The sequence below is a fragment of the Chenopodium album genome, chromosome 5 (assembly GCF_948465745.1).
Source record: "Chenopodium album chromosome 5, dcCheAlbu1.1, whole genome shotgun sequence".
Classification (NCBI taxonomy): domain Eukaryota; kingdom Viridiplantae; phylum Streptophyta; class Magnoliopsida; order Caryophyllales; family Amaranthaceae; genus Chenopodium; species Chenopodium album.
In genome coordinates, this window is record NC_137838.1 from 55010221 (window position 1) to 55082309 (window position 72089).

Consider the following 72089-nt stretch of genomic DNA (forward strand, 5'->3'; position numbering starts at 1 on the left):
GGACCCTTTACTTTGAAATTAATGCATGTTTAGTTTACCATTGATATGCTACTTTGTTATTGTATGGTCAAGCGTCAACTTCACCTACCCATTTCCCTTGGTGCCTTAATGTTTTATTTCTTGTTTTAGCATCTTTAGACTTTAGTTTATTTATCTCCTATTCCGGACTAGCTTAATTGTCGATAACATTTGGTGGTGTTTACCGTTCTCTGTGGTTCGACCCCTATGCTTTCCTTATACTCGTATTAGGTTTGTTTAGGTTGTATAAATTGTATTTGATCTAGGGATAGACAATTGACGACGCGTTTATTCCCTTGTCAAATTGGCGCCGTTGCCGGGGAACGGCTTCCATTACCGTTATGTTATCTTTTTTAGACTAGTCCATTGTATATATTTTCTTTTGATTTGTTTTTGTTCTCTTTGTTTTGTTTGAGAAAAAATGGCTTATATTTCTATTCCTCAATTTGATAATGAACCGTTTTGGGTGTATTTCAATAAACTTGAGGATTTCCTAGATGGTGTTAAAGGTTTAACCAAGGGTGATTATTGTGAAATCATCAATTTGGGATTAAATGAGAATTTTAGAGGAGTAGTTGATAATATGTTAAATGATAAATTTCAAGACATGTCTACGGATGAAGCTTGGGATTTCTATTCATGGTTAGCTAGGGATAATTATGATTGGGAGAGGGCCAATCATGAGACTTATGTTCGGGATTCTCATGCTTTTAATTTTGATGCTAATTGTCATGATTTGTCTAATATGAATTCCCATGATGTGCTTGATGCTCCCCATAGTGACCATGTAATGCATGATTTCAACTCCCCTCCCTCTATAGCTCAATGTAATGAGGTACATTCTAATGATGATGAAGTGCATGCTCTTTCTCATATTGCATCCGATTTTTGCATGAATTCTAAAGGTGTGCCCCATAGTCCCCTAGATGATTCCAATGAGCAAGCTTTTGACTCGTCTATCCATGATGATTTGGACTCATTTGAGATTATGGCCCAAATATTTCTTGAGTTCAAACGGTAGCCCATAACCTTATGAGTGAGTTCATTAATAAGGCTTCATTAGAAAGAGATGAGTTTGAAAGAAATATGCCCCCATTCACTCTTGATTTTGAGATAGTAGAAGGAAAGGTTGTTTAATGTGGTGAAAAGGAGGATAAGGTTGATTACCTTGGAGTTTTTGAGCTTGAGGGAGATGTAGAACATGAGGGTTCTTCATTTGAGGATTCCATGATTGATTTTCATTCCCTCATTAGTGATGTGAGATCTTGTGATGAGGGATTAGCTACCCCTTTTTCCCTTTCTCATACACCTTTTTCCCAAAGGTTTAACCATATCTCCTACTATCCTATGTTCCTCCCTTCTTTTCTCAAAGAACCTCTTAGGGATCCTCTTCCTTTTCATGCTTCCGAAGCCCCAAACTCTTTCATTGTTGATGAGGAAAAGAGTTATAATGCCAACCAAAAAGATTTTTGTGAGGATTTTTCTTTTTCTTCTTATTTTCTTGATTTTTCTTTTGATTCTTTTACTTTTTCTTTTCTCCCTTCTCTCAAGCATAAAGTCTCCTTGTACTTTATGTTTGCTTGTCATATGAGCATCGCGTATGCTCTATTTCTTGATATGTTTGCCGGTGCATATGACAAGCTATTGCGTTCTTTGTCGGGTTATTTACTAGATTGGTCATGCTTGGACGTTAAGCAAGCCTTTGCGGGAAGTAACCCGTGTTTTATTGCTTTATTTTTCTTTCTTTTGTGTTTCTCATTTTTGTTTACTCTCTTGTCTATGTGTATAGGTACTCGATGCATATAATCATGTGCAAGGATTTTGGATTGAGCTCCTTGAGAAGAAGCACACCAATGATTGCTTGCATTTGGAAAAGCAACAAAGACGAGGAATTAGATGAAATTGTGGACAATGTGCTCAATTGCGGGTTTCAACACCCACCTCACATTTGGTTTACTCTTTCCTTCTTCCCTCATCTTGGATTTGCTTTCTTAATTGCATTTGGATCGAATGAATATGATTTGTTGTGTGAATGTGTTTTCTTTCTTCCCCTCCCACCCGCCCTTTGTGCCTTTATTTTGAGCATTGAGGACAATGCTCCATTCTAGCTTGGGGGAGTAGCTATTCGCTAGCTTGGGGGGGTTATCTATATCTCTTGGTGGTTTCTTAATCCATAGTCTCATGATTGCTTGATTTATTTCTCTCATACTTGCCAAAGTCTATTATTGAGATTGGTTTTCTATGTTTGGATGGCCATGAGCGCCTTATTGAGTTGACTTTTGGTATTTGTAGCTTTGATTGATCATGCTTTCATCTTGCACAATTGTATATGCATTCTTGAGTATTGTTGGTTTTGTGAATATTTGTGTGTATAGTGTCTTTCCATGGCATTCAAGGCAAGTTTCAAAATGTTTTGTTTTAAACTTGGACATAATTGGGCTTTAGCACCTAGAATACCCTCTTTGCTAGTTGTTAGAGGTTTTCGTGCACTCGAATGTCGAAGTTGGTTCACACATATAACATTGCCAAGGTAGTAGAACTTAAGGGCTATGAGACCTTAGCTCACTTGGTTTGTGGTAAGATGGTTGTCGCTCTCTAGCTAGTTGAAGCTTTAAAGGTGATTTTTGCTACTCCACTACCGTCATTTTTGTGAGGATGTGTCTATTTTGTTCTACCCTTCTACATTTCTTGCATGTGTGGCGTTTGGATCCTTGGCATTGCTAGCTTATATCGAGAATTTGGCTTAATCTACCCAAGATCGAGACCGAACCAACCTAGGGGAAGACGAAGGCAATTAGGATTTTTGTTTTGTTTTATTATTTTCTATTCTTTTATTTTTCTTTTGCATTTGCTCATTTAGTAACCCAATTTGAGCCATTTTCCCTTCTTTGGCATAACCACATTACCTGATTGCCTTTCTGGGTTCAAACATGATGTAGAAACCTCTCAGCCCTAAGGCCCATTTAAGCATGTGGCCGCTGGCTTCCAAAGTTGCAAACGACTTCTTAAGTTACTAGTTCGTATAAACCACAAATGAATGCGCCAGAAAATACGGCTGTAGATTCTTTGACGCCACATACAATGCAAGGCCAAATTTTTCAATAGGGGGAAACTTAAGCTCGGCATTATGCAAAACATGGCTGATGAAATATACTAAAATTTGATGGTCGTCCCTTTCAAAAAGCAAGACGACACTTAAAGAGTGTTTGGAAATGGCAAGGTACGTACATGTATAACTTCTTATTCTTGATTGGACTGACGAGCCGAGGCAATGTATGAAAATGGATTTTCAGCTGAACGAAGGCTTCCTCGGTTTTTTTGGTCCACTCAAACATTTCTTTCTTCTTGCTAGTCTGAAAAAATTATCGACACTTACCCCTGATCTTGACAAGAATCGACCAAGGGCGGCTAAATAACCCATCAAAATTTGCACTTCCTTGATTGTCCTCGGTGACTTCATGTCCAAGACAGCTTGAATTTTCTCAGGGTCGGCCTCAATTCCTCATTGATCGATCAGAAATCCGAGAAATTTGCCGGAATCAACACCAAAGACACACTTCTTTGGGTTCAAAATCATCTTATGCCGCCTGAGTTCGGTAAACATTTCTCAAAGATCTTTTAGATGCTCGGCTGGCTCCTTCAACTTGACGATCATGTCGCGAATTTATGCTTCCATATTCCGGCTGATCTGGTCTCTAAAAATTGTATTCACAGGTTTTTTAAAGGTAGCAGGGTCATTCTTAAGGCCGAATGACATAACTTTATAACATTACATCTTTGTTGATTGGAGAGCACTACATCTTGATGATCGCCGGCCAGCTGGGGTCTCAAGTCTTCTGGTCGACCGACGGTCATTAATTGCTATGCCTGGTCGACCATGGCCATCTTGCGCTTTTAGCCTACCTGGTATGCTTGGAGTGAGGATTCTTCCGCTTTTAGCTCGGACGATTTTCCCTGTCCGTGAGTTATTGGCTTTACCGCCAGATTATTACACTCTTTTTCCATTTTTTGACTTCCTAAAATCGGACCAATCTTCCCGTCCGACCTCTTAAACTTTAATAACATCAAATGGGGGACGATCACATCTTTTGCAGCATTCAGGGTAGGGCGACCAAGTATGGCATTGTAACCAGTTAGCTCTTTTACCACTAAGAAACGGATGACCATGTCCTTTCCTTCCCCTTTTTGCCCAAATTGGACGGGAAAATCTATCTGTCCGACTGGGTGAATGATGTTTCCCCCAAACCCCACCAAGGGGTGAGTAATGTCTTTGAGAGCGTCTTCTGGGAACTTCAAATTCTTCAGTGCAGCCAAGCTGATAATATCGGATGAGTTGCTCGTATCTATTAGAATCCAACCGATTTTATATTGGTTATCTTCATGATGAACAACATGGGATCGTTATGCAAGACCTTGACCTCCCCTCAGTCGGTCTAACTGACCGTCACCTCTAGGAAGGGTTTAACTTTGATCCCCTCGGCATGCATTACTTTGCCGAACTTCCAAGCATCCTGTTTGATGCCCTTCATGGTAAGGCTGCCCGCAGCAAAGCTGGATGATATCACGGCGACCAAACCAGAATCTGTATTGTTTCCATCATCTTCTTTTTCAGTTTTCTTTTGTTTATTCTTCTCGGATTTGTTGTATGTCCGAGTGTAAGTAAACTTCGACTTTAAAACATACGAGTTCAGCATGCCCTTCTCGGCCAGCTTATCCAACAATCGCCTCATATTAATGCAGTCGTTCGTGTCATGTCCCACGCCCATGTGGTAATGACAATATTTGTTCTTGTTGTGATACTGGGCCGAGTCTCTCATTGGCTAGGGCTTCTCAAACTCAAACTTATCCTTAATCTCCATCAAAATTGAGTAACAGTCTTTGGTGAACTCATATTGCGGCTTCTACGTCTTAACCTTATTTGACTTTGGTTGCTGATCATCCGCCACCCAAACCTCTTTTGCTTGCTTCCTTCCTTATTCTTTTCGGTCAAGTCTTGTTGAGAAGATTGCTTCTTCTCAGCTCCCTTGGCTGGCTGCTTTGCTTTGGTAAGCGAACATAAATCAACTGCTTTAATATAGGCCTCGGCTTCCCGCAAAACTCCTGCGTATGTCCGGACCTTCTTTCTGATCAAATCGAACTTGAAACCATTATGCCTTAATCCCCGGAGAATCCCTAAGTAAGCCATATCACCCAAAAGATTTTGAATCTGGGCTTTTTCTTGGTTAAATCTCTAGACGTACGAACGCAATCCTTTATTTTTCCCTTGGACAATTGTAGCCAAATTAAGACTGGTCTTCCTTGGGGGTATGTTGTAAGAAAAGTTTCCAACAAACAACATACTTAGATTAGTAAAACAGTTGATGCACCTGGCCGATAGGCTGTTAAACCAGTCCTGCGCCACGCCCTTGAGGGTGGCCGAGAAGCACCTGCACCAAGTGGCGTTATCAACACATTGCAAGTACATCAGGTTTCTGTACGAGGTGACGTGCTCCTCTAGGTTACCCGTACCATCATAGGCACCCACGAGTACACTCTTCACCTTTGTCGGTTGAGGAGAGTTAAGGATCTCTTGAGAGAACGGAGGTGGCTTGTCTCCAAGATTCAGCAAGTGCATTTGCCAATAAATGGGCTGTGGTTGGTCGGCCGGTCCGCCTAGGTATGGCACCTGGTTGAACGGCTGAGCAAATTGCCCATACTGTCCGAGAACATGGGGGGTTATGCGGCAGAAAAGCATTAAAATTTTGGAGAATCTGATATTGGGTTGGCTATTGAATTGGTTAAACTGGAATAGGAGTTAGAGTACAAGCAGCTTGGCTCCCGCTGGTCTTGGCCGAGCTGGTATGTTGGGAAAGACAATGATTAGAGAGTTCATCTAGCATTGTGGGACTAGAGGTTGTGTCTGAATGGACTGTCGGTTCCCACTACTTGTGCCGGATGTACTCCCTTACGTCCCTCCAGCGTCGAGACGACTTAGGATCCTCCCTTTAAGGATGTTTGGTCTACCCCCTAGTCGATTGTATTCTCTCAAGGAGCCTGCACAGATTCGTCCGTGGCACCCTAGGGGACCTTGTAACACCCCCAAAATTTGAAATCTTTTTATAATAACTAAAATCACATTCTTATTGAAAATCGTCATTCAAACTCTGGAAGTGTTACTAAAAGGCATAGGATAGTTCGATAAAAACAAACATTAAACTATTATACCATAGCTAGGTGGTCTAAAACAAGTATAACTTATTACAACCCAAACTTAACATAACTTAAACCAAAAGTATATTAAATGAAGACAAGGTCAAATAATCTTATTCTATGATACGTCCTCACTCGAACCAACCCGTCTTACCAATATGCAAAAGTAAATAGGAAACACAAGGAGAAACTCCAAAATTAAATAAATTGAGTAATCACGACTCCATCCCGTAAAATAATAATTTTGTTTTGAAAACATTTTTTTTTACGTGAAACAATAAAATAAGTTAATATAATCAAGTTAACCACTCGCACAGGTAACAAATGACATAACCACACAAGTTTACTTACAACATATATTTAAGAAAGGGAAAGAGAACACTAGTAGGCCGGGACTAATCCCAAGTAACCACCTACTTACAAGGGTTGCGCATCACACTGTATTGGCCAAGTATATGTCAACAAAATGTCCCTAGTGTGCACACCCCTCACTAATCTAATGGGTAACCGCAATTTACCGCGCACCAAAAGTATTAGGAGGTAGACTCATGAAAGATAATAGATAGAAAAATGTAGTACCAAACCTACTAGAAGCCTATTGGGTATCCACATATGTGCACCAATAGAACAACATCTATTAGGGCAACCTATTCTTCACCCTTTTGGGGGTTTCATTTCCCTTCTTAAAATTATTATAATTTTTAAATTCTTTGCAATTAAACACTTAGTCATAAAATTCACATATAATCTAAGATTATACTTATAAAAATGATAGTACCTGTAGACACCCATTTGTGTCTCCCCAAAACCAAACCTAGTGATGAGTACCTTTCACGTCGAATCATAATCGAATGAAGTGAAAGTGTGGAAAGTTTAGTGTTGCGGATAGTTTTAATTTCTTTTCTATTCTCTCTGTTTTTTAAAACTTATTTTAAGAAAATAGCCAATCCAGTTTGGTTGGTCCATGATATGGGTCCAATAGTAGTGTAGTTGGATAGGGCTTGAAAAGATTTTTCCAACGATATATTATAAGCCCAATTCCGATGAATATTGAGGAAGTTATGACCAAATTATTGAACTGGGCCCGATTTGAGCCTTATATGCGGCCCAATGATTTAGGGGAGGGCCTAATATGGATTTATCATTCCTAATGAAATTAGGAATGGTTCTAGTCTTCTAGATTCTTCTAGAAGGTTCTTTTCATTCCTAATTCAATTAGCATTGATAAATTGACTTTCGTTGACTTTTTAGAGTTTTAATCAGAATCAAAGAACGTTTTTGAGGAAAAGACGATTTTATCCTCCTGTACGGCAATTTCTATCAGATTTTAAGAAAACGCGTCAATTTCTTAGTTAGCGCCAAACGCCAGCTGTAGCGCCTGACGCTACGCTTGGCGCCTGACGCTAAGGTCAGCGTTTGGCGCTAATCTGGCTTTTTGCGTCAGAACTCTGTTTTCAATTTTTTTATCTTTTTGGCTGATTTTCTCTATAAATAGTCTTCTAAAAACTCCATTTTCTTTCATCAATTCTCATCAATTCTTATTCTTTCTAATTCTTTCTTCTCACCAACTCTCATCAAGAAATTCTTGATTCTTTCTCTCTTTCTAAGCCTGGCTTTTTATAAACACAATTCCTCATACATTAGCACTAGACATACCTAGCATTATTCGAAGTTGCCTTCGCCCTAGACGTGAAAGGTTTAATTTCTGAGGGTTTGGTCCCAAATATCTCTTTCAATTATTTAATTTAATTGTTTATATTATTATTTTCCTTGAAGTTACTAACGCCTGTATTTTGTCATTAGAAAGAGGCACGAGACATCCAAGTAAGTACTTTAATGGTTTAATTGATATTATGATAAGAAATCATGCTTAGATTGTTATTTTGATTCCTAGTATCATGTTAGGATGTTTTCCATAATTTGATGTTTAGGGTGACAACAATAATTCCTAGTATCATGTCTAGGGTAACTTTAATATCAAGTATGATTAAAAGTATGATGCCTTTTATGTTCTTCCTAATATTTATGATCATTAGTATCATGTTAGGGTTAAAGCTTTGATTTTTATTGTTTAGTGACATGCTAGGGTTTGTTATTAATCTTGTTGGTATCATGCCTAGGATCTTGCTATTATTATGCTTTAACGTGATTATTTTAATTATTATTTTGATTATGATTATAATTATTATTATGATGATTATTATGTTGCTTGATATATTATATTTATTTTTATTGCTTGATCATACCTTTTATGCATGTTTAAAGGGAATTGGTACTTGTAATCACGTTTAATAAGATAATTAATAATCTTGTTTAGGGTTAATTTGATTATAATTCAAGTGATCGCCAATAATAGATTTGTTTGTGCATTAATATTCAACCAACATAGATGAACAGGTTTAGGGTTTATCCTATTGCTTGCATGTTAGTCAAAAAGCACACATGAATACGATCAGCATAAAGTAGAGGCCTATTATTAGGGCAGGTTCAATCTCTTTTAGGTTGGATTTGTATCTTCATCCCCGAACCCTATTTGGTTCAAGACCTTATGGAGTTGACGATCTCTTGGATCGTTAAGGGGTGTAACCTTTACCTCGTGAACGCTTTACAAGTTCCTATAAAAACTTGTTGGCAACTCTTTTGCTCTATCTTCTTTCCCTTTAGACGCCACCGTACTTTTATTGTATGATCACAGTGGGTTCAAGCTAGGGGATTAACGCTTGAAATATTCCCTACAGTACCCAAGTCACTTTTTAAAAGAAATCAAGTATCGTAGTACATTGTATAAAATCGTCGTATCAAAACATCATATTCGAAACAACATTTCTAAAGTATCAATACTAAAGATAAATCAATATTATCATATATGTAGATACTAGTAGTAAGAAAATTAATATCATCCATATTCATAATTTCATATAACACGTCTAGCACATAATCGCATCACAACGGTTTCCTAACGGGATTCTATGTTCTTGATGGACATCGAAAATTACCTTGATAGCGCGTAATTTTGTCCTACTAATTTCCTAAGCGATCTCCTATGTAGCCTCCGTCAATAAGTGTATAATTTCAAGAAGAGGGTGGTTCATGAAATATTGGTGGATAGTGAGTTTATATACTTGCAAGGAGGGAGAATGAAAGGTTGGAGATGATAAAAGGACAATTAGACATTAAATTAGGATGAACAACTGAAATATGTATTGAAATTTCATTGATGGGGAAGATGAGGAGTTTTGATTAACCCATGGTATACATGAACTGGTGAACATACCCAGTTTCTCGTCTCCATTATTCTTTTTTTTTAAAAAAAAGATTAATAAAATAATAAAAGATATAATATTAATAAAACCAGTTTAATTAAGATACTAAAATCATTTCATCCTTATCAAAACTGTTTGTCATACTATTAGAAATATTTGCATCGTACCAAAAATTTCTTTTCCAAACTTAAAAATCAAAATAATATTTTAAATCTGAAAATTCCCCCTTTAAGAAAATAATAACTATACATAAATTTTACGGGTATTACAGACCTTCCATGCGGTCAGCGGAAAGGGGTATTCCCAGCATCTTCATCATTAGTTGACTTGCTCTGATTCCTTATCTAAGCACCATACTCCATCCATCTAGACGGCTGTTTGGAGGTAGATGGCCTCTTTTCTTCCAACTACTTTCGAATTTTGTTCAGAGCAGCCTTCAGGGAGGCAGCAGTAACTGGAGGATCCTCGACCTCGTGGAATGAGGCGATCAGAGGATCACTAGAATTGATTGTTGTAGCTATATCCTCTACATGACCGTCCTGACCAGGGCTTGAGTTTTGTAGGAAATTGCACATTTGGAGCGTTTTCTAGGTTTTTCATGAAGCAACTATGAGCATTAGGAGGACACGACCGTATTTGAAGCCCAGGACCGGTTAAAGCCGGTGATTAAGGGCTCGGTATGTGATACCGGGGCATTTGAACCTAGTATTCAAGACCCAAAAAGGAAATTCGGATTGGGCCAAGAATGAAGCCCAATCAAAGTCCAAGCCTCGAGGAAGAGACCGGGCCCGATCGGGCAGGCGCGCATAAGATAGTGCCCACAAGAAGGCGCGCCCGATCAGGTGAACATTAGCTCGATCGGGCGCGGCTGCCTTAGAAGGCTTTGAAGAAACAGGCAGGCCCGATCGGGCGCGTGTTTTTGGAGCCGAGTTTTTAGTTTTCAATTAGGATTTGTTTTAGGGATGTTTAAGTACGATTTTTGTACGTAATTTTGATTACCTTCTCTTTTAGATTTTCTCTCTCTACTTAGAATATTTTCTCTCTCTTAAATTCTCTCAACTTTGTTCTTGATTCCATTCCTTAATCCAGATTTTCTTTTGGTAACAATTTCTTCTCTTTTAATTTCAGTTATTTTCTTTAATTCTTTCATCATCTTCTATTTTATTGTTTTGATTAGTTTAGATTTAATTATGCTTGAGTAGTTTTATTTCTAGGGTTTATGGGGATCTAATAAATAATATGAAGGGGTAATTTGTGATTGTTGATTATTAATGCTTGATTAATTTCCTATTGATTGATTTAATGCTATGCAATTAGGTTTGGCCAAATTTAATTGTATGAGTTTAGCAATATTGATTCGTGATTCGAGAGATGAGAATTGATGTTTAGGCTTAGTTTCAATAGGCGGACTAATTTATAAATGGTTAAGTCGAGATTCAAGAGATGAGATTTAATACCGGTAAATTAACTCTGTGATTGTAATACGTAGCGAAAGCCCTTTATAATCTGATTAATTGATGCATTGATGATTGCCTATTATAATTTACCGTGGAATATTGTTTATTAGTTAACCTATGCCATAGGTTTTCTCTTCATTGATTTATCTCTTATTTTATTCCCTTCCTAATCTTACCTTTTAGTAGTTTAATTCCCTTTTTACAACAATTTGGTTGCTTGATAATTTAGATTGCATTTAATTAATTAGGAATAAATTGACTTGTTACCCTGTGGTTCGACCCTTCTTCCCTATCTACATAGTTAGTGGATTTAGGTTTTATTTTTGATTAAGTGAATACGACTTGAGCCAGTCAAAATTTGGCGCCGTTGCCGGGGAAACGGTTTTATTTTTATTTTCTGATTATTTTTGTAGTCTAGATTATCCCCTTTTGTCTCAGAGAACGTTAGTTGTTTGAGGCAATTATCATATTTGTCTTTTAGTTCCTTGTTTATGCCCAGGTGTTCCAGATCAGGTTACATTCCATTCGATCCTGAGATCGAGCGCTCGTTCCATAGGCAAAGGAATCTTTATAGACAAATCCTGGCGGGTTCTGAGGAAGACAATAATAGAAGAGACCCTCCATGTGATTCTAGTGACGCAGAAATTCCTTCAGATACAGAATTAGAGACGATGGCTCAAAAGAAGCTCAATGACTACTCGCAGCCGAAGCTCACAGATTTCCCGCACCTTACTCCCACTCCGGCTCTAGATGGAGTACAATTTGAAATCAAGCCCCAATTTATCACTATGATAGAGAGGAAGCAATTTAGCGGAGCTAAGGGTGAAGATCCTAATCTTCACATTGCAGATTTCTGCCAATATTGTAACACCATTAGACAAGCCGGGGTCACGCAGGACCAAATCAGGGAGATTCTTTTTCCCTTTTCATTATGTGGCAAAGCTAAATTATGGTTTAATGTTTTGAATAGAACTGCACTTGGTATTACTGACTGGGAAACTCTTGCCTTGAATTTCTATAATAAATATTACCCTGCAGAGAGAACAGCTGTACTAATGAGTGTTATTCAGAACTTCGCTCAAGAGGCCAATGAAACTCTACATGAGGCTTGGGAGAGGTTCAAGGATCTACAGAGAGAATGCCCCCACCACAATCTAGCACAATGGCAATTGATCCAAGCTTTCTACAATGGACTTGGAAATTCATCTAGATCAGTTCTAGATTCTGCAGCTAGTGGGAGATTCATGAATTTAAATGTGGACGATGCCGGACAGGTTATCGAAGATATGGCAATACACAATTCCCTATACGGAAATCCGAGAGGGTTTGCAAATAAAGGAAAACATAATGTCGATTCGGTATCCTTTTTGCAAGCTCAATTAACATCTATTTGTCAAAAAATAGATAATCTTACTGCTACTCCTAACTCTGTAGCTAATGTTTCTGCTGTTGCTAACAATGAAGCTTTTTGTGAAAATTGTGGAATTTTAGGGCGTTGGGAGCAAGATTGTAGGAGTTCCATGGAACAAGTTAATGTCTTCCAAACCTATAGGCAAAATAACCCATATTCCAACTCTTTTAATCCTGGTTACCGGAACCATCCATATCTTTCGTACCGGAGTACCAATGTACAAAACCCTCCACCTCCACAACAACCACAACATCAACCTCCACCACATCAGAAATATTACCATCCAAATTCTGGCCAGAAAAGCCAAGCACAACCCTCATCATCTTCTGACCCTGCTATGACAGATATTAGAGCAATGCTTACTAACATGCAAAATCATATGGAGAGTAGGGATGCGCAAATTGATTCTATTTTAGCTCATAATGAAATGATGGATAATCAAATTGCACAACTTTCATCTACCCTACAAACCCGTCACTAGAGAGCTCTACCATCACAACCAATCCATCCCACAGATCATGCCAATGCAATCACTCTAAGGAGTGGTTCACATTATGATGGACCTCCTATGCCAAAGAAAGATGGACCAGTTCCTAATCCAGATTCCTCTATACTAAATGATAATCCTGCTAACCCTGCAGGGCTACAAACATATACTAACCTTTCTAATGTTTCTTTGAGGGTAAATCTCATGATAAGGGAGGAGATGTGTAGAGCCCAGTTATTAAACTACCGTTCCCTAATAGACAATTAAAGAGTAAGTTTGATAAACAATTCGGTAATTTCTTAAAGGTTGTGAAAAACTTGCTAGGAACAGTTCCTTTCACTGATTTAATCACTCAGGTTCCTGCATATGCTAAATTTATGAAAGACATTCTTACTAGGAAAAGGGCCTTTAATGAGGTAGAAACTGTAGCATTTACAGAGGAATGTAGTGCCTTATTGCAAAATAAATCCCCTCCTAAATTAAAGGATCCTGGTAGTTTTTCTATCCCTTGTCATATAGGGAATGTTTTTATTGATAAAGCTTTGTGTGATTTGGGTGCCAGTGTCAGTGTTATGCCATCATCTGTCTGTGCTAAACTTAATATGGGTGCTTTAAAAGTTACTAATATAACTTTGCAAATGGCAGATCGTTCTATAAAATACCCTCGAGGTATTTTAGAGGATGTCCATGTCAGAGTTGGTAAATTTTTTATCCCCATTGATTTTGTTGTTTTAGACATGGCTGAGGATACACAAATACCCATTATATTAGGTAGGCCTTTCTTCCATACTGCAGGAGCCATTATTGATGTAAAAAATGGTAAACTAACCCTTTCTGTTAGTGATGATAATGTTACTTTTAATTTAGGGAAAGTTTTGAAAGGGCCTATGCTAGAGAAAAATTGTTGTTTTATTGATGTAATTGATATAATGGATGATATTTGTGATGATAGCTTGCCACAGGTTCTTGCAAGGGATCTCCTGGAGGAAATTCTTTATGGGAATTTATCTGCAGATAATGCAAGCGTCTGGGGTAATGAAGTACAGGATATTGAAAGAGCTCTGTCCCTAAAAGAGTTAGACCCCAAAGAGACAATGAAGGTAGTAAATTAAGTTCAGGAATCGAAACCAGCAGAGGTCAAGAAACCTAAACTAAAAACTCTCCCTTCTCACTTAAAATATATTTTTCTAGATGAGCAAGAACTTTACCCCGTGATCATCAGTACTGCACTTAATGACCTACAAACTTCCCAACTTCTAGGGGTTCTTCAAACTTATAAGAAAGCAATTGGGTACAGTATTGATGATCTCAAGGGTATTAGCCCTGATTTTTGTATGCACAGGATACATCTAGAGGATAACTCTAAGCCCTGCATTCAACCCCAGAGAAGATTGAATCCTAACATGCAGGAAGTAGTCAAGAAAGAGTTTATGAAATTACTCGATGCAGGTATTATCTATCCTATTTCTGACTCCGAGTGGGTATGTCCTCTACAGGTAGTGCCTAAACAAGGTGGGATGACTGTGATCACTAATGAGAAAAATGAATTAATCCCCATTAGAAGTGTTACAGGGTGCCGTATGTGTATTGATTATCGTAGACTAAATATCGCCACCAAAAAGGACCACTTCCCCCTTCCCTTTATAGATCAAATGCTTGAGAGGTTAGCTAACCATAAGTTCTTTTGCTATTTGGATGGGTATTCAGGATTTTTCCAAATTTCAATTCACCCTGAAGATCAGGAAAAGACAACCTTTACATGCCCTTATGGTACTTTTGCATATCGTAGGATGCCCTTTGGTTTATGTAATGCCCCCGCTACCTTTCAACGTTGCATGATGAGCATTTTTTCTGATTTCATAGAGTCTATTATGGAAGTCTTTATGGATGACTTTAGCGTGTATGGTTCTTCATTTGATTCATGTCTAATTAACCTCGCTAAACTTTTGAAACGATGTGAAGAATGCAATTTAGTATTAAATTGGGAGAAATGTCACTTTATGGTGACAGAGGGAGTAGTTCTAGGTCACATTGTATCTGACAAGGGCATACAAGTAGATAAAGCTAAGATTTCAGTGATTGAGCACTTACCTCCCCCAGTTAATGTTAAGGGAGTTAGAAGTTTCTTGGGTCATGCGGCGTTTTATCGTCGCTTTATCAAAGACTTCTAACATTGCTAAACCTCTGACTCAAATTTTACTCAAGGATGCCCCTTTTATTTTTACTAACGAGTGTCTTGAGGCTTTTAACAGGATTAAGCAGGCTTTGATATCGGCACCCATCATATGTGCTCCCGATTGGAATTTACCTTTTGAGATTATGCGTGATGCAAGTGACTTTGCACTAGGAGTCGTGCTCGGACAGAGAAAGGACAAAGTTTTGCATGCTATTTATTATGCAAGCAAAACTTTGGATGAAGCCCAAGTCAACTATGCCACTATGGAGAAGGAGTTTCTTGCTGTTATATATGCTTTAGAAAAATTTAGATCATATCTTGTTGGTTCTAAAGTCATTGTTTTTACTGACCATGCAGCTTTAAAGTACTTGATAGCTAAGGCGGAAGCGAAGCCTAGGCTACTCCGTTGGGTTCTTTTGCTCCAAGATTTCAATATCGAGATAAAAGATAAAAAGGGAGCAGAGAACGTAATGGCAGACCACTTGTCACGTATCAGGTATGATGAGGGTAAGGATTCTCTTCCTATAGATGATTCTTTCCCTGATGACAACCTATATGCAGTTGTAGAGCAACACCCATGGTATGTTGACTTTGCTAATTATTTAGTGGGTGGTACTCTACCTCCTGACTTTTCCTACCAAAAAAAAAGAAATTCCTTTCTGATGTTAAACATTATTTTTGGGATGATCTTTTTTTGTTTCGTGAGTGTGCAAATGGATTATTTCGCAGGTGTGTTCCCGAATGGGAAGTTCACGGTGTGCTTACTAGTTTCCACACCTCACCATATGGAGGACATCATGGCCCCACCAAAACGGTGGCCAAGATTAATGAGTCAGGTTTCCATTGGCCTACTATGTTTAAGGATGCTAACATTTTTGTGCAGGCTTGTGACTCTTGCCAGAGGACTGGCAACATCTCATGGCGGCATGAGATGCCTCAAACCGGAATTTTAGAAGTTGAAATCTTTGATGTTTGGGGTGAAGATTACATGGGGTCGTTCCCTTCTTCAAACGGGAACCGCTATATACTTGTCGTCGTCGATTATGTATCCAAGTGGGTTGAGGCCATCACTACTCCTACTAATGATGCCAAGGTGGTCCACAGACTTTTTAAGAAGACCATCTTTCCAAGATTTGGAGTGCCTAGAGCTATAATAAGTAACGGAGGATCTCACTTTCATGAGCGGAAGTTAGACACCCTCCTCAAAAAGTATGGTGTTTACCATAAGACAGGTTTAGCCTACCATCCCCAAACTTGTGGCCAAGTTGAAGTTTCCAACCGTGAGATCAAGGCCATTCTAGAGAAGGTGGTGGCAAAGTCAAGGAAAGATTGGAGCGATAAGTTGGATGACACCCTTTGGGCGTACAGAACTGCGTTTAAGACCCCTATAGGTACTACTCCATATAGACTCGTGTACGGTAAAGCATGTCATCTCCCGGTGGAATTAGAATACAAGGCATATAGGGCTATTAAGGAGCTCAATTTGAATGCCTATTTAGCGGGAGAAAAGAGGTTACTTCAACTTAACCAACTCGATGAGTTTAGGTTGACAGCCTATGATAGTGCTCGTGTCTACAAGGAGAAGATAAAGAGATGGAATGACAAGATGATCCTTCCGAGAGAATTCAAAGAAGGTGATAAAGTGTTGTTGTTCAACTCTAGACTTAAACTTTTCCCAGGAAAGTTGAAGTCAAAGTGGTCGGGTCCTTTTATTGTCAAAAGGGCTAACAAATTTGGTTCTGTAGAGGCATGGTAACGAGTTCAAGGTTAATGGCTAAAGACTCAAGCTATATCATGAAGGGGATACGATTGGTGCAGTTGAACTACTTCACCTAAGTGGTTCCGGTTCATTTTAAGCTTCAATGTGGTAAGAGGGTCGTGCGGGACCTAGATAAACCAGCGCTTTGCGGGAGGCAACCCGTATTTCTTGCTTTCTAGACTAGTTTTTCCTTTATATTATTTTAATTTTTTTTACAAAGGTGAGGAGAATGCAATTTTACCTTTCATAAGTGTTTTTGTACAGGCAATAGATCATAAAGTAAGGGGTTTTCAAGAGAAAAAGTTTGAAGAAATAGAACAATCCGATTTGGGTACGGGCCCGATCGGGCAAGGCTCGCCCGATCGGGCGCGCACCTAGGGGTCAGAAATCGAGAAAAATGTGCCCGATCGGGCAAGGAGTCTCGATCTGGCGCGCAATTTGGATTTTATCGGAGTTTTATTTCGCCCGAACGGGCACGCAAGGAAGGAAAAAAATCAAGGGAAATTTCGCCCGATCGGGCGGATTTTTAGAGAAGTCGAGTGACACAAAAGAAATGTCGGGCGAGCAAAATGGCGATTTTAATGTTCGAGTTCGCGCCCGATCGGGCGGAGGTCGCCTGATCTGGCGCGCACTTCACACTTCAGCAGAACACACTCTCGCCTGATCGGGCGCGCCTATTTTTTTGGCCGGCATTATATTTCTTTCTCCTCCTTTCTTTTCCTTTTCTTTCTTACTTCTTCTTCTTCATTCACACTTTATCTCTCTAAAACCTCCATTTTCAAACCTCCAAACTTAGTTTCCTTTCAAGATCTCCTCAAATTCATTCATCAAAACTCAAAAATTTTCACATATTCTTCATCCTTACACCTTCCTCTACATTCTCCACTAAATTTCTACCACTTTCTCTCAAGATTTCTCAAAACCCTTAGAGAGAGAAAGCTTCAATTCCTAATTTTTTTCCCTTAAAATAGCTTCATAGAGATCTAGAAAACAAAGGGGTGAAGGTTCTAGACAACAACAACCGATGGTCGACCCGGAGCTTCAAATACCGGGATGGGAGGAAGTTGTCGTAACCTCAACCGAACAATGAGCTAGGATGCTCAACCTCATCCAGAGGCAGGTAATCTCTACTCAATTTGTACATCATCCTATGTTGTCTAGGCTGGGAATTGATAAACCGGTAGAGAAATTGTTTAAGGGTGTAGGAATGAGTGGATTTTTCCAAATGCATTATGATACCTTTGATTATTTTACTTTAGAATTTATTTCTAGCTTCAATGTTATTAAAACTAATGCTTTAATCACTCATGTCCAATTTCGATTGCTAAACAATGATGTGCGATTAACTTTAAAAGAATTTGGTAAATTGTTTGAGCTTAAATCGGATAAACCTATTGAACCCTCCCAAGACCACATTGCCGTGGTCTATAAAAGACTCACTGAGGTGGATTTACTTAACCTCCAACATGCCAAAGAGACGTGGATTCAACACCCCTTCCCAAAGTTGTGGCAAAGGTTTGTCGGCCTCACAATCTTTGGGAGGCATGAACCGACAAACGTTAGGAGGGATGAACTTGAAATGTTGGCTTCCTATTTGATCCCTAATGCTGAAAAACTGAACATACCACATAGGGTAGCCCAACATTTTCAAAGGGCGGCCAATGCGGCCGAAGGGGGTAGGTCTAGGGCGCCTATCTACTTTGGGGGGTTGGTGACCCATATTGTAGTGAAACACCTAGGATGGAACCCGACCGAGCATAGGAAAGTGGAGGGTTCGACCCTTATGGACCTAGCATACTTAGGGGGCCTTAAATGGGTGCAACCTATGGGCGGTGAGACATGGTGGATAGTCCACCGGGAATCGGGTAGGAGATACCAAGCTTTTACACTACCCAACCCCGCCTTGACCAAATTTGAGAAGGGGAAGCCTTCCTACACTTTTGAGATAAACGATCAAGGTGAGGTTCAAGAGCCTCACCCTTCACCACAACCCCACCATTCACCCCAGAACCATTCATCCCAATACAAACCACCACCCCAACCCTACACCTATGACATACCCACCTCCTCCGTCGATTATAACATCAACCCACATGCCCCTTATGACTTTTCGGCTTTTAGGAGCCAACTTGACCGTATAGAGAGAGGGCAAGGGAGAGTGGAGGGCATGGTGCAAAACCTAGACTCTAGGTTAGGCACTCTAGATAGGTGGGTAGGCCATGTTGAGAGGAACCTCGGGAGGGGTTTATACCCTATGTATGACGACTATGCACGCCGAGGGGCTATTCCCCCCGAGGCATTAGTCCCCGATTGGTTCCAATACTCCCAAGGAGGGTATTCGACCCCCGGAGCTTTTGGTACTTATGTGGACTACTCTTCAGTCCATGGTTATGCGGGCGATGCTCCTTTTGGGGGAATGGGGGTTATATAGACCCTAACTACTTTGCAGGTGGTTCGGGCTTTGGTGGTGTTGGTACGAGCCAGGGTGGTGCCGGCTCGAGCTATGGAGGAGGCTACTAGAGGATGGACGAGGATGATGACGAAGAGTAGCTTCTCCTAGCTACACTCCTAAGTCAATGAGGGCATTGCTTGATTTGGCTTGGGGGGGGAGTTTCTTGTACATATGGTAACTCTTTCTCTCCTTTCTCTATTTATTTCTTTTCTAGTATAGATTTTATTTCTTTCTAGCATAGTTTTTATTGCTTTCCGTTATGAAAAAGATACAAAAAAATTGAAAAATATAAAAAAAATTCAAAAATACGGTCCAATGAATTGTAAATCATGCTTCCCTGTGTCCCATACTTGGAAAATATTGTTTTGATTCTTGGTATATGATAATGAGCTTTGTGAATTTATTGATCATGATTTGAAGTTTAATTGTTTGGATGTCTATACATGAGTCAATTTTGCCAACTATTTGTGAATATAGTGCTTGACTAGTTGATTCGGTTAGGAATTGTGTGATAGTTCCTGCTATGTCAAGGAATTTGAGTATTGATTTGCAACTATTAGTAATGTTTGTGTGGCTCAATATTATGCACATTGAGGAGGACGAAGGCATTTGTTCTCTTAGGTAGCCTTTAGACAATATTAGATACATTTGTTCCCTTCTTGCTACCTATGTTGTTGCTTGTGCCCTTTTTATTGTTTATTTAGCCACATTACAAGCTTATATGAGTCCCATTGGTTACTAGCCCCAAGCTTGGCTTTGGGGGGCTATTAGTTGGTGAGGTGAGGGAGTTGTGGTGTGCATATTATTTGCACAATGTGGGAATAAAAGAAGAGTGATTGTTCTTTTAATATTATGATTGGAAAATATAATATTGATGTTTTGTGTTTCAAAGTTGAAAATTTCCAATGTGAGATAAGAAGAAAAAAAAGAGCAAAGAAAAAAAAATTGTTTCAAATGTTCAAATGTTCTATTTGAGGGTTGCTCAAGAAAAAAAAATTCAGAAAAAAAAAAAAAAAAAAAAAAAAAAAGTTCAAGTTTGAAAAAGGAAGGAAAAAATAAGTAGTTCAAAGTTTGTTTTAATACACTCTAGTTCCTATTATCATACTTTGTGAGTGAATATGTAAGTGATGGGATTGTTGTTATGTATGGGATTGCTTGGTGAATTTTTGTGGAGTTAAGTTGTGATTGGAGATGTTTTGGTCATTACTTGTTTTTGACCTTGGGTTTTATTAGGATATGGCTCCCTTAAGCATGGTTTTTCTCTCACATTTTCCTAAATTTATCCTACCCTTTACCCTAGCCTTACATTACAAGCTTTAAAGACCTTCCGACCTTTGTGCATAAGATTTGTATGAATGTGAAAGTGTTATTTATCAATGCAAGTTATGATTTGACATATTTCGAGTCGACTAGTAGGTTGAGCGTACATTGTTTTAAACACACGAGAGTGTGAGTTGGGAGGGCATTGTTCATATATAAAGGGGTTGGTTGGAGAGCGATCGAGTACATCTTTTACTCACCACATAAATGAGAGTTGAGTGTGTGAGCACTAGTCTTGAATTCTATATGCTCATGTGGTTTGCTCTTCTTGACAATTGTTGGGGAGGAACAGTGATTAGATGAATGAGATTTATTGACATTGAAGCATGTTCATTAGATTTGCCTTGAATCGTTTGTGCTTGATTTTGTTTACTTGGGATGAAGCATGTTTTATATGTTCATTAATGAGCTCTTTGCTTAGGGACAAGCAAAAGTTTGGCTTGGGGGAGTTTGATGTGTCTAATTTATATAGTGTTTTATCCCCGTCCCTTGGTCATAATTAGTAGTGTTTTTTGCTCTTTAGAGCCACTTTTATTACTAATTGGTGTTTTCTAGTGTCTTTGTGGTTTTGCTTGAGTTTTGTAGGAAACTGCACATTTGGAGCGTTTTCCTGGTTTTTCATGAGGCAACTATGAGCATTAGGAGGAAACGACCGTATTTGAAGCCCAGGACCGGTTAAAGCCGGTGATTAAGGGCTCGGTATGTGATACCGGGGCATTTGAACCGAGTATTCAAGACCTGAAGAGGAAATCCGGATTGGGCCGAAGAATGAAGCCCAATCAAAGTCCAAGCCTCGAGGAAGAGACAGGGCCCGATCGGGCAAACTTGCGCCCGATCGGGCAGGCGCGCATAAGATAGCACCGACAAGAAGGCGCGCCCGATCGGGTAAGCATTAGCTCGATCGGGCGCGGCTGCCTTGGAAGGCTTTGAAGAAAAAGGCGGGCCCGATCGGGGGGCCCTTCGCCCGATCGGGCGAGTGTTTTTGGAGCCGAGTTTTTAGTTTTCAATTAGGATTTGTTTTAGGGATGTTTAAGTACGATTTTTGTACGTAATTTTGATTACCTTCTCTTTTAGATTTTCTCTCTCTACTTAGAATATTTTCTCTCTCTTAAATTCTCTCAACTTTGTTCTTGATTCCATTCCTTAATCCAGATTTTCTTTTGGTAACAATTTCTTCTCTTTTAATTTCAGTTATTTTCTTTAATTCTTTCATCATGTTCTATTTTATTGTTTTTATTAGTTTAGATTTAATTATGCTTGAGTAGTTTTATTTCTAGGGTTTATGGGGATCTAATAAATAATATGAAGGGGTAATTTGTGATTGTTGATTATTAATGCTTGATTATTTTCCTATTGATTGATTTAATGCTATGCAATTAGGTTTGGCCAGATTTAATTGTATGAGTTTAGCAATATTGATTCGAGATTCGAGAGATGAGAATTGATGTTTAGGCTTAGTTTCAATAGGCGGACTAATTTATAAATGGTTAAGTCGAGATTCAAGAGATGAGATTTAATACCGGTAAATTAACTCTGTGATTGTAATACGTAGCGAAAGCCCTTTATAATCTGATTAATTGATGCATTGATGATTGCTTATTATGATTTACCGTGGAATATTGTTTATTAGTGAACCTATGCCCTAGGTTTTCTCTTCATTGATTTATCTCTTATTTTATTCCCTTCCTACTCTTACCTTTTATTAGTTTAATTACCTTTTTACAACAATTTGGTTACTTGATAATTTAGATTGCATTTAATTAATTAGGAATAAATTGACTTGTTTCCCTGTGGTTCGACCCTTCTTCCCTATCTACATAGTTAGTGGATTTAGGTTTTATTTTTGATTAGGTGAATACGACTTGAGCCTGTCAGATAACAACTCCCTTGAAAGAAAGGGAATTCTCTCTCGAGAAAAAGGGCGATCTCTATCGTTCAGATAACGGTTCTACCGGAATCCGGTTGTTCTCCTCATCGGCAATCTCTGACTGATGGCAGAGGACATAGTTAAGATGTATTCCCAACTCCAAATTCATGAGGAGGAGGGAGAAGCTATTGATTTTGGTGCGATTAACCCTAGCGATAATGATAACAATTTGGAATTAATGTTAGTGGGCAAAATTCTAACGGAGAGACCGTACAATGTTGAAGCTTTCAAAAAAAAAACAATCACAAATGTTTGGGCTCCCACTCATGGTTTGGTAATTAGGGTCCTTAGCCCTAATCTTTTCGCTTTCCAATTCTTCCATTACAAGGATTTGGAGAAAGTTTTGAAGGGTCGACCGTGGTGTTTCGATAATATGTTGGTGATTCTCAAGGAAATCGATGGCGATGAGCAGCCTGAGAAGGTTACTCTGACCCATTCTCCATTCTGGGTTTGGATAAAGAATCTCCCTTTTAATTGCAGATCAGACACACACGTTAGAGCAGTAGTGCAAGGGATGGGAGGGATCTTGGAAATTGAAGAGGATGTGCTGGGTATAGGGCGCTATAGGAGGGTCAAACTGATGCTGGATACGACTCGTCCCCTTCGAAGATTTCAGTTGATCAAGGATCGCAAGGGCAGAGAGTTGCGTGTGGATTTCGCCTATGAACGTCTGCCATTCTTTTGCTTTGCTTGCGGGATTATGGGTCACTCAGAAAAAGACTGTCACTTGGTGCATGAAGAAGAGAGACAGTTAAAGCTTGGGTGGAGCACTGCCATCAAAGCGACACCTCGGAAGGGGAGACTCAAAGAAGTCGAAGAAATAGAATCGCTTAAGGCGAAGCAAAAACTCCAATTTGTGACCACGGGTGATGATAAGAGCAATGAGGAGAAGAGCATTGACAGTCCAAAATCATCCTCAAGCGCTCTTCAACAGCAAGCTGCTAATGTGCTGATCGAACCCAAGCAGACAGACGACAACAAAGATTTTGTTCCAATTCCTTCTGAAACTGAATGTGCTTATCAGAGTACATAGCATGATAGTGATAAAAGTTTAGAGCACGTGGAGATAGGGCCTCTAACCATCACTAGTAGTCTTTTCCAGATTGGTGTCTCTTCTGAGAGAACTAAAATTAAAACTGTGAAGCGCAAGACAAAAGTTCCTTCATCCAGCAGGACAATGATCAGTAACTCGAATTCCCTTAAACGTGACTTTGGTGTGGCAGAGATGGAAATTGAGGAGGCTGGTGGTATTAGTAAACGTAGTAGACTGGATGAAGTAAATGTAATGGATGCAAATTTGGCGGCGAGGATTGGGCAATGAGTGTACTGTGTTGGAATTGTCGGAGATTGAGCAACTACCGTGCAGTTCGACAGCTCCGAAAGGGGAGTAATAGACTTGCCCCCGACATGGTTTTTGTGTCGAAAACGATGATCAATAAGTTGGAGGTAGAGGGAATTAAAAATCAGATTGGATTTGTTAATTCTTTTGGTGTAGCTAGTAGAGGAAGGTTGGGTGGTTTGGTTTTGTATTGGAGGGAGGAGGTGGATTTTCAGCTTGTTTCCTATTCTCAAAACCATATATGTGGAGATGTGACTAGTAGGGTAGGGGTTTGGAGGTTTGTGGGTATATATGGGTGGCCTAGAGAAGAGGAGAAATGCAAAACATGGGACCTAATTCGTCAGTTATGTAGTGAGACTTCTCATCCTATTTTGCTAGGGGGGATTTCAATGAGATTATGAGATATGAAGAGAAGGAGGGAGGTGCGGATAGACCAAGGAGGGAGATCATTCCTTTTCGAGAAGTGGCTAATGACTTCCAACTTCGAGACCTTGGATTCGAAGGTAGTTGGTACACGTGGGAGAGGGGTAATTCCGTGGATACTAGGGTCCGGGAACGTCTTGATCGTTTTCTTGCCTCGCACTCATGGACTTCCATGTTCCCGAGGACTAGTGTCGAACACCTCATCAGAGTAAAATCTGATCACACTGCTATTTTCCTTAAGCAACAGTGCAATGCAAAAAAGAAGAAAAAGAAGAAAGTGGGATTTAGATTTGAGACAAGCTGGTTGCTAGATGAGACTTGTGAACAAGCTGTGAAAGCAACGTGGGATGACTCTAGGGGAGGGTCCACTATGGAGAGGATTGCAACAGTTGCTAGGAGCCTAAAACGTGGAGTGGTGATAAATTTAATAAGCTGGAAGTGCAAATTTCTGAGGTAGAGGAGAACCTACGTACTGCTCAAATGCATGATACTTCGGTGGAAAGTGTTTCGGAGTGCGCCAAGTTAGAAAAGAAACTTGAAGAATTGAATGAAAAGTTGGAGGCATATTGGTACATTCGAAGCCGTGTCTTAGAGGTTCGTGATGGAGATAGGAACACGTACTTCCACCACAAAGCATCCCAAAGAAGAAAGAGAAACTCAATTTTGGGAATTTTTTATGAGAATGGTCAATGGCAGGAGGAGGAGGACAAAATTGAAGAGGTTGTTGGCTTGTTGCTAGGCACTTTAAATCTATTTTCACCACCTCTAACCCCACCGAGGCCATGATGGATGATGTTCTCCAAAACTTGGAGCCTTTGATCACCTCAGATATTAATGCTGATCTTATGAAGCCTTTTTCGAAGGAGGAAATTCTTTCAGCTCTAAAATAGATGCATCCTTGCAAAGCTCCCGGTCCTGACGGAATGCATGCTATTTTTTATCAACAATTTTGGCACATTGTTGGCGACGAGGTAACCTCTTTTGTTAGTAACATTTTACATGGTGGCTCTCTTCCCAATCATGTAAATAACACTAATATTGTTTTGATCCCTAAAGTTAAAAATCCAACGTCGACTGTTGAATTTAGGACTATTGCTCTTTGTAATGTTCTTTATAAACTTGTCTCTAAGTGCATTGTTATTAAGCTTAAAAATGTGCTGCGCAACATTGTTACCAAAAACCAAAGTGCTTTTGTTCCGGGACATCTCATTACTGATAATGCCTTGATTGCTCTTGAATTGTTCCACACTATGAAGAAAAGGAGTATAGGGAGAAAAGGCACAATGGCCTTGAAACTTGACATGAGTAAGGCCTGTGATAGGGTGGAATGGGGTTTTTTGCGGAAAATGCTGCTCACTATGGGGTTCGATGGAAGATGGTTCAACCTAGTAATGGATTGTGTTACTTCTGTTTCGTACTCCTTTATTGTTAATGGAGGAGTTGGTGGGTCGGTTACCCCGACTAGGGGGCTCCGGCAGGGGGATCCGCTGTCTCCCTACCTGTTTATTTTGGTTGCTGATGTGTTCTCTAGAATGTTGCAGAATAAAGTGGAACAAAGGATGTTACATGGGACTAAGGCCAACCGCAATGGACCTGCAATATCCCACCTTCTTTTTGCGGATGACAGCTTACTCTTTACCAGAGCTAACCGACAGGAATGCAAAGTTGTAGTTGATATTCTCAACCAGAATGAAAAAGCATCCGGTCAGAAAATTAATTATGAAAAGTCGGAAGTTTCTTTTTGTAAGGGAGTGAGTCTTGAGAAAAGAGAAGGTCTGATGGAAATTTTAGGAATGCGGCAAGTGGGTAAGCATGAAAAGTATCTCGGAATACCTACAATTGTGGAAAGGTAAAAAAAGATTGTGTTTGAAGCACTCCTTGGCCGAATCTGGAAAAAGCTCCAAGGTTGGAAGGAAAAATTACTTTCAAGGGCAGGGAAGGAAATTCTATAGAAATTTGTGATCCAAGATATTCCTACCTACCTTATGGGAGTCTACAAGATTCTGGGGTTAATAATCCAGAAAATTCACGCACCTATGGCCCGCTGTTGGTGGGGTTCGGATGTGACAAAGAAGAAAACTCACTGGAAGAGTTGGGATTCTTTATGCACTCTAAAATGCCTCGGTGGTATGGGGTTTAGGGATTTGGCGGTTTTCAATGATGCCCTTCTCGGGAGGCAAGCTTGGAAGCATCCGAATTCATTACTAGCCCGAGTTTTCAAAGCAAAATACTACCCAAATTCTGATTTTCTTAATGCTCGTTTGGGGCTTGGGGGTAGCTACTCATGGCGTAGTATTTGGTCTTCAGAGGCACTTATCAATGAGGGCATCATTTGGAGAGTTGGTGATGGTACAAGGATTAATATCTGGAACGACCCTTGGGTGGTGGATGAGAATGGGCGTTTTATTATGAGTGAGGCAGTCCCTAATCTGAATGTTGTTGCTGATATTATAGATGGAGGCAATGGGGAGTGGAATCATGAAGTGATCGAAGGAAATTTAAATGAGCGTGATGGGAAGTGCATTCAAGCTATCCCATTGAGTGAAAGTGGGCAGCAAGATGAACTAATATGGGCTTTCTCAAAGAGTGGGGATTACACTGTCAAGTCCTCTTACATGTTAGGGAAGGGATGTGAACTAGATGACTTTCATAGAGCATGGCTTGTGATTTGGAAAGCTGAAGTTTCTCCTAAAGTTCGTCACTTTTTTTGGAAACTTTGCACAGGCACCCTACCTATTCGAACTTTGCTTATGAAGCGTCATACGATTGATTATGCTAACTGCCCTGGTGTCAAGTTGAAGAGGAATCAGTGCAACATGCCTTAGTGGACTGCATTCGTGTGAAAGACCTATGGGAAGATTGTGATTGTGGGATTTTGATGAAGTGGGACGAGCACAACTCTCTGTGTTGCATGGTTGCTCACTGGAATTCACTAGACAGAAGGGTAGTGCAGCGTGGCATGTTTTTAGCTTGGAGCATCTGGAATTAAAGGAACCTAAAGGTCTTTTAAAATAAGTTCACGCCCAATCAGATTATCACTGATAGAGTCTTCAAATATGCTGAGGAGTATGGGAACTACACAGCTCATATTTATAGCTCCAATATCAGCAGAACTCCCCGTAGCCCAAAACGCTGATTTGCTCTCCCTGCTAATATCATTAAACTGAACTCTGACGCTTCTTTATCAGAGGAAGGTTGGGTGGGGTTGGGGGTAGCTGCAAGAGACAAGGATAGGAAGGTTATGTTTGCAACAACGAGAAGATGTAAGGCCTGGTGGCAGCCCGAGATTGCAGAGGCAAAAGCGCTTTTGCTCGCTTTGAAATTGGGAAGACGCTATGGACTGGCAGACATAATTCTGGAATCGGATTGCAAGCTGTTGGTGGATTGTCTGGAGAAAGGGTCGAGATACTCTGATGATGTTGACACAGTGTTAAGTGATATTCTTGCATTGTGTGTCCACTTTAATTCTGTAATTTGGTCTCATGTTAGGAGAGATGGTAATTGCGTGGCTCACGCTTTAGCAAAGTTTATACCCTTTGGTGAGGAACAAGTGTGGGAAAATCATCGTCCTGATGTTGTTGCTCCTTATGTAACGTCGGACGCTTTATCTCTTCATTAATCTAAGATTTGCTTGTTCTAAAAAAAAAAAAATGTATGCATTAAGCTAATTTATTTATGTTAGAGATTAATAATTTGTAGTACATTCAACATTTTTTTTGTTTTTTTTTTTTATAATAAATATATTAAGTTTAATATATGTTGGGTAACCGAGTACCCAACCGGCTCTAGTTCCAAAAAATTAAGAATTGAAATTGGAAGGAACCGGTTGCAACCGATTCCTTAATTTAATACATGGAATTGGAAGCACTAGGTCCAATTTCGACTTCGAATCCGCCGATTCCTAACTGGATTTGGTTCCTATTCTAGATACTTGGATTTTTTTTTTTTTTTTGAAACACAGATACCTGGAATTTGCTCACCCCTATTGTCAACCAATATCGTGTATGACCTGATAAATCCAACATGTTTATGACTCGACTCGATTATGACCTTACTCTTTTGAGCCCACTATTTGATCAACCCAACTTGTTTATGTACATTCGTTCCAACTTGGGCAACCTCTACCTAATTAACCTGAGCAGCCCAACTTGTTTAAATCTTGACTCAATTTTACTCCATCTGTTCCTATCTGCAACCCAATTAACTCAACTTATATTTAGACCCAGCACCAGCATGTTCTTACCAACTAACCTGACTTGTTATATGCCTTTTTATTTGTACAAGTCATATAAAAAAGCAAATAAAAATGCACCCTTATCTATCAAGGACCGCTTACTATTTTGCATTAATGAACCCTATACAGCATCATCAATTTTTCTTTTTTTTTTTTTTTTTTTTTTTTTTGGGCAAAGCTTTACCCATTTGTTAACCATTATCAGAATAGAAGCAATCTTTTTTCTCAAAAAAAAAAAAAAAAAAAATGTAATCCTTATGAGAATTAGAACAGATGGAAAGGTTTTCTGCAATCTTATATACATAATAATACCCCTTTGTTGCACATAATAAGAAACGGAGGTAGTACTAAGGCCAAGAAAAAGGTTTACCAGAATTCTTAGCATTTCATGCAGCAGTTCACAGGGCGCAAAAATATGGCGTACAATGTGGATTTTGGACAAAAGTCATGGAGAACATATTGAACGACGTTCTTAAGAAATTGAAGGATCATCATTATCATTGGACGAGAACACCAGAACAAAACGAGCATTTAATTGGCCTTTCGGCCAAATTTGAACACCCCTACATAGCTTTAGTTAATTCTACCAAGTTAGCTCAATCACACATCCTCGGCCACTTAGCCCCTCACTCCTCAGGTGTCAAATGCAAGCACCTATTATCATCTTTGTACAAGAGTAAAAGGAATAAAAACAACTCAAGACTCAAAAGTTGGGAGCTGTCAGTTAAATCTGTAATTATGAGTTTGTTCAGCCTGAAACTCTTTCAAGAGCCGGAGGGACTGGCGATAAAGATTGAGGTCCATGCCATCAACATTCCTGCCAACTCGTGCCTTCAGTATCGGCTACCAAAAAAAAAAAAAATTGTTACCATGAATATTCCCTTAATCGATCCAAAGATTATCACACAATTTAAGGTTACCTGATTCTCTGATTCAAAGAATAGTTCTCCGATAAACTGGTAGAAGGAACCCACTCGATAATTTATCTTCAAATGCTTTGTGTCAATCTTCAGTGTTGCATTTCCATCAGCAATAACTGCCACAGCAGTCTCCACAGTATAATCCAATAGCCTAACACACAACACCAATCAAAGTTAAAGATCCATGTGGTACTCCCGATAGATTATAAAGAGTTACAATATCCAGTTTACTAGACAACACGATCTGAAACAAGAAAGTACATTCTATCAACTGTAGAATGCACATAAACTTGACTCCAAGACTCTCATCAGATAACATCAAAAGAAGCAGTAATAAGTTGAGATCACAATAAGATAAACAAAATAATAGAATAAAACCTTGTGTCACGTGTAAGAAATAAAGAAAATCATAATGATCATGGAGAAATGGGAGAGACAGTAAGCCAGACCCTGATTGATATTATTCATCAAGGACTGCCTGATTAATTTGATTATCTACTTGCGACTTCAACACATTGTACAACTAAAAGCAGGCTGGAGAAGAGAATAAGATAAGGCAGTGTGCTCTGCATTTCACATAAAATTCTGGTTTTAAATTTTATCATAACTGAGATTATGCTTCCATTTATCTATGCATGAGCTAGCACATAGTGACTCTGGTTAAATTATAGGTGCATGTCCACATTTTTTGTTTGTCTTCGACAATAAACATGATCTTGGCTATAGCTTAATAACCTAAGCATACCAACTCTAACTAATCATACTGCACAGCTAATGGGAGTAGAAAAACTAACTTTCCAGTAATGCGAAGTGATGCCCCATTTTGAAATTGTGGAGAAGACGAATTCAGCTCTTCCAATACGACCAAGGCCCCCGAACTCACCACAGATGATGCCATGCGTAGGATGGTCAAAGTATAATCCCAAAATCTTCAGCAGAATGAAAACTGCAAGACATATACAAGTGATTATTTTCTTAATTGACACAATTTATTTTCATGGTGTAAACCAACTCAAACCATTAAAAATCACAACGTTCACATTAAGGTAAGTATTGCTAAAATTATAATCAAAGCATTTGCACACACATGAGATTTAAGAAGCATCATTGAGCACCACATACATGACATAGACCTGAAAGACGATCATTAACAGTGTGTTCGGATAACATTAGAGGAAGGAAAAGAAGGGGAGGGAGGAGAAGAGGAGGGGAGGGAAAGGGAGGGGAGAGAAGAATGGTGAGTTTTCCTTCCAAATCTCTCCATTGTTGGAGGGATCATTTTCCTATAATTTAATCCCTCCATTTCTCTCCCCTCTAATTCCCTTACTTCCTCATTTGTTATCCAAATGAAATATATCACATCTCTCCATTTCCCTCCCCTTCTTTTCCTTTCATTTCCTTATATCCAAACACACCGTTAGTAATTCAAAAGTTGGTTTCATTCATGATCAATAGAATAGAATTTGAAAAGCAGTCATAGCAGGGCCGTCCCTATAAATGGGTGACAGGGAAGGGAAAAAACTAAACAGGTTCGTAAGGCCTGATATTCAGGCTCGACTAAAGCTCAATAGAATCCTGCAGGATCATCGTGTTTCATGAAGCAAGACGAGTCTCAAAGTCTAATCTTTTCTCTGTCTCCAATCAATCAATCAATCAATCAAAGCCTTAATCCCAAAAGTGGGGTCGGCTAACATGAACCAAATTTGATTATTCCGTGTAGTCATCAACATAAATCTTTCTCCTCCATCCCTTACGATCCAAAACTTCATCCTCACGTAAATCCATGCACTTCATATCCTTCCTCACTCCTTCCAACCAAGTCATCTTTGGTCTCCCTCTTCCTCGTTTAATCCCTCCATGGTCCCACTCTTCCACTCTTCGCACCGGTGCACCCTCGGGTCTCCGTCTTACATGTCCAAACCAACGCAGATGATTTTCCCTTAATTTATCTACAATGCCCGCCACACCTACTTTCTTGCGAATAACCTCATTTCTGATTCTATCTCTTAAAGTGTTTCCACACATCCACCTTAACATGCGCATTTCCGTAACCTCCATCTTTTTAATATGCTCTTTCTTAGAAGCCCAACATTCTGTACCATAGAGCAACACTGGTCTTATGGCAGTCCTGTAGAATTTTCCCTTCAACTTTAAGGGAATGCTGCGGTCGCATAACACTCCCGTGGCCGCTCTCCATTTAAGCCACCCTGACTTAATCCTGTGGGTCACGTCTTGATCAATGTCACCATTCTTCTGGATGATCGACCCTAGGTACTTAAAACATTCACTCATGGTCAAATCCTTTCCATCCAAACTCACCACTTCATTGCTTGTCCCCCTCTGAGTGCCAAAACGACATACCAAATATTCAGTCTTACTCTGACTTAGCTTAAACCCTCTAGATTCCAACCTTTGCCTCCATTGCTCCAACTTGACATTAACCCCATCCTTAGTCTCATCCACCAAAACGATATCATCTGCGAACAACATACACCATGGAACCTCATCTTGAATTGGTCTAGTTACTTCATCTAGAACCGTTGCAAAAAGAAAAGGGCTTAATGCAGACCCTTGATGCAATCCGATTGTAATAGGGAAATCTTTTGTCAACCCTCCGCATGTCCTCACATTTGTTGACACATCCCGATACATATCCTTAACTAGGTCTACATACCTTCGTGGGATACCTTTCTTCAACATTGCCCACCAAAGTATCTCTCTTGGCACCTTGTCATATGCCTTCTCTAAATCAATAAAGACCATATGAAGATCTTTCTTCTTTACCCTATAAAACTCCATCATTTGTCTTATCAAATGGATTGCCTCCATAGTAGATCTCCCAGGCATAAAACCAAATTGGTTATCTGAAATGCTTGTGCATGCCCTCAACCTTTGTTCAATCACCCTTTCCCACAACTTCATAGTATGGCTCATAAGCTTAATTCCTCGATAGTTAGAACAATCTTGAGCGTCTCCTTTGTTTTTATAAACCGGGACCAAGGTGCTCTTCCTCCAATCTTGTGGGATCCTTGTAGCCGTCCATATCTTGTTGAAAAGGTTTGTTAACCAATCAATACCAATCTTACCCAAACACCTCCACACCTCTATCGGTACCCCATCAGGGCCAACCGCCTTCTTAGGTTTCATCTTCCTCAGTGCAATCTCCACCTCTACTCTCCTAATCCTTCGCACATACTCCATGTTGATTTCTTCATCACTCATAGAGGTATCTCCTATCACAACTCCATTACTTCCATTAAATAATTCATCGAAGTACCCCTTCCACCTGTCCTTGATGCCCTCCTCTTGCACTAGGACCATTTGGTTCTTATCTTTGACACACTTCACCATGCCAATATCCTTCCTTGCCTCTTGTCTTCTCTTTGCCATCTTATAAATGATCCTTTCTCCCTCCTTGGAATCAAGCTTTTCATAAACCTCCTGATATGCCTTTTCTTTTGCTTGGCGAACAGCTGCCTTTGCCTTACTCTTAGCCTCCTTATACGCTGCAAAGGTTTCATCACTCCTACATTTTCCTAAGGCTTGATAGCATTCCCTTTTTTGCTTAATTACTGCTTTCACCTCTTCATTCCACCACGAAGTATCTCTCTGTACCGAAGTTCTTCCCCTTACTTCCCCTAAGACCTCTTTGGCCACTCTTAGGAAACAGTTCTTCATTCGTAACCAAGTCATGTCCGGATCCACCTCTCCATCCCAATCCGCTTCTTCAATTACCTTTTCTGTAAAAACCTTAGCTTTTGCATCCCTTAGGGTCCACCATCTTATCCTTGGTTCTTCTTGTCTAACTTTTTTCTTCGCCTTCTCTTTCAGACGAATAGTCATTACCAATAGCCGGTGTTGGGTGACCACACTCTCCCCTGGGATAACCTTACAGTTTATGCAACTTTGTCTATCTATGCTCCTTGTGAGCAGGAAGTCTATTTGAGTTGCATTTGCTCCATTCCGAAAAGTTATCAAGTGTGAATCCCTCTTCTTAAACCAAGTATTAGCCAAAATTAAATCATATGATTGGGCAAAATCCATAATAGCTTCACCACCGGCGTCCCTCTGCCCATACCCAAAGCCTCCATGGACACTCTCATAGCCATCTCGGCTCGCCCCAACGTGCCCATTTAGATCCCCTCCAATATATAACTTCTCTGAGTGGTGGACACCCTGCACCACCTCGTCTAGGTCCTCCCAAAATTGTCGTTTCTCTTCTGCATCTAAACCCACTTGGGGAGCATAAGCACCGATAACATTCACAATCTCCTTGCCACATAGCAACTTCAGCCTTATCAACCTATCGTTCTTCCGATAGACCTCGATCACCTCTTTTGCCAACCTCTCATCGAGAACCACACCAACTCCGTTCCTAGCTCCACCATTCCTTGTTCTGTGGCTCGTTTCTTGCCCAACATACCATACCTTATACCCCAAAACCAAGCCTCGAGCTCCTTCTCCTGTCCATCTTGTCTCTTGGAGGCACATGATGTTCACGCGTCGTCTTTTCATTACTTCTACCAATTCTGCTGATTTTCCCGTAAGAGACCCCACATTCCAAGAACCAATCCGCAAACTAAATTCTTTTCTCCCACGCTCCCTCCTGATCCCAACTCCAAGCCCTTGATTATTTGACACCACAATTGGGCAATATGGCGCGTCGCTTCTGGGCGACGACCTAGCAACCCTTACATACTTATCACTGCACCCGGGTCTGGGAAGTGCAGCGCGTCGCTCAGTAGGGAACGCCCCAATGGCACGCCCTTGCTCATTTGACACCACACTCGGGCAATGTGGCGCGTCGCTTCTGGGCGACGACCTAGCAACCCTTGCATACTTATCACTACACCCGGGTCTAGGAAGTGCAGCGCGTCGCTGAGTAGGGAACGCCCCCACGAAAATATCTGTTTGGCTCATGTCATGGGATGTGACGAAGTTTTATACTGGCTGTCACTGGCCTACCGTAACCCTCCTCCTTTATCCAGGCTTGGGACTGGCAGCGGGAAACCCATTTCTCTGTCTCCAATAACCTCAAAATTTTCAGCCCGGTTCAGCAACAAATTTGACTCAATTATCAATTTAGGCTCAAAAAATGGAACACATTATCAACAAATTTGACTCAATTAACAACTTAGGCTCGAAAAACACAACACATTAGCATCCTAATTTGACTTTATTAGTAATTTAGGCTCGAAAAATGCAACACATTATCAACCAAATTTGACTGAATTATCAACTTAGGGTTGTAATATGCAATACATTAGCAACCAAATTTGAAACACTTAACAGTTTAGGTCCGAAAAATGCAAAACATTGCCAACCAAATTTGACACAATTAATAATCTAGTATCGAAAAATCACACAACATTCTTCTCGCTTAAGAATAACAACGTAAACTGCACATATCAAATAACTCTAGCAAGGAATTCGATAGTTATAAACTTTCATAAATTTCAGTAATTATAACTAATAGTTCAATAATCCACATAAGATGAACCCTAGATTGACTTTACTGACAACTAAATTTAAGATAGTGAATAACTAAACCCTAGATTGTGAAATTGATACGTAGTATTTGATAGAATTAAAATTTACATGGAAAGAATACCTCAGAAGCCGCTACAATGGAGGTGAGAAAGCTCATAAGGTGCTTTAATAGAGAACTTAGACCACGTTTAAAAAACTTTAATAGAGGAGATGATGACAGAGTTGCACTTTGCAAAGTAAGTGAAAGGCTCTTTTTGTCCAAAAAAAAAAAATAAAATAAAAAAAATAAAAAAAAAAAATAGGTGAAAGGCTCTAAGGCAAAAATACAAAGCGAATTGAACCTCAAACATGATCTTATAATCCACATTTATATATACTGGTTTTGTGCCCGTGCGATGTGCGGGTTGTTTATTGATTTTTAAGATTAACTTTTTAGTTGATATATCAAATTTTATAATATATCATTATTGATTCAAAATTAGTTAGGAACTAATGTGTTTTTTTGACGATTTAAAGTATGTAGTAGACATGTAGTGACTAATAATTATGTTAGTGAAAATGTTCAATTAAATACATAAATAATAGCAAAAAAATTGTTCTAAGCACGTTGGGTTTACCTGATCTAAAATGACTCATGATCCGACCCGGTTGACGGGTACAATAATTAAATAATATTAGATTGTGAAGTATATTATTTGAATCGATTAGAATATATCATATAACTAATATATAAAAAAAAAATTAAATGACCATTATTGAGAGTTGTAGACGTAGGGAAAACTAGGTCGTTATTTGATCCTCCTTAGAGCCAAACAAATTTATAATCACCTAACAAACCTAAATACGAGTATAGAGGTAAGTCAAGGGTCGAACTACGAGGAATGAGGGGATGTTTGCTATGGTCTATGTCAAGCTAATTCGAAGGATAAAAGGTGATGTAGGTAATCTAAATTCAACTAATAAATGAGGTAATTCAATATATCAAAACACTAGGGATTAGGATCCACATGTACTCATAATAGACACACACTAATTAGGTTGGAGATTGATTAATTCAAGTATTGCGAGGGAAGATAGACAATGCAATCAAAAGAACTCGACAAGCTATTTCCTAGAGGTCTAGCTAGCGGTCACTACGAAAGACTAACTAGGAACGTCACTAATAAAGCTCAATCGACAATTGCGAACTACAAATCAATGGTTCGTATCAAATTAGACTCACAATACAATCTAGCATGTCAATCAAAGTTAGCTACTCTTTAATTAATCACACACATGAACAAAATCAATCAACCAATTTAATCACAATGATAAATCAATCAAAATCCCCCAATTAGCTATGATCCATCACTCATACATGCTTCACCACATCCCTAGCAAGCAAACTACTCACAATCCATGAAAGAAATCAAGAACAAAACTACACTAATCATCAAATTCATTATCATCATTTCAATAAAACAAATTCAATCAACTAATTAATAAACTTGAACAATTAACAAAACTATTGAAATCAAAAGCTAAAGATTGAATTAAAGTAAAGAGAATTCTTACAAACTTTGATCAAATCAAAGGAAATGTAGCAATCAACAATCATCAACCATCAAGTTTCTCTCTCTAAAATCTAAGAACAAGAGTTTTTCTCTCTAAAATTAATCCCTAATTCTTCTCTAATGATTCTCTAATCAACTTCTTTCTCGAAAAATAGAAGAAAAGTCTATATATAGTAAAACTAACAAAAGAGAAGTTAGTTAAATTGTCCAAAAGAAACCCGTACAGGCGCGGCTTTCTCCTTGAGGGTGCGCGGCCGCGTAGAAGAGGGTACGGAACAGGGTACAGAACAGGCGAGGCCGCGCCAGGGACACGAGCGCCCGCGCCACCAGCCTGCGCGCCCGCGTTTGGGAGCAAGACAACTCTCTTTCCCTTCATCTTGATGCTCCTCGTGCACTCCACTTGATGCACTTGATGAACACAAGAGTTGGCAGATTTTTGAGGCCTCCACGGTGGGTTCAACACCATATTTTGGTGCCCCTACGGCTCGAGTTGTAACACCCTAGAAATTCCTTTCCTTTAAAATACCTATCTTACTCTTTAAAATACGAAATAGGAAAATCTAATATATTATCGCCACCGTGAAAACGGCTAAGGCAACTATCAAAGACACACAACGGAAGATTTAAATTCAGAAACCATTCAAAACAAGTCAACTCAAAAGTCAACCAAATGAAAGTAAAGTTAAAACCAAAGTCAAACGAAGTCAAATAAAATCAACCTACAACTTGGAACCATTATAGGCCCTTATAAAAACCAAATCAAATCTAAAACTTTGAGTTAGTCCACATATAAATAATATCATAAATTATTAAAGCATGAAAACATGTCATAAACTATTGGAAACTAGCATGATTCGCTCTTCACTCATGTCCCGTCATGATTCGCTCTTCGCTCTTCACTCAATACTTGAAAAGCTTATCTCTACTTGTTTCCACTACTCTCCATTAAAAATGGGTCATCATAGGGCCAAGGTAAAGACAAGGCCAATAAACATACAAACACACACAATCAGCAAAGCTGAGTACATAAGCATAATTAACACACTATCATGCTTTCACCTATCAACACACACTTTCCTCAATGCACCTGTTTACAAGCACACAACATACAACAAAATTTCTCAACTAGACCACTAAATAATTTATTTAGCGTTGATTACGCATCGATCGGGTTTCCAACTCTACCTCCCCCAAATAATTGAGGTTACTGACACGGGAGCTAACCGTGCCAGCATCAAAACCACACATAGGTGGCGGAATTCCTGCGCATAATAATAATAAAAGGAATGTACAGCGTCCTGTTCTCCAGTAGAAGTTATTGTTAAATATAAAACCCCATAACTCCCCCCATATGTTCATACTCAAGGTATATACGTTCCAAGAGTTTTGGTGCGTAATCTCTTTCACTTTACGTTATTTACAGATTATTAGACTTGGTGATGACTCACAATCCATAATCATACAATCAACAATAGTTATTCAAACAATCAAACATACCAATTTAATTCTTGAATAATTAGTGACCACATAATATTTAATGTTGAACCCTTTTTAAATCTACCTCAGTGTCGAAGACACCTTAAACGCATAAAGCTAGCGCTACAAATCCTATCACTCGGTGTTAAAAACACCTTAAGTGCACTAAGGCACCAACATACAATTTATTCCTCGTGTACATAGATACTTATATAGCTCATTTTCCATGCTTATAGCATCAATAAAAATTATATGAACTATAACAAAATTCCTTTTTAATATTCCAAACCAAATTAAACACGTAGTTTAATTAAACATGCATTCTAACATGCCATAAATAAAAGTGTAGTCCATATAATCATGCCAAAATATAATTTTCCAATCCATAATTCTTCACAAATAAATCATGCTTCACATTTCAATCACCAACATCAATAATCCACAATTCCAAACATAAATCTTAGCATGATACTACTTTTAATTTAATTAGCCAAGCCTAGCATGCTACTACATCACCCATGAATATGCTAAGTAAGCGAACATACCTTGAATATGATCTTAAAATCGCCACGACTAATAAAAATCGCTCACTTCAAAGTCTCCTACAATTTAAAATCATATAAGAGTATTAAAATCCACACTACACAAATTTTCATAAATATATACTATTATAAAACCCATCATAATTTAATTAAAATAAGTTGAAATTATATTTTAAACATCATACTTTAGTCCCAATTAATGGGTAATTAAAATTTCTTAAAGAAACTTGATTTTAAATGCTCTGCTAAATATTCCAGCACTATATTTTAATTAAAACTTGTTGTAATTAAGCCTAATCAAAGATCTAAACCATTATACATCATAATCCTTCTATAATTTACAAATCAAGAACCTAGGGTTTCAAAAATTGGGGCTTTTTATTTAAAAACATAAATCTGAAAATTAATCTACATACTAAATATAATCAAACATCATAATTTTAATCATAAAACCCATAATTAATTATTATATTCAAGATTAGTTTAGGAATAAAACAAAATTAATTTTTTTTTACTCGGCAAAATTGTGCAGCAGCAGCCACCACGGCATGGTTGGGCTGCTGCCGTACCCTGCCTGTGTCATCGCGGATGCTGGCCGTACGCCGGTGGTCTACGGTGGTGGCCGATGGTGAAGGTGGTGGCTGGCCGTGCCATTAAAGGAAGGGGAAGGGGAAAGAAAGAAAAAGAAAGAAAGAAAAATCAGGAGAGGGAGAGAAATTTACCTTGGGTTTTCTCCACTCTGGGCAAAGTCTAATTTGCCCCAAGTGCTGAATATTTATACCTCTTCTCTAAAAACCCTTTTCCCTAAACATTCCTCTTTTAACTTTCCCAATCCCTTCCCTAATAAAACTTATTAAAATCATACTTTCCTAAAATAAACCCCAACTTTTATAAAATAATAATTAAATAAACTTTTCTTTTTATAAAATACTTCCAAACTAATAATCCCACCTTTGCCTGTTCTGCTCAAAATAATCCCACCTTTTCGAATTCCCAAAATAATCCCACCTTTGACCTCCATGTTCTTGAAACAGGCCTTTTACTGGTTTATGAAATTGGTAACTTATTTTAGAAGGTGACTTACCACGTGTCACCTTCTAATTGGTACAATTTTAATTTTTTCAATTAAAAAAAAACAAAAATAATCTTCCCTCCCCAACTCCCCACCACCGCATCAGACACCACCTCACCACACCTCCCCTTTCCCCACATCCCTTTCCCGGTTTCCCTGCCATTGCAACCTTAATCCCGACCTCCCTACCCACCGCAAATCCGCCACTAACAATTCTCTCCTCACTTTCTCTCTTCAAATCCCCCATGGAAGCTCACACTCAAAGCTCGAGAAAACGAAAGCAACCACCATTATCATTAACAGCAGCAATTTAAAAATCGAATCCATTTTCGATTAAAGATGGGTGAGATCAGGGTTCGTGGGTGAGATCGAGTTTTCGGGTTGAATGGAGATCTTCGGGTTGAATGGAGATCGGGTTTTAGGGCGGTTGAATGGAGATCGGTTTTTCGGGTTGAATGGAGATTGGGTTTTCGGGTTGAATGGAGATCGGGTTTCAGGGAGCGGTATTTTGGGGCGCCTGGGGTGGTTGGTGTTAGGGGGTTTACCGGTAGCGGTATTTCGTTGGTGAGATCGGATTTCAGGGATTTGATAAAGGGGAGATCTAGGCTATCGGCGGCTAGTGGTTAGTGGTGGTCATGGTTCGTGGTGATCGTGGACAGTCGTGGTTAGTGGTAAGTGGTGGTCGTGGTTAGAGTGTTGGGTTGAGGTGGTGAGGTTAGTGGTGCTGGGGTTGAGGGTTGAGGTGGTTAGTGGTGCTGGTGGTTGAGGTTAGGATATAGAAGAAGGTGGTGGGGTTAAAGGGGAGGTGCGTGGTGGCTGGTGCGGTAGTGGTTAAAGGGGAGGTGGTGGCTGGTTTAAGGGGAGATGGTGGCTGGTGCGGTGGTGGCTGGTGAGAGATTGTAAAAAAAAATAATAAAACAATATAAAAAAAATAACCTGTTAAACAAGTTGTAGGTTAAAAGGCTCATTTTGAGCAGATGAGGGTCAAAGGTGGGATTATTCTGGGAATTCGAAAAGGTGGGATTGCTTTGCGCTGAACAGGAAAAGGTGGGATTATTAGTTTCCATTTTTCCAATTTAAAATAAATAATTAAAATGCCATACTTAAAAAATTAAAATTATTTAAATGCTTTTACAAAATACATATTTAAATAAAATACGTATAAAAATACGAGGTATTACACGAGTGCACGGCCTAAGGAAGTTGGAATCTTGCACAACTCTAAACTTGAGCTTCAAAGGGAAGACACAATGCATCCTAAGTGATGTAAATCCCGGGAAGAGATCTTGGGAAACCTTGGACAACGACCTTCTCCTAAAATCAAAATAAAACAAGCAAATAAAAGATAAAAAGGCAAAATAAACCAAGAAATACAAGAAAATGGAAAACCAACTAAGGAAAACGTAAACTAACGAAATAAAGAGAAAAACTAAGGAAAAAGGAATAAAAGAGCTACAAAAGCAATCTAAAATCACACTAAAAGAGAACAAATGAGTGCCAAAAATGATATTCATTAGTTGTAATCTAAATTTTTTTGAATAAAATTAAAATTCAATTTGTACATATGAAATATTGGTATTTTATCAAAAATAAAACTCTAAACTAACAATTTTATGATAAAATTCTATCCAAAATTGATTGAAAAATAGAACTTTAAAGTATCTTTTTTATCCTACAAAATCTATCGAAATCCATCCAAGGTGGCGCGACACTTGGCAAAAAGTTGGAATGCCAAGTGTCGTTGTCTCGTGGACTGGCTAAAAGTTTAGCTTTATATATTAGTATATGATATGATGATATACATATAAGTATTATAATGTAGAATAAACACAAAAAAAATCCAAAATAAGTAATTCTTATCATTATATTCTAATATACCTATAATTAAAAAAAAATTAAAATGTCTTTTAAAGTGTCTAAAATAAAATGAAATTATTCAAAGTGTCACCCGGGCAAAGCCTAGTGTTACACGCTGTAGGCGTCGTTCGAAGTGCGCCTACGTTAAAGCATGTTGTGAATATGCTTGACACTCATAGGAAGTGGGAATTGACATAATACGATTAGGGACAAGGAAAGTAGGGAGCCGCCAACAAGTTTTTAAGGAACTTATAAACCGTTCACGGATCATAAAAAGGCAACCACGAATAAGGGACAACAATAGGCAACAACGATTGACCCGTGAAGGTTACACCCCATTCATAATCCATGAGATTACTAACTCCATATGGTTCGGAACCACGAAAGGAGGATCGGGGATGATGGTACGAAGTGAGTCATGGAGTCACATTCGCCCGTATTGGCCTCTACTCGATTCTTATAGTGAAAAGTGATTCTTGCGATCTCAAAGGCATACAAACAAAATATTCAATTTGCTCCAAACTATTATTAGGCTAAATTGGTTAAATATTAATGCAACACATAATTCTAAAATATTAGTGATCACATTATTAAACAACAAGATTAAAAAGGAACCTAAACCGGTTTTCCAAATTAGCTTATTAGGCGTGATTTTCAATTACATATTCCCTTTAAACATGCAATATAGTGATCATAAAAATAATAGAATAAACATTAATATTGGAAGCAATTCAACAATAATAACGTTAGTCAAATCAAATATAAAATAACCCTAATCATGATACTAGCAATATTAAAATAAAATAAGAGTAATTAAGTGATTAATTACTCACTTTCCGTATTTCCTTGAAATTGCTACATCATGAATAAATTGTTAGTAACTTCAATAAAAATATAAATCAAATGGAAATTAAATTAAAAAGTAGAGTTGATTTGGGTCAAACCCTCAGTCAATTATACCTTTCACGCCTTGGTTTAAGGACAAAACCTCGGGTTTAGTATAGACTCCTTGGAGTGCTTAAGGGAAGTAATAATGTAGTTAGGAATATAGTTTCAAAGCTTAGAATATGGGAGAGAGAGAATATAATGATTTTTTGGTGTAAAAGAGAGAAAAAGAGAAGGATTTGATGATCAAGCTTGTTGATGATTGAAAAAGGGGTGATATGACCTCTATTTATAGGGAAAAAATAGGGTCGAAGAATCAAGAAAAGATCGAGTTTGAATCGGATTAAAACTCTTGCGATAGACAACAGTTTTTGCGGTTTTTATTTTTTTTCATATCTTTTGATCCAGAAATCAGAATAAGATATATTTGGAAAGATATTGAAGTCTACTTTCTAACCCAATTAGAATCAGATTAAAATATTTTGTAGAAAAAAGATATAGCCGAAATAGTGAGACGGTGTCAGTTTTGGATAGAGTTTGACATTTTAGTCATATCTTTTCCGTTATAGCTCGGAATTGATATTATAATATATCATTGGAAATATAATTTCAAGGGCTATCCAACCATATGAAATTTGGATAAAAATATGAGGCACGAAAATAATATCTGTCTATCTTTGAATGTCTTTCAATTCGAATAAAATTAGGACTTTTAAAAAAAAGGAGTTTAATTCAATTTCAAACTCTTTAATCTTATCTTTTCAAAAAGAATAATTAAGATCTTTTAGAAACTTGTAGAAGCTTCTAATTAATTCTAATTGGTTTAGGAATTGGATTAAATCATTTGGACCCTCCACATGATCATTGGGTCGTAGGTAAGGTGGGCTTAGGTTCGGTTTGAGCTCAGTTTAATATTTTGGCCATAACTTATTTGTTATAACTCGGATTTGGGCTTATAATATATCATTGGAAAGCTCTTTTTAAGACCCATCCAACTATTCAATAATTGGACCCAGATTATGGACCAAAATAAACTGGACTAAACGTTTTTATAAAAAGGACACGAAATGAATGGTTTTAAAGGACACGAAATGAATTATTTTGGGTTTAAAGGCACGATAAGAGGAAAATAAGTTATGGTTTGGGGAAATCTGCTAGAAGTTGGGTTGGTATGAAATGGAAATATGGATTTAAGCACTCTAAGATTAAATACTCAACCCGACCAATAATGGCGGTGAAAGGTTGTTCATCATCGGGTTTGGTTTTGGGGAGACATTTTTAGGTGTCTACAGAAGCCCCCACTTTGACTGAGTTCGTAGAAACGCCAGTTTTGAAAACGATAGTCAAAGCAGTCGATAGGGACGGAGAATGATTTAAGACGTTCTGCGATCCTAAATTACTCTGTATACGCCGATACTTGCAGAAAAATGTTAAGTCCACAGATAAAAGAGTAAAAGGATAGAATACGTATCAGGCACCAGTGTATCTGTGACAAATGAGTTTGGCAGCTTCCTATGCTTGAAGGAATCCACCGGATGACGTTTGTTGAAATGCTTTCCATGCCTGAGGAAAGCCGACTAATGAATTTGGTAACTTTCTAAGCCTGAAGAAATCTACCAGATGATACTTTCCATGCTTGAGGAAAGCCGACATATGAATTTGGCGATTTTCTATGCTTGAAGAAATCCACCGGATAATACTTTCCATGCTTGAGGAAAGGCGACAGATGATGAGATTGCAAGTCTCTATGTATCGAGAACCTTGCACCGTGAAATGATGGTGGTTCAATTGTCCCCGAACGTGGGCTGTAGTTGGTTCGCTTGTCCCCGAACGTGGGCTGTAAATGGTCCGCTTATCCCCGGACGTGGGGTGTAGATGGTCCGCTTGTCCCCGGACGTGGGCTATAGATGGTCCGCTTGTCCCCGGACGTGGGCTATAGATGGTCCGCTTGTCCCCGGACGTGGGCTGGTTGTAAATGGTTCGCTTGTCCTCGGACGTGGGCTGTAAATGGTCCGCTTGTCCCCGGACGTGGGCTGTAGGTGGTCCGCTTGTCCCCGGACGTGGGCTGGTTGTAAATGGTCCGCTTTTCCCCGGACGTGGGCTGTAGATGGTCCGCTTGTCCCCGGAAGTGGGCTGTAGATGGTGCGCTTGTCCCCGGACGTGGGCTGTAGATGGTCCGCTTGTCCCTAGACGTGGGTTGTGATATATCCAATTTATATAGTGTTTTACCCCCGTCCCACGGTCATAATTAGTAGTGTTTTTGGCTCTTTAGAGCCACTTTTATTACTAATTTGTGTTTTCTAGTGTTTTCGTAGTTTTAGTTGTATTTTACAGGAAATTACACTTTTGGAGCATTTTCCCGGGTTTTCATGGATCAACTACAGAAGCTAGGAGGTCACGGCCACTATTGAAGCCCAGGATCGGTGAGAGCCGATGATTAAGGGCTCGGTATGAGATACCGGGGCTATTGGATCGATTAATCAAGACCCGATGAGGAAATCCAGATTGGGCCGAGGAATTGAGCCCAATCGAAATCCAAGCCTCGAAGAAGAAGACCGGGCCCGATCGGGCAAGCATACGCCCGATCGGGCGGCTGCGTGCATAGGCACCTTCAAGGAAGAAGCGTGCCCGATCGGGTGAGCGTAAGCTCGATCGGGCGCGGCATACTAGCAGGGCGTTGTAAAAAAGGCGGGCCTGATCGGGCGCGTGTTTTTCTTAGAGCTGATTAGATTAATTAGTTTTAATTTTTGTTTTGAGGAATGTTTAAGTACGAATTATGTACGTAAATTCTAATTTACCTCTTTTCTTAGACTTTTTCTCTCTACTTAGGATATTTTCTCTCTCTTAATTTCTCTCTCAACTTTGTTCTTAATTATTTTCATTAATACAGATTTCCTTTGGTAACTATTTCTCTTCTCTTAATCTTAGTTGTTATTTTGTTCCTTTAATCATGTCTTGCTTTATTGTTTTGATTTGTTTAGTTTTTATTATGTGTGAGTAGTTCTATTTCTAGGGTTTATGGGGATCCATAAATAATATGAAGGGGTAATTTACTGTTGTTAATTATCAATGCTAGATTAATTTCCTATTGATTGATTTAATGCTCTGTGACTAGATTAGGCCTGATCTTTTATGCATGAGTTTTACAATATTAATTCGAGATTCGACAGATGAGAATTGATGTTTAGGTCTAGTTTCAATAGGCAGGTTAATTTATAAATGGTTAGGTCGAGATTCGAAAGATGAGATTTAATGCCGGTAAATTAATTGTGTTATTATAATACGTAGTGAAAGCCCTTTATAATCTGATTAATATATGCATTGATGAATGATTATTATATTCTACCCTGGAATATTATTTATTGGTGAACCTATTCCCTAGATCCTTTTATATATTATTTTCTCCTTATTTTTGATCTCAGTAGTTTAGTTTATTATTCAATTATAAATATTGGTTACCTCATAATCTAGGTTATAATAATTAATTGGGAGTAGAAAGACTTGTTTCTCTGTGGAGTTCGACCCTACTTCCCTATCTACTTTAGTTAGAGGACTTAGGTAATTATTTTTGATTAGGGGATACGACTTTACCTTGTCAAAATTTGGCGCTGTTGCCGGGGAAATGGTTTTATTTTTATTTCTGATTATTTTTGTAGTCTAGGTTATTTTCTTTTTTTTGTCTCAGAGAACGTTAGTTCTTTGAGGCAAATCTCATATTTGCTTTTAGTTTTTTGTTTATGCCCAGGTATTCCAGATCAGGGTACATCCCATTCGATACTGAGATCGAGCGTTCCTTCCATTGACAGAAAAATCTCTACAAGCAAATCCTGGTGGATTCTGGTGATAATAATAATCACCGAGACCCTCCAACTAGTTCTAGCGATTTAGAGGTATCATCAGACGCAGAATCAGAGATGGCGGTTCCAAAGAAGCTTAGTGATTACTCACAACCAAAGCTTACAGATTTTTCACATCTCACCCCCACTCCGGCTCTTGATGGGGTACAATTCGAAATTAAACCTCAATTTATAACGATGATAAAGAGGAAGCAATTTAGTGGAGCTAAGGGTGAAGACCCAAATCTTCACATTGCCGACTATTGTCAATATTGTAATACCATCAGGCAAGCCCGGGTCACTCAAGACCAAATCAGGGAGATTCTCTTTCCCTTCTCTTTAACTGGAAAAAGCTAAATTGTGGTTAAATGGCTTAAATAGAACTGTACTTGGTATAACTGACTGGGAAACTCTTGGTTTGAATTTCTATAACAAGTATTATCCTGCAGAGAGAACAGCCGTACTATGGAGTGCGATTCAGATTTTCCCAAGAAGCCGATGAATCCTTATATGAGGCTTGGGAGAGGTTCAAGGACTTACAAAGAGAATGCCCCCACCATAATTTAGCACAATGGCAGTTAATCCAAGCCTTTTACAATGGCATTGAAAATTCTTCTAGAATAATTTTAGATTCTGCAGCTAGTGGGAGATTTATGAATCTTAATGTTGATGATGCAGGACAGGTTATTGAAGATATGGCGATACACAATTCTCAATATGGGAATCCTAGAGGATTTGCTAACAAGGGGAAGCATAGTGTTGACTCTGTATCCTTTTTGCAAGCTCAACTAACCTTTATCTGCCAAAAATTAGATAATCTTAGCACTACTAATGTAGCTAATGTTTCTGCGATTAATAATAATTCTAATGAGGCTTTCTGTGAAAATTGTGGTATTATAGGTCATTGGGAACAAGATTGCAGGAGTTCCGTGGAGCAAGTTAATGCCTTTCAAGGTTATAGGCAGAATAACTCATACTCCAACACCTACTATCCTGGGTATCGGAATCATCCGTACCTTTCCTACCGGAGTACTAATGTTCAAAATCCACCACCACAAGAACCACAAGCGCCACAGCAACAGCAGCAGAAATATTACCATCCCAATGCTGGCCAGAAGAACCAACCACAACAAACCTCCTCATCTTCCGACCCTTCTTTGGTGGAAATTAAAGAAATGTTGGTTAATATACAGAAGCACATGGAGAGTAGAGATGCGACGATTGATTCAATTCTAGCGCATAACAAAATTGTAGATAATCAGATTGCGCAACTTTCCGCTACTCTACAAGCCCGCCAACAGGGAGCTCTGCCGGCACAGCCGACCAGGCCTACGGATCAAGCATATGCAATTACTCTAAGGAGTGGTTCAAACTATGAAGGGCCCCCTATACCCAGAGTTGATAAACCTATTTTATTAAATAATGCTAATCTTGATTCCGTTAAACCTGAGAATTTAGTCAATAGCCCTGCAGGGCTAAAGCATAGTACTAATACATCTAATTCTACATTGCAGGGTACGACTCCGGAGAAGGTGGCTACTCCAGATAAGAGAAACAATGCTCCAAAGCCAATTGTCAAACTTCCATTCCCAATCTTCAATTGAAGACAAACTTGGATAAGCAGTTTGGTAAGTTCTTGGAGATGGTGAAAGATTTGAAGGTAACAGTTCCCTTCACTGAGTTAATCACGCAAATTCCTTCATATGCAAAATTTATGAAAGAAATATTGACAAGGAAAGGTTCTATTAGTGAGGTAGAGACAGTAACTTTCACTGCAGAGTGTAGTGCCGTACTTCTGAATAAATCTCCACCTAAATTAAAAGATCCGGGTAGCTTTTCTATCCCTTGTCATATAGGCAATATAATGATTGATAATGCATTGTGTGATTTGGGTGCTAGCGTTAGTGTCATGCCATTATCTGTGTGTTCCAAGTTGAATATGGGTAAATTAAAATCTACTAATATTACTCTACAAATGGCCGACCGTTCTTTCAAATACCCCTTAGGTGTTTTAGAGGATGTCCCCGTTAGAGTAGGTAAATTTTATATACCTGTTGATTTTGTTGTTCTTGATATGGCCGAGGATATGCAAACCTCAATTATTTTGGGTAGACCATTCCTTAACACTGCAGGAGCAATCATAGATGTGAGAAGTGGTAAGTTAACACTATTAGTAGGGGATGAAAAAATTGTTTTTAATCTTAATAATACCCCTAAAAGCTCCATGACTGAGGAGAAATGTTTTAGTGTCAATGTGGTTGAGAATTATTCTTACAAGCCCCAAGCTCTTGTAAAAGATCCCTTGGAGGCGGTATCTTGTGTTGCATCCCTTTCAGATGAGATAGACAAATGGCAGAAGGAAGTTGATGCAATAGAAAGAGCCCTCTACACTGTTGGTCTTGGTTTTGAGGACGAAAAGGTGGAATCAATCAAGCAAGTTGTGCGATTTGAGCCTACCTTAAGTGTTCCGCCAGATAGAGTTGCAAGTGTTAATTGCAATAACAATTTGAAGCAACCCTCGATCAAAGGAGGATCTTCAATGCGTACCATTGAAGAACTCCCAATCTAAGTCGAGGAGGATCCACTAGATAAGGTGAATTGGCGTCCCACAGGGAATGTCAGGAAGCCGCGTCGCAGCCAAACCACCGCTAGACCGGGTGAGAAACCGCCCAATCAAGCGTTAGGCCAAGGGTCCTAGTTATTGTACTTGGTAAGAAGGTCGTGCGGGACCTAGATAAACCAGCTCTTTGCGGGAGGCAACCCGTATTTCTTGCTTTCTAGACTAAAATTCTCTTTATTTTTATTTTTATTTCTTTTAGAGAGGTAAGGAGAGTGAATTTTACCTTTCATGAGTGTGTTGTACAGGTTTTAGATCACAAAGTACGGAGGTTTCAAGAGAAAAAGGCGAAGAAAGAGAAGCTTCAGGCCTGGGTACGGGCCCAATCAGGCGAGGCTCGCCCGATCGGGCGCGAACCTAAGGTCGGAATAGGAGAAAATTTCGCCCGATCGGGCAAGGAGTCCCGATCGGGCGCGAAATATTGATTTTATCAGAGCTTAATTTTGCCCGATCGGGCAAGGAGTCCCGATTGGGCGCGCAAGTGAGGGAAGAAATCAAGGGAAACTTCGCCCGATCGGGCGGAATTTTGGAGAAATCGAGTGCCAAAAAAAAAATATCGGGCGAAGCTCGCCCGATCGGGCGAGCAAAGGGCGATTTCCAGGTTCGAGTTCGCGCCCGATCGAGCGCGCACTTTGCAAATCAGCATAAGCCACCTTCGCCCGATCGGGCGAGGCTCGCCCGATAGGGCGCGCCTATTTATCCGGATGTTTTAAACATCCTTCCCCCTTTCTCTTTTCTTTTTTCTTCCTTACTTCTTCTTTCTCATTCACACTTTCTCTCTCTAAAACCTCCATTTTCACACCTTCAACTCAACTCTCTTTTCAAGATCTCCTAAAATTCACCCATCAAAACCTCAAATTTTTACATATTCTTAATCCTCACACCTTCCTCTACATTTTCCACCCATTTTCCCCCACCTTCTCTCATACTTCCTTCAAACCCTTAGAGAGAGAAAGCTCCAAATACCCAATTTTCCACATAAAATGGCTTCAAAGCGTTCTAGGACACAAAGGGGCGAAAGTTTAAGGGCACAACAACCCACGGTCAACCCGGAGCTTCAATTGTCGGGATGGGAGGAGGTTTTTATCACCTCGGAGGAGCAACGGGCTAGAATGCTAAACCTCATTGATCGACAGGTGGTTCGGGTTATGGTGGTGCTGGACCGAGCCAGGGTGGTGCCGGCTCGAGCTATGGAGGAGGATATGAGAGGATGGATGATGATGAGGAGTAGCTTCTCCTAGCTACCCTCCGAAGTCAATGAGGGCATTGCTTGATTTGGCTTGGGGGGAGATTTCTTGTATATATGGTAACCTTCTTTCTCTCTCTTCTCTATTTATTGCTTTCCTAGTGTAGTTTTTATCGCTTTCCCTTATGAAAAATACAAAAAAATTAAAAAAAAAATTCAAAAATACGTTCCAATGAATTGTAAATCATGCTTCCCTGTGTCCCGTACTTAGAAAATATTGTTTTGATTCTTGGTATATGATAATGAGCTTTGTGAATTTGTTGATCATGATTTGAAGTTTAATTTTTTGGATTCCTAAACATGCGTCAATTTTGCCCAACTGCTTGTGAATATAGTGCTTGACTAGTTGATTTTATTAGGAATGTGTGTTAGTTCCTGGTATGTCAATGAATTTGAGTATTGGTTTGCAACTACTAGTAATATTTATATGATTCATTATTATGCACATTGAGGAGGACAAATGCGTTCATTCTTTTAGGTAGCCTCCAGATGATTGTAGATACATTTGTTCCCTTCTTGCTACCCATGTTGTTGCCTTGACTTTTTGTTGTTTTATTATCCGCATTACAAGCCTATTTTGCCCCATTGGTTACTAGTCCTAAGCTTGGCTTGGGGGAGCTATTAGTGAGTGCGGTGAGGGAGTTTGTAGTGTGCCTATTATTTGCACAATTTGGGTGGGTTTTTTTGAAGTTGTTTTGTTTTTTATCATGTTTATTTTTGATGAGTTTGAGAGTTATATTTTCTTGAAAAAAAATAAAGCATGATGTTGTGAAAAAAGAGAAGTTCAAGAAAAAAAAATGAAAAAAAAAAATAAGTGAACTTCAATGGAAAAAAAAAAAAGCAAAAAAAGAAAAAAATGTTCAATGTTCAAATGTTCTAGTTGGAGGTTGATTCAAAAGAAAAATAATAAGAACTTCAATGAAAAATTCAAGTTTGGAAAATAAAGTTTGTTCATTCACTTCACTTCTTCATTATTATATTTTTATGAGTGATTTGTAAGTGTTGGGATTGTTTATTATGATTAGAGTATGTTTGGTGGATTTTTGTTAGAGTTGGTTATGTTGTTGGAGATGTATGTTCATCATTTATTTTTTATCATGGGTTTAGTAGGATTTGGCTCCCTTAATGCATGGCTTTACTCTCACATTTTCCCAAATTTATCCTACCCTTTACCCTAGCCTTACATTACAAGCTTTAAAGACCTTCCGACCTTCGTGCATAGAGTTGTATGAATGTGAAAGTGTTGTTTATCAATGCAAGTTATGATTTGACTTATTTCAAATCGACTAGTAGGTTGAGCGTTCATTGTTTTAAACACACGAGAGTGTGAGATGGGAGGGCATTGTTCACAAATAAAGGGGTTGGTTGGAGAGCGATCGAGTACATCTTTTACTCGCCACATAAATGAGAGTTGAGTGTGTGAGCACTAGTCTTGAATTCTATATGCTCATGTGGTTTGCTTCACTTGACAATTGTTGGGGATGAATTATAATTAGATGAAAGAGATTGATTGACATTGAAGCATGTTCATTAGACTTATCTTGAATCGTTTGTGCTTGATTTTGTTTATTGGGATGAGGCATGTTTTATATGTTCATTGATGAGCTCTTTGATTAGGGACAAGCAAAGGTTTGGCTTGGGGGAGTTTGATATATCCAATTTATATAGTGTTTTACCCCCGTCCCACAGTCATAATTAGTAGTGTTTTTGGCTCTTTAGAGCCACTTTTATTACTAATTTTTGTTTTCTAGTGTTTTCGTAGTTTTAGTTGTATTTTACAGGAAATTGCACTTTTGGAGCATTTTCCTGGGTTTTCATGGATCAACTACGGAAGCTAGGAGGTCACTACCACTCTTGAAGCCCAGGATCGGTGAGAGCCGATGATTAAGGGCTCGGTATGAGATACCGGGGCTATTGGATCGATTAATCAAGACCCGATGAGGAAATCCAGATTGGGCCGAGGAATTGAGCCCAATCGAAATCCAAGCCTCGAAGAAGAAGACCGGGCCCGATCGGGCAAGCATACGCCCGATCGGGCGGCTGCGTGCATAGGCACCTTCAAGGAAGAAGCGTGCCCGATCGGGTGAGCGTAAGCTTGATCGGGCGCGGCATACTAGCAGGGCGTTGTAAAAAAGGCGGGCCTGATCGGGCGCGTGTTTTTCTTAGAGCTGATTAGATTAATTAGTTTTAATTTTTGTTTTGAGGAATGTTTAAGTACGAATTATGTACGTAAATTCTAATTTACCTCTTTTCTTAGACTTTTTCTCTCTACTTAGGATATTTTCTCTCTCTTAATTTCTCTCTCAACTTTGTTCTTAATTATTTTCATTAATACAGATTTCCTTTGGTAACTATTTCTCTTCTCTTAATCTTAGTTGTTATTTTGTTCCTTTAATCATGTCTTGCTTTATTGTTTTGATTTGTTTAGTTTTTATTATGTGTGAGTAGTTCTATTTCTAGGGTTTATGGGGATCCATAAATAATATGAAGGGGTAATTTACTGTTGTTAATTATCAATGCTAGATTAATTTCCTATTGATTGATTTAATGCTCTATGACTAGATTAGGCCTGATCTTTTATGCATGAGTTTGACAATATTAATTCGAGATTCGACAGATGAGAATTGATGTTTAGGTCTAGTTTCAATAGGCAGGTTAATTTATAAATGGTTAGGTCGAGATTCGAAAGATGATATTTATTGCCGGTAAATTAATTGTGTTATTATAATACGTAGTGAAAGCCCTTTATAATCTGATTAATATATGCATTGATGAATGATTATTATATTCTACCCTGGAATATTATTTATTGGTGAACCTATTCCCTAGATCCTTTTATATATTATTTTCTCCTTATTTTTGATCTCAGTAGTTTAGTTTATTATTCAATTATAAATATTAGTTACCTCATAATCTAGGTTATAATAATTAATTGGGAGTAGAAAGACTTGTTTCTCTGTGGAGTTCGACCCTACTTCCCTATCTACTTTAGTTAGAGGACTTAGGTAATTTTTTTTGATTAGGGGATACGACTTTACCTTGTCAGGTTGTAGTTGGTTCGCTTGTCCCCGAACGTGGGATGTAGATGAGACCTGCAAAAATAAATTTGCCAATGGACTCGTATATATTGTGATTGACTTGACCACTGACTTGACCAAGTTTGACTTGATGTGACATGACATGTGTATGACTTATGAGTGTGTGTGCAGACACAAGCAAACGAAGATGCAAAAGCAAAAATTTTCCGTCAATTTTTGTCATGAGTGGAGGATACCGACTTTCTCCCGAAAAAGAAAGATGTGAAAACTGAACTTTTATTTTCGAACTTCCCTCGATGTGAAAATTTTGAAAAAGTTTTTTAAAACTTCCCCAAAAGAAAAGACGCGAAAAAAAGGAAAGAAGTTTTGAACTTCCTCGTTGAGCAATACAAAATGAATCGCATGGATTGAATTGCTTTTTTTTTTAAAGTAATGTATGCATGATGCATGTCCTTAGGCCAGGAGGCTAAGGACAATTACATCATGTGACACGATGAATGAAATTAGGTCATAAAGATAAGCATCATATATGGTGTAAAGAAACGATCTTGAACGTCACTTAGGTCTGGAAGCTAAGCACGTATACAGATGAAGTGATTATTACATAATGAATGTTGCTTAGGTCAAGGAGCTAAGCACGATATGCTTTGTATGATTAAAAATCATTGATATATAAATGTTTCTCAGCATATTATGCGATGCATGAAACAATGAATATTGCTCATGTCAGGAAGCTAATAAGCAAGTATACAATGTTTCTTCAAATGAATGTTGTCTTTTAATATGATGAAACATGCACAGTGTTGAAACAAGATTTCATGATGAAAGGCTCTTAAAGGGAAGGATGATTGATATGGATATGGATGTGTGAGTGAAGTGTGTGAATGTGATACTAAGGCTGGCTGCAAAGGTTATGGTGATGGAAATATATGTGAGAAGAATCAAATTAAAGATGATGACTCTTTAGGCTCAGTAGGCTAAATGACGTGGGTTCAAGCACCCAAGTCTAGTTCTAAATGGGTAGGGGTAAGCATTGGATATTCTTTGACTCGATCATGCATGGATATGAATATGAATGTGGCCGCACCTCGATGTGAGGTTGCCTACGTATCCGTTAGGAATCAGGCCGAACGTAGCTCTAACTGAACTTTGCACAAGTGTATGTACACCTCAAAGAGGTCTTTCAAGGGTTGTAATGTGGTTAAGTTGATGGTTTAAGGAAGAAAGGAGTAAAAGGCTCAAGACCCGAGAGAATCCCTAAGACGTGTAATTGTGAATTAGACTTTGCAAGTTTTATTTTCAACATTTTTTGTTTTGAATTTCTTTTTTCTTTTTTTTTTAATTCTTTTGAATCAATATAGGCAATCTCAGATTATGTGGTCCATCAATCACTTAACATTCATGTTTCTCAGGCACGGTACCAAGCACTCGATGAGAGACGCAATTTGAGACGTGTTCATATCAAAGACATTGGAACACTTGCCTTTAGACATTGTTTTATTGTTGCTTTACTGCTTTTTTTTTTTTACTTGCTTTTTAAATGTTATACAATTACACATCTTCCAATCCCAGGGTTAAGTGAATGTGGGTTGAATAAATGAGGCCAACCGTTAGACGAGGCTCAAAGTGGTTGATGAAGAAATGGATATTTGATTGAAAATGGTTTAAGGGGAATGTCAGGTTGCAAAGGTGCCTCAAGTCATCGGTGTACCTTGTGTTTAGTTCGGTAATTGATTTTTTTTTTTTTAGAATGAGTGAATGAAAAATGCTATGATCGAGATGTAAAGGAAATTTTCTCATTTTATTAATGGAAAAAGTGAACGAAATACATGAGACATATAAAAATTTGAAATGGAAAACCTATGCTAGACATGAATGGGGGAATGGAGATGAATGACAAAAAAGAAATCATGAAATCTTGCACAAAGGATCTGTTGTGCGCCTTGTTTTCATTACTTCTTGCCGCCTAGAGGGACAAGAAGTTTGTTTGCATCCACCAAGTCTTGAATGACGTCCTTCAAATTCCAACATTACTCAGTAGTGTGGCCCCTTCCTTGATGGTACTTTCAATGGGCATTGGGATTCCATTTGGCGCTCCTTTCTTCAGGTTTTGGCTCTGAAAATGGCCCAATAGGTGTGATCAAGCCTTGACCGTAGAGGCGATTAAAGGCCGCATCATAAGTCATTCCTAAAGGAGTGTAAGTTCTATTCTTCTTGGGCAATGGAGCATCAAGAGCTAACACTTCATTGAGATCAACTTGGCTTATATTGTTAGTAGTATTTTCGTGCTTAGAAGACGAAGAAGAAGGATGGTCGTTCTTTTTGTTTTTCCAAGTGTTATTATCGTTACTACCAACAGTCTTTATAAGCTCATCCTCGATATTGATGCCGATGTCGTATACAGCTTCGAAAGTGTTCAGTGGAAGAAATTTGAGATGTTCCCCTATACTTGTGAGTCAGAATTTGAATAAAGAGGTGAACCATCTTTCTTTCTTTGGGAGGATCTACCAAGAGTGAAGCCGTTTCCCTCCACCTATTCAGATAAGCAGTGAAGCCTTCATTCTCTTTCAGTTTGAGAATGGAGAGTTCACGTTCAGAAGTTTTAGTTTGAATGTTACACTTGTAACGATTCATGAAACTGTCGGTGACATCTTGCCAAGTTGCAATACGCTTGGAATCTAGGGAATAAACCATTGTTGGCAAGCATGCTCTAAGGAGAGAGGGAACACCGTAGGGAAGAGTGTTACCTCCAATCCCTTAAGAGCCATGGTTGCAGAGAATGCCTTCAAATGGAATATTGGATTGTCAGTAGGCTTGAACTTTGGAATATCAGCAGTGGAGAACTTTTTAGGGAGTCTGTCTTTCACATCCAAAGGAGTAGGAGGATGTCCCACATAAGTGAAATCCTCAGAAATCTTACTCATTTGTTCCTTCAATTTGCCAAGGGTAGAAACAGTGACCTTGTTTTGTTCCATGGTAGTGACCCTAGTGGTAAGGGTTTGCATCATGGCAAACAGTGCCTCGATGGATTTGTTGATGTTCTCAATATCTTTTTTAGTGGACATTGAAATGTGATAAGTAATGTGGAGATGGCAAAGTTCTCTTTGAACGCCTATTAGATCTAAGAGATTGTTGCGATAATGACTCGTACCGTATTAATCTATCCCTGCTCCTTGACCAAATAATGTGAAATAAAATAATTCACTTAATTGTTCGACTCATTGCTCAAGATAGGAAAGGAAAGGAAAAAATAGACATTTGAAAACAAGTGAGAAAAATCTCCACTCATTTTTACTACGACAGAAAACGATGCATGCATGGTCCTAGTATACGATCATCAACAATATAGTGCATGACTCGGAGACAAAGTGTGTGCAATAACTCAACATGTGTGATTAGGTGAGTTTATTAAGACTCGTGGTATGATCGCATGACTAGACATGAGGACGTTGTGAAAAACAAAGGACCCAATGACCTAATAGCACAGAAGACATACAAACTAACTTGATTAATTTTGTCCAATTTTAATGTTTATGCTATTTACTAGGTGAAAATGGTCCATTGGAAATCATTGGTCATAAATAAGATCAACCACAATCAAAAGAACACATGTTAAGGTTAGCAAAAAAAATCACAAGAAACTAGGAAGAGGACTAGAATTCTAGAAGAGTTAGGACTCATGGGTATACAAAAAATCTATAATCCTATGTTATACGAGTTGACACGGATTAAAGGATTTGGCTAATACTAACTTGACACGAAAAGATATATATAAAAAAAAATTAAAAATAAAACAAAAGAAAGTTGACGCTAAAAAGATACCTAAACCGGACAGGCTGTAGTATATCGGTTATAAATTTTTATCGGTGACTCTGATTAGACGAAACCAACGCCAAATGAAAGATAAAACCCGGGGCTACAGATCTATAGGTGGCACGACACATAACTCTTTCTAGAACTCCGGATATGACCAAAACAAGTTGACTCTTGTGCAGTGTACGAGAATTAAAATCCGAGTGACTCAAAAATTAAAAAAAAAATCTATGGCTCGACTCTAATAATAAAAAAGGGGTTTGATAAGAGAAAAAAAATAATTAAAAAAAGGTCAATAAAAAAAATGCACACATAAGCATATAGTCACGCATGATGCAATGAAGTTCGCAACCTAAAGTCAAGTTCTATGTTCGACTATGGTCAAACTTTTGGGTGTCAAAGGGTACCATGGTTAAGAGTTTGGACGCGTTAGCAAGACACCCTCCCTTGAGGGTGTATGCCAACGGGCGGCTCCGTGAGTTCGTGATGAAATTGAACTCGACTCCATGGTTTGGGTGGATTTAAAAAACTCGGATGAACTCTTTTTGCCATGAGCGTTTTCGGGTTGATAGAGCATAAATCCGCCGGGCTAGCCACATACGTAGAACACGTACTATTGTGGCAAAATAGGTAACCTAAAAAAAATCATATGCATATGTGACAATGCCAATTAAATCGCAGGAATACAATTCAAGAATCTTTCAAGTCTCATCCCCTCATCTTAATTAAATACCGATCACTCAAATCGATAAATAACCAAGAATCCTCCCCAGTGGAGTCGCCAAATTGTAGGCGTCGTTCGAAGTGCGCCTACGTTAAAGCATGTTGTGAATATGCTTGGCACTCATAGGAAGTGGGAATTGACATAATACGATTAGGGACAAGGAAAGTAGGGAGCCGCCAACAAGTTTTTAAGGAACTTGTAAACCATCCACGGATCATAAAAAGGCAACCACGAATAAGGGACAACGATAGACAACAACGATTGACCCGTGAAGGTTATACCCCATTCATAATCCATGAGATTACTAACTCCATATGGTTCGGAACCACGAAAGGAGGATCGGGGATGATGGTACGAAGTGAGTCATGGAGTCACATTTCCCCGTATTGGCCTCTACTCGATTCTTATAGTGAAAAGTGATTCCTGCGATCTCAAAGGCATACAAACAAAATATTCACTTTGCTCCAAACTATTATTAGGATAAATTGGTTAAATATTGATGCAACACATAATTCTAAAATATTAGTGATCACTTGATTAAACAACAAGATTAAAAAGGAACCTAAACCGGTTGTCCAAATTATCTTATTAGGCGTGATTTTCAATTACATATTCCCTTTAAACATGCAATATAGTGATCATAAAAATAATAGAATAAACATTAATATTTGAAGCAATTCAACAATAATAACGTTAGTCAAATAAAATATAAAATAAACCTAATCATGATACTAGCAATATTAAAATAAAATAAGAGTAATTAAGTGATTAATTACTCACTTTCCGCGTTTCCTTGAAATTGCTACATCATGAATAAATTGTTAGTAACTTCAATAAAAATATAAATCAAATGAAAATTAAATTAAAAAGTAGAGTTGATTTGGGCCAAACCCTCAGTCAATTATACCTTTCACACCTTGGTTTAAGGATAGAACCTCGGGTTTAGTATAGACTCCTTGGAGTGCTTAAGGCCAGGGAAGTAATAATGTAGTTAGGAATATAGTTTTAAAGCTTAGAATATGGGAGAGAGAGAATATAATGATTTTTTGGTGTAAAAGAGAGAAAGAGAGAAGGATTTGATTATCAATCTTGTTGATGATTGAAAAGGGGTGATATGACCTATATTTATAGGGAAAAAAGAGGGTCGAAGAATCAAGAAAAGATTGAGTTCGAATCGGATTAAAACTCTTGCGATAGACAACAATTTTTGCGGTTTTTATTTTTTTTCATATATTTTGATACAGAAATTGGAATAAGATAAATAAGATATCGTTGGAAAGCTATTGAAGTCTACTTTCTAACCCAATTAGAATCAGATTAAAATATTTTGTAGAAAAAAAGATATGGCCGAAATAGTGAGACGATGTCAGTTTTGGATAGAGTTTGACATTTTATTCATATCTTTTCCGTTATAGCTCGGAATTGATATTATAATGTATCATTGAAAAGATAATTTCAAGGGCTATCCAACCATATAAAATTTGGATAAAAAAATATTAGGCACGAAAATAATATCTATCTATCTTTGAATGTCTTTCAATTCGAATAAAATTAGGACTTTTAAAAAAAGGAGTTTAATTCAATTTCAAACTCTTTAATCTTATCTTTTCAAAAAGAAAAATTAAGATCTTTTAGAAACTTGTATAAGCTTCCAATTAATCCTAATTGGTTTAGGAATTGGATTAAATCATTTGGACCCTCCACATGATCATTGGGTCGTAGGTAAGGTGGGCTTAGGTTCGGTTTGGGCTCAGTTTAATATTTTGGCCATAACTTATTTGTTATAAATCGGATTTGGGCTTATAATATATCGTTGGAAAGATATTTTTAAGCCCAATCCAACTATACAATCATTGGACCCAGATTATGGACCAAAATAAACTGTATTAAACGTTTTTATAAAAAGGACATGAAATGAATGATTTTAAAGGACACGAAATGAATTATTTTGGGTTTAAAGGCACGAAAAGAGGAAAATAAGTTATGGTTTGGGAAAATGTGCTAGAAGTTGGGTTGGTATGAAATGGAAATATGGATTTAAGCACTCCATGATTAAATACTCAACCCGACCAATAATGGCGGTGAAAGGTTGTTTATCATCGGGTTTGGTTTTGGGGAGACATTTTTATGTGTCTACACACACTTGCTAATAATTGTAAATTGTAGCAATTGAATATTAATAATCTATCCATTAAGACAATCACAACAAATATCCACAAGACTATTATCATACAGCTGAAAAATTGTATTTATATTGGTGAAAATGTGTAATATTTTGTTTACAACTTATGTAATTTGAATCAAAATAACATATACGTACTCTAATTAATCAGACATCTCTGAGAAATGTGATTATCTCAAATACTATTTTAAAAAAAAATCGAGGGAGGAAAAGTTAGATTAAATTTACAAATTCAAAAAAAAAATGATAGATAATGGAATATTTTCAGTTAGGTAAAGAGATAATAGCTAACTCTATAAGGATATTATTTACATAATCAAAGAGGTTATATATACCTAAATATCAAAACATTATATCAATAGAGAATATTCTCCACATATTTTTTTTAAGACAAAAGCAGGACCAATTAATTAAATCAAGGTCCGCCAAAGTAAGAAAACTTTGGGGTATAGAGTCTGTACATAAGTATTCCGAAGCCTCATCCGTATCCCATCTAGAAACTAAGTGAGCAACGGTATTCCCCGCCCGTTTACATGAACACAATTAAAACTAACAAAATCAACACACATCCTAGCAATATTTCTAGCAACCTTCTTGTCTTTGCCTAATAGCCTTCACCACAGAGAGAGAATCAACCACAAGGATCACCTTCGTATATCCCATATTTCTAGCAAGCTCGACACCATATCTCGCGGTAGCCGCCTCAGCCATCATCGAGTCCCACCTGCACTTTGTTTTTTTCGTTGCCACAACCAATATCTTCCCACTTTCATCCCTTATCACCACACCAAAGCACACCCCAGATTCCCTTGGCACATAAGCATCAACATTGACTTTTATAAACCCATTAGAAGGCGGCACCCACCCAGCTCTAGAGAAGCTAATTGGAGAATATTCTCCACAGATTTAATGTTGGCTTCTTTCTCTAAGTTTGTAACGTTTAAGTTTTATTTTAATTTTATTGGTGTATCATTTAAATATCTAGGGATTGGATGTGCTTTGATAACAATTTAAATTACACAAACTATTGAATGCGGACGTCCGCACCCAACAATTTGTGCGGCGGAGAAATTGACAGGCTAAAGTCGTATCACCAAATTAAAAGTAATTCCTAAAACCACTAACTAATAATAGATAGGAAAGTAGGGTCGAATCCACAGGGAAACGAGTCTTTCTATTCTTAATTAATTAATATAATCTAGATTATCAATTAACCAAATTTGTTGTTGTAAAATTTGTTGTTGCAAAAGTTATGGCCTGTCAAAGTTGACAAATTCTGTTGACCGCTCTCGCGCCTGATCGGGCCGAGCTCTGCTCGGTCGAATACGAGTGCAGTTCCGGCGTACATGAAGCCTTCTCTTGCTCAAAATTTGCACAAAAACAAACTCCCACAAGCATAAGTTACACTCTCCTTACCTCTTGAAGAAACAAAAAATGAAAACACACAAAAATAAGAAAAGACTAAACTAAATAAAACAATAAAATACGAGTTGCCTCTTGCAAAGCACTAGTTTATCAAGGTCCCTCTAGACCATATTCCTTCTCTCAATCGGAAGAATTCAATGCCTTGAGTAGCTTATCAAACGCTCCTGCAAACATTTCATTAAGCACTAGATAGGACTTAATTGCAAGCACATTAATCCCTACCAAGAAAAGGTTAGGAGCACATAAAGGGAACTCAAGGTAGAAGGTAAAATCAAAAGAAAGAGATGAAAATACTCCGAAACCGTCTACTTCCTCCGCTAAAAATTTAGAATTAATAGAACGAACATATGGAGGTAGTCATTGTCTTTATCATCCAATAATGATTTGAATATTTTCAACCACCATCATCATCAACAAAGGAATTTTCAACCACCATTTCTACAACTAATGTTTTTTCAATCACCTATTCGTCAACCAATGATTTTTCAACCACCAACTCTATAACGGGTGGTTTTTCATCTTCAATAGCACTCTTATTATAGTGTCCATAGACTTTTTCATCAAGAGCCTTCCAATAACTTTCATTAGCAACTAATTGTTTTTTTAATACAATCTTATGTATAGGGAAAGACTCTAATATCATCCGAAGCACGCACGGAAAACTCACTATAAGGGCATTCAGGATTTTCATGACAAAGACGTTGACAACAACAGTAGTCAGGTGCTGCATAAAAATCATATAATTCATGTAGTGGCGTAAGCATGGATATTTTCAACTCATAAGGAATATAAAGGGAAAATAATAATAATCTAGACTATAATAATAACTAGAAATCAAAATAAAACCGTTTCCCCGACAACAACGCCAAATTTTTGACAGGCTAAATTAAAGTCGTATCACCTAATCAAAAGTAATTCCTAAAACCACTAACTAATAATAGACAGGGAAGTAGGGTCGAATCCATAGGGAAACGAGTCTTTCTATTCCTAATTAATTAATATAATCTAAATTATCAAGTAACCAAGTTTGTTGTTGTAAAAGGAATTAAACTAAGGAGAATAAATTAAGGAAGAATAAAACTTATAAAAGTAAGGAGAGGTCAATTAATAAAAGCCTAGGGCATAAGTTCACCAATAAATAATATTAATTTTAGGGTAAAACACAACATTCAATCATCAATGCATCAATTAATCAGATCATAAAGGGTTTTCGCTACGTATTACAATCACAAAATTAATCTACCAATATTAAATCGCATCTCTCGAATCTTGACTTAACCATTTATAAATTAAATTGCCTATTGAAACTAATCCTAAACATCAATTCTCATCTCTCGAATAATCTCGAATCAATATTGCATAACTCATACAATTAAATCTGGCCAAATCTAATTGCATTGCTTTAAATCAATCAATAGGAAATTAATCAAGAATTGACAATTAACAATAATAAATTACCCCTTCATATTATTTATGGATCCCCACAAACCCTAGAAGTAAACTACTCACACATAATAAAAATTAAACTAATAAAAGCAATTAAAATAAGCATGATTAAAACAATAATATAATAAAGAGAATAATAATATAAAAGTAAGGAAAAATTGATTCTAATAATCCCACCTTAAGTCGGTTCGCCGTTAATAATCCCACCTTTAGATTATTATTTAATAATCTCATCTTTATAGGGGATCTTCTTTTATTGGTCCTTATGACCAGTAACCTGTATATTGGGTAAACTCTTTCTTTTTTTATTTTTTTTATTTGAGTGACATATGTCACTAAATAATTGGTCAAAAAATTAAATAAGAAACTAATTTTTTTTGGTAAAAAAATTAAAAAAAAAAAATAAGAAGAAAAACCCACCCAGCCAGCCCCTGCTTCAGCAATCCGCCGGCAATCCCTTGCCCCGTCGACGAAAAAGCTAGCCACACTCCCCCGCCGCCAAAACCTCCCTCAACGGCGAGATCCATCCCTACACTCCCCAGCTCCACCACCAAAATTTGCCCCCCAAAACCACCAAAAACCCCAACGAAATTACCAAATTAATCTGATTTTAACCCAAATCAAACACGGGCAGCGGGAATAGGGTGGTTTGAAGATGTTTTCGACGGTTTTTGGAGGGATTTTCGGGGTTTTCGGCGGTTTCAAGGTGATGGCTGTGGTGGTTACGGTGGTTTCGGAGGTGAGATTTGGTTGAGGTGGTGATTTCAGGGGTGACTTTAGGTCGACGGGATGGTGTTTGGTATTGGGGGTTCCGTGGCTGGCCGTTTTCAAGGGTTTAGGGTGGCTGCCGGCGAGTTTTGGTGGGGCTAGGGTATGGCAGACGGTTTCATGGTGGGTGGGAGAAGGCTGGTAGATGTTTGGGTTTTTTTTTTTATTTTATTTATTTTTATTGTTTAGTTTTTAATTTTTATTTTAAAATCAATTACAAAATGACACGTGGCATATTAACCTATCAAAATCGGTTACCAACAAGTTAGGGACCAGTAGAAGAAGATACCCTATAATGGTGGGATTATTAAATAATATTCTAAAAGTGGGATTATTATCAGTCAACCGATTAAAGTTGGGATATTAGAATCAATTTTTCCTAAAAGTAATAAAAAAAAAAAGGAAAGAAAACAAAACTAAAACTAAACTACGTAAAAGCTAGATTAAAAGAAAATTGAAAAAAAACTAAAACTAAACTAATAAAAACTTGCCTAACTACCTAATGAAAAGCTGATTTCTAAAAGATCGTGAATTGGGTTTATATAAGAGCAACTCCAATGGTTGGGAAAATGGACTAGCTTGCAAATATTAAAAATCGTAAGCTGGTAGCTACACCATTGTTGCACATCTTGTTGATTAGCTTTGGCAAGAAAATTAGCTTTGTAGAGCTAATTAGCTTGGAAAATATTTATTAGATAAAAAAATATTATTAATTTAAAAATAAATTAATTTACAACTAGCTTAACCATTGGAGCAACAAATAGCTTGAATTGTTGTAGATTAAGAAGATGATGTGGCATGCCAAGCTATTCAATAAATTAGCCAACCATTGTAGTTGCTCTAAGCAACCAAAACCCAATTCCACTCAAACTCTAACTAAAACAAACTAATTAAGATGCGTGAAATTGGAGCAAGGCCCTACAAGTTAGTAACCAACATCAGCGAAATAACTAGAGTGAGGCCCATGGAATTTGCAGGCCCAGTAGTCTTCACGCCCAGCAGTTTCTTTCTTCCTTGTTTGGATTTGCCAGCTCGGACCCCTTCAAGCTTTTGGCCCAATTTCTTTCCTTGGTTGGTCTGTAATAATAACTTGTAAAATCTTGGACCTTCTCACGAATCGAGCCCTTAATCACCGGATTAATTTTCTTTAACTCGGCCTTGGGCTTAAAATATACTGTCATAAAATACAATTCGACTCCAATGTCTTTGTAGTGGCTCATAAGCTCGAAAATTGACATAAATATGCTAATTTCTACAAAATAATACCAAATATACAAAAACACTAGAAAACGCATATTAGTAATAAAATTAGCCCCACGGAGCTCAAAAAAGCACAAATATGACCGTGGGACAGGGAATAAAATATATAAAAAATAGACTCATCAGAAATTAGCGGCAGCGGGAGCTGATAGGTTGTCGTACTCCGTCAAAAATAAATTCCTAACAAATCCAATTAACAATGTAGTAGGATAAGTAGGGCCGAATTCACATAGAGATGACTATTCAATCTAACTTTTAAGGAATTGGAGAAACTAAAATATGTCACGAATAAGGATAGAAAAGTAGTCTAAATTATAAACAATTAATAAAAAGACTTAGGGTTATGGTTCACCGTGTTTATAGTTCTAAATCTATCAAATATCAATAACAATTCAATCAATCAATTACCTAGAGCAATTGATAAGCCTACGGCCGGGTCTTAACGCTCTCAATTCAACATATATAGTTCGGTTGCTAACATAATCAGAACTGCTAATTGTAGGTAAGCCTCTAAAATTAAGATCTTTCGATTCAAACTCTTATTAGCAATAATTAATCAAACAATTGATCAGGTTGCATGATTAACAATAAAACACTATCAATTAGAAAAATCGATAATAAAAAAACATCAAAAACATCAATCAAGATTCATAATATAAACATGGATTCTCAAACCCTAGAAATAAAACTGTCTTAGCATGAAATACAAATTAAAACTAAGTCTAATAAAGAAATAATAATTAAAATGAAGAAAAAAAATTACTTCAAATTAAAGCAACAAACTCAATGACAAATCCACGGAAGAATCCATGGAGTTGTCCATGAAAAGCTAGGGATAGAGAGAAAAATAAAACGAGCGTATAAAAAAAAGTATAAAAGGCATAAGGGAATATAATAATCCCTTGAGTATTTATATTATCCTAAAACTAATCTAAAGATATAAATAAATAAAATAAAACCTGTATAATAGCATTTACATAAGTCATGCATATAACGATTGGTCGTCGATTTAAAGGAGTCTTAGCCGAAGAAGGTTATTATGACGACCAAAAAACAAGGGTCAAAGACGAGCCTGCTGCTGGGCGTGGAAACCTACGGCCGCTGGTTATCCATCGGGCCAAGCAGAAGCTGCTCGTGGCTTTGGAGTGCTGAGTTACGGGCGCTGGTCGTAACTGGTTTGCATGGTCGTTTTCAGGGGCTATATCTTGAGTTCCAGGAAGCGAATAGGGGCGTGTGGCCTATCGTTGGAAATCTCTTCAAGCTAAGTCTAGTTTCCAACGCAATTTGAAGCTCTTTAATCCGATTTGTAGAACTTAAGTTTTGATCAAAAGAGTAAATAAGAGTCAGTTTTGCCACTTTGTAAAACATCGTTTAACTTTGTTTCCAACTCAAATTCAATTCCAAAAAGTGCATAACGATCATTGTGGATGCTATTTTCATTTCTCAAGGATAAAATCCTCATAGTCAACATCCACAAACATGAAATAATCTTCGATTAATAAACTTAATTCATCGATTTTCATCCAAATATCATCCGAATCAACTCCTAACACTTCGAAAGCGTCCAAATGACTATTAAATCACTTGAAACATTAAGAAAAACACAAACGGAGCGTAATATAGCACAAAACAAATAACTTATGCATTTGCGACCTAAAAAGCAACAAAAAGACCTAAAAAGCTACTATAAACGTGCCTATAAATTCTATGTAAATGTGATTCCCCCTAAGCTAAACCGTTGCTTGTCCCTAAGCAGCACTAGACTCAGGACGGAGAAACAAGACAAATAAGACTTCCAGCTAACTAGAATAAGACCGACTTGACTCTCGAGAAAACAATCAAACCAAAGTTATTAAGATCAAAATCTAGCTCGGATACAAATAGAACCACTACTCAACATCATGATCCACAATTGAAACCAAACTTAGCCACAAACGATTTTCCAATCAAGCTAGTTTTCGCTGCACACCTTGTAGAATATAAATATTTGATGCAACAAGGGTAATTTGACAATAACAAGAGATAACGTTCACTCAATCACAAAACACACATGTCGATCAAAAGGACTTTATAAGCTTGTAATGGGGAAAAGATAAAGAGGTAGGATAATATTTAGGAAAATGTGAGCGAAAAAGCCAACTTGGGGAGAAATAACATAAACACGACCAAATAATGATCTAAACTTCATTCCCTAATTGATACCACCAACTTTCTCCAAAACATTATAATGAACAAAGATTGAAATCAACTATACATCGTCATGAATAATTTTTTTTTTCTTTCTTTTTCCTTTTTATTTGCCTTTTTCTTCCAATTCTTCGGCTTTTTCAATGAAGTATATATAAACAAGCTCTTTTTTTTCCATCTTCAAGTAACACTTCTAAACTATAAATACAATCTTCAATATATATTCCACCATTGTAGACACCCATTTGTGTCTCCTCAAAACCAAACCCAGTGATGATTCCTTTCACGTCGAATCATAATCGAATAAAGTGAAAGTGTGGAAAGTTTAGTGTTGCGGATAGTTTTAATTTCTTTTCTCTTCTCTCTGTTTTTGAAAACCTATTTTAAGAAAACAGCCAATCTTGTATGGTTGGTCCATGATATGGGTCCAATTTTAGTGTAGTTGGATGGGATTGAAAAGAGCTTTCCAACAATATATTATAAGCCCAATTCCGATGAATATTGAGGAAGTTATGGCCAATTTACTGAACTAGGCCCGGTTTGAGCCTTATATGCGGCCCAATGATCTAGAGGAGGGCCTAATATGGATTTATCATTCCTAATGCAATTAGGAATGGTTTTAGTCTTCTAGATTCTTCTAGAAGGTTCTTTTCATTCCTAATTCAATTAGCATTGATAAATTGACTTTTGTTGACTTTTAGAGTTTTAATCAGAATAAAAGAACGTTCTTGAGGAAAATACGATTTTATTCTCATATCATGTACGGTAATTTCTATCTGATTTTAAGTAAACGCGTCGATTTATTAATCAGCGCCAAACGCCAGCTGTAGCGCTTGGCGCCTGGCGCTCACCTCAGCGCCTGGCGCTAACGTCAGCGTTTGGCGCTAATCCTCGTTTTACGCGTCAGAACTCTGTTTTGATGTTCTATCTTTTTGGCTGATTTTTTCTATAAATAGTCTTCTAAAAACTCCGTTTTCATTCACCAACTCTCATCAAGATTTTCTTGATTACTCTCTCTCTCTCTCTCTTTTCTAAACTAGCTTCTCTCAAATATAAAAATTCCGCATTCATTAGATTTAGAAACACCTAGACAAATTCGAAGTTTCCTTCGCCCTAGACGTGAAAGGTTTAATTTCTGAGGGGTTTGATCCCGAATCTTTATTTCAATTATTTAATTTAATTTGTTTTGATTTATTATTTTCCTTGAAGTTACTAATGTGTGTATTTTGTTATTAGAAAGAGGTACGAGGCATCCAAGTAAGTGTTTTAATTGTTTACATTGTTATTATGATATAGAAATCATGCTTAGGTTGTTATTATGATTCCTAGTATCATGTTAGGATGTTTTATTGCTTCCTAGTATCATGTTTAGGGTAAAGAATATAATGTCAATTATAATTTAATTTCTATGATGCCTTTTATTGTCTTTCCTAATATTCATGTTAGTATCATGTTAGGGCTATATATTTGATTTTATTGTTTAGTGACATGCTAGGGTTTGTTATTAATCTTGTTAGTATCATGCCTAGGATCTTGCTATTATTATGATTTAACATGATTCATGATTATTTTTATAATTATAATTATTATTTTGATTATTATTATTATGTTGCTTGATATATATTTATTGTTATTGCTTGATCACGCCTTTTATGCATGTTTAAAGGGAATTGGTACTTGTAATCACGCTTAATAAGATAGTTAATAATCTTGTTTAGGGTTAATTTGATTATAATTCAAGTGATCGCCAATAATAGATTTATTTGTGCATTAATATTCAACCAACATAGATAAACAGGTTTAGGGTTAAACCTAATGATTGCATGTTAGTCAGAAAGCGCACATGAATACGATATGAATAAAGTAGAGGCCTATTATTAGGGCAGGTTCAATCTCTTTTAGGTTGGATTTGTACCTTCATCCCGAACCCTATTTGGTTCAAGACCTTATGGAGTTGACGATCTCTTGGATCGTTAAGGGGTGTAACCTTCACCCTGTGAACGGTTTACAAGTTCCTAAAACTTGTTGGCGACTCTTTTGCTCTATCTTCTTTCCCTTTGGATGCCATCGTACTTTAGTGTATGATCACAGTGGGGTTCAAGCTAGGGGATTAACGCTTGAAATATTCCCTACAATCATGTTTTGCATAAATTGAAGCTTGACACACAAACACCGATACCACATCAATAAGCTCCCCAAGCTATTTAGAATTGGGAATATTAACCAATGGGGCTAAATAGGCTTGTAATGTAGCTAAATATCAATGAATGGGCAAGGAAACAACATGGGGGAGCAAAAAGGGAACAAATGTATCTAAATATCATCTGAAGGTTACCTAAAGAACACGGCCTTTATCATGCACGACATGCGTGAATCATAATCAAATTACTAATAGATGTCAACCTAATTAAAGTCATTCAAGTAAAAAATTGCATCAATCACACAAACACCAAGTAAGGTGACTTAACAAGAGAACTGGCTAGCTATGCTTGATCTAGGACATCCAATCTTTCCACAAACCATTCAATTGATTTACACAATGTCAAGCGGTTAGCAATATATATCACACACCGACTGAATTTTAAAATTATAACTAAGACCAAAAGAATCTCAAGAGATTCAAACCGAATTCGCACACGGTTCAAAGTCAAAATAAAAAAGATAGACACAAGTATGCATTAGAAAAAAAAAACAACTAAAGAAACATCACTAGAACACACATTAGCTTTGTTAGTAAAATACTAAAATAAATAAATAAATAAAAATAGGAAAAAAACAAAAAGAAAATTGGGTTGCCTCCCAATTAGCGCTGGCTTTTAAGGTCCCGCACGACCATACTCGATTCATCATCAATCATATCGGAAGAATCCAATGCCTTGAGTAATTTATCATATGCCCATGCAAACATATCATTGAGCACCATATATGGCTTGACTGTAAGCACAAAAATCTTGAAATATAGGGGGTTAGAAAAAATAAATGAAAAATAATCGGAAGAAGAAAAGTTAAAATAAAAAGAAAAAGGGGAATGTGTACAACTTACCCCTCCTTGATCCTTAGGCAATGTAGACCTTTTTTTAATAATCATCAAGGTCTATACATGGCCAAATGTATCATGGCATGGAGACATTTTTAGAAAGTACGGAGGATTCGACATAGTGAATGAAGGAACTAGATCAAGCCTCTGGAAAAACGGGATGTAAAGGGGAGGTAGTTTAGGCTCAACATTAATGTTTTTACCTTTAACTTCACCCTCATGAAAAAGCTTGTCAGCAAAATCTTCAACTGCGGCCACAAGATCCAAATCCAATGGATTTTCAACCAAGGACTTTACAATAATTGTTTGTTCTTCCTTCTCCACTACCTCTATATTTTCATTCCAATAAGTTTCCAACACAATTTGAATCGCTTTAATCCGACCTGTAAAACTCAAGTTATGATCAAAAGAGTTCATAAGAGTCAGCTTTGCCACTTTGTAAAACATCGTTTACCTTTGTTTCTAACTCAGATTCAATTCCGAAAAGTGCATAACAATCATTGTGAATGCTATTTTCATTTCTCATGCATAAAATCCTCAGAGTCGACATCCACGAACATGAAATCTTTGATTAATAAACTCAATTCATCGAGTTTCATCCAAATATCATCCGAATTAACTCCAAACACTTCAAAAGCGTCCAAAGGACTATGAAATCACCTGAAACATTAATAAAAACACAAACAGAGCGTAATAGAGCACAAAAACACAACTTATGCATTTGCAAACTAAAAATCAACAAAAAGACCTACAAAGATACTACAAATCCTGTATAAACGTGATTCATCAGGAGCGTAGCGGCAACGACCTCCATCCTTCCACCACCTGCAAAATCAAACACATTGAACTACAATCCAGATCTACATCCCCAAAATTCCCTAATAATTATCCCAAAATCAAACAAATTACAAATTAAAACAAATAAATAACCCTAAATCGGAAAAAAAAATAAATAACAAAAAAACTTAAAATTAGAGGTGTTAATGGCGCGGCGTCGATGTGGTGGTTGGTGGGTGCGGTAAGGAACAAAGAAGAAGGAGATCGAAGGAGTGATGCGGTGGTTGGCGTGGCCTGATTGATTGATTGATCGAGGAACATATTAAGGGAAAAATGAGAAACGAAGGATAGGAAAGGGAGTGAGAGGGTGGCGTGAGTTTGGAGGTGGTTTAGTGGATTGGTGAGTTTAGGGGTGGTGCCTAGGTAAAGAGTGAGGAGTGCATGAGTGAGTGAGTTTGGCTGATACATTATGTGTTGTTGGGTTATTTTGGGCTTTTGACATTTTGGGTTGTTGGCTTATACATGTTGGATTGTCAGCTTATACATTTTTCATTTGGATGAAGGAGAGGAAGAAGGGGGTGAAAGAGGATAGAGAAGGAAATAAAATATATTGTATTTCGTATTAGCCAACAAAGGATGTGTATGAGCCATTAAAATGAAACTATCAGCCAATTGATGTCAGATATCAGTCATTATTATTGACATATTAGACATAAACAAAAACGTATCAGCCAACAAAAGGAACCTATCGGCCAATAAAAGATACATATCATCCAACAAGAGGATTATATCAGCCAAAAAAAGGTACTTATCAGCAAGCAGAAGGAACATATTAGCCAACAAATAAAGCGTATGAGACAACAAAAGGATGAAATTTGCAAACAAAAGCAACAGGTAAACTAACAAAATAAACATATCAGCTAACAAAATAAAACATATAAGCCAACAATTAAAATAAACATATCAGCCAACAAATTAAATATATCAGCCAACTAAAGAAACATATAAGCCAAATGATGTTTGATATTAGCCAACAAAAGAGACCTATCAAAAACTAAAAAAATATATCAGCCAACAAAAGAATAAATGTTAGCCAACACAAAATCATATCAGCCAACAAATGAAACATATTAGCTAACACATGAAACATATAAGCCAACAAGTAAAACATATCAGCCAAGTTAGCCGCACGAAAATTTGCGTGCAGTCATCCGCACGCAATGACTTCTCTTTAAATTATGTATAAAAATGTAATATAATTTTTTCGCTACACATAGCCCTAGAAAATCGTAGACTTAGATATCTTCAATTACTTGAAACTTAAAATAAATGGCAATTGACAAATACGATTTGAGAAAGACAAATTTATAAGTTACGAAGTATAACTCATGTATGATAGAACTTGTTGTATATACCCATGTATGACTCTTGCTACAAAGCGTTTTGTGTGAGATTGGACTCACGTGAGACCGAGCTCTAAATA

At 37.8% G+C, this 72089-nt stretch overlaps 3 protein-coding genes and 1 non-coding gene across 4 annotated transcripts; 2 read left to right on the plus strand and 2 right to left on the minus strand.

Moving 5' to 3' along the window:
* Positions 1 to 23776: 23776 nt before the first annotated feature.
* Positions 23777 to 26074, plus strand: LOC145632911 (uncharacterized). The gene is made up of 3 exons (XM_081685235.1): positions 23777 to 24075; positions 24177 to 24636; positions 25352 to 26074. The coding sequence occupies exons 1-3, from the start codon at positions 23777 to 23779 to the stop codon at positions 26072 to 26074; spliced, it is 1482 nt and encodes a 493-aa protein (XP_081541361.1).
* A 183-nt stretch (positions 26075 to 26257) lies between these two features.
* LOC145632912 (uncharacterized) lies at positions 26258 to 27840 on the plus strand. Its single transcript, XM_081685236.1, has 3 exons — positions 26258 to 27030; positions 27158 to 27222; positions 27410 to 27840. The coding sequence occupies exons 1-3, from the start codon at positions 26258 to 26260 to the stop codon at positions 27838 to 27840; spliced, it is 1269 nt and encodes a 422-aa protein (XP_081541362.1).
* Positions 27841 to 28820: 980 nt separating this feature from the next.
* On the minus strand, positions 28821 to 35091 carry LOC145630754 (CST complex subunit TEN1-like). Its single transcript, XM_081682925.1, has 4 exons — positions 34987 to 35091; positions 30170 to 30321; positions 29376 to 29526; positions 28821 to 29298 (listed from the first exon to the last, which is right to left on the minus strand). Exons 2-4 carry the CDS (start codon positions 30271 to 30273, stop codon positions 29176 to 29178), a joined length of 378 nt encoding a protein of 125 aa, XP_081539051.1. The 5' UTR covers positions 30274 to 30321; positions 34987 to 35091; the 3' UTR covers positions 28821 to 29175.
* Positions 35092 to 46546: 11455 nt separating this feature from the next.
* Positions 46547 to 46651, minus strand: LOC145633355 (small nucleolar RNA R71). Its single transcript, XR_014112686.1, has one exon. It is a non-coding gene; the product is annotated as a small nucleolar RNA R71 (small nucleolar RNA).
* Positions 46652 to 72089: the final 25438 nt, after the last annotated feature.

Excerpts from the sequence above, each read along its gene's own strand:
- LOC145632911 (XM_081685235.1), top strand. The coding sequence starts at position 23,777 with ATGAGTGTACTGTGTTGGAATTGTCGGAGATTGAGCAACTACCGTGCA. Across the intron at positions 24,076-24,176 it reads AGTAGGGTAGGGGTTTGGAG|GGGGGATTTCAATGAGATTA; the intron begins GTTTGTGGGTAT and ends CTATTTTGCTAG. Across the intron at positions 24,637-25,351 it reads GGAGCCTAAAACGTGGAGTG|TGCATTGTTATTAAGCTTAA; the intron begins GTGATAAATTTA and ends CTTGTCTCTAAG.
- LOC145632912 (XM_081685236.1), top strand. The coding sequence starts at position 26,258 with ATGGCCCGCTGTTGGTGGGGTTCGGATGTGACAAAGAAGAAAACTCAC. Across the intron at positions 27,031-27,157 it reads GTCAAGTTGAAGAGGAATCA|ACAGAAGGGTAGTGCAGCGT; the intron begins GTGCAACATGCC and ends GGAATTCACTAG. Across the intron at positions 27,223-27,409 it reads GGAATTAAAGGAACCTAAAG|AGGAAGGTTGGGTGGGGTTG; the intron begins GTCTTTTAAAAT and ends CTTCTTTATCAG.
- LOC145630754 (XM_081682925.1), bottom strand. The coding sequence starts at position 30,273 with ATGGCATCATCTGTGGTGAGTTCGGGGGCCTTGGTCGTATTGGAAGAG. Across the intron at positions 29,527-30,169 it reads TCACTTCGCATTACTGGAAA|GCTATTGGATTATACTGTGG; the intron begins GTTAGTTTTTCT and ends GTTGTGTGTTAG. Across the intron at positions 29,299-29,375 it reads TCTTTGAATCAGAGAATCAG|CCGATACTGAAGGCACGAGT; the intron begins GTAACCTTAAAT and ends TTTTTTTGGTAG.